This window comes from Platalea leucorodia (assembly GCF_965183815.1).
Source record: "Platalea leucorodia genome assembly, chromosome: W".
NCBI lineage: Eukaryota > Metazoa > Chordata > Aves > Pelecaniformes > Threskiornithidae > Platalea > Platalea leucorodia.
Genome location: NC_138859.1, coordinates 12488079 through 12549026, shown reverse-complemented (window position 1 = coordinate 12549026; position 60948 = coordinate 12488079). Strand labels below are relative to the sequence as shown.

The 60948-nt window shown below is 42.4% G+C and overlaps 2 pseudogenes across 2 annotated transcripts in view; one reads left to right on the top strand and one right to left on the bottom strand.

The window, feature by feature from the left end:
* Positions 1-11012: 11012 nt before the first annotated feature.
* On the bottom strand, positions 11013-28931 carry LOC309601744 (betaine--homocysteine S-methyltransferase 1-like; annotated as a pseudogene). The gene is made up of 8 exons: positions 28893-28931; positions 24730-24862; positions 19821-19939; positions 17637-17828; positions 16892-17038; positions 15250-15432; positions 11496-11724; positions 11013-11215 (listed from the first exon to the last, which is right to left on the bottom strand). The product of its transcript is annotated as a betaine--homocysteine S-methyltransferase 1-like (transcript).
* A 20781-nt stretch (positions 28932-49712) lies between these two features.
* LOC309601743 (betaine--homocysteine S-methyltransferase 1-like) overlaps positions 49713-60948 on the top strand; it is a 17954-nt pseudogene continuing 6718 nt past the window's right edge. The window contains exons 1-4 of the transcript in view: positions 49713-49751; positions 53782-53914; positions 58705-58823; positions 60818-60948. The exon at positions 60818-60948 is cut by the window's right edge and continues 61 nt beyond it. The product of the transcript in view is annotated as a betaine--homocysteine S-methyltransferase 1-like (transcript). The remainder of the gene's footprint in view (positions 49752-53781; positions 53915-58704; positions 58824-60817) is intronic.

The window sequence follows — 60948 nt, the reverse complement described above, 5'->3', positions numbered from 1 at the left end:
TCATCCAGCAGCAAATGTTCTCTTAACCTACATTTAATTACATATCCCATCCTACAGTCTACTTAGTTCCCATCTTTACCGTACAATTTTGGATTAACCGCATAACTTGTTCATACCGACTGAGCTGGACTTTTGTACTTTGGACAACTCGGGACATAAGTTTCTGCCCCGCAGCCCAGGGCCTCGGTGGGAGGCCAAGCCCCTTCACTCCGTTGGGCTTGTAGGCAAAAACCAGCCGATTTTGTATGAAAATATTTGAAGAAAACCAAAGACTTTTTTTTGTTTTATTCAAATTTCTTCTTCACTTTGACTGGAAATAAAAACTGTTTCAGTGGCGTTAGATGGAAAAGTAAACAAAATTATTTTATGTTTTGTATTTCCTTCTCAAAGGTCAGAGGAAAGCATTTTTATTTCATTACGAAAATGAAATTTTGTGACTCTTTAAAATAATATAAACATTGTCCTTGTGAAATACTGACCAGTTTCAAATTTATTTTGCTGGAATACTGTGGCTTGTAAAGGGCAAAGAAGCAATGGGAGCTATTGTGCCTTCGACCTATGAGACAAAAAGGTTTTGGGGCCCAGGAAGAATTAATTGGTGCCCGAGTAAAGGCTAAGGACTGTTTTGTAATTAGATCTCCCACTGCCTTTAAAGAAGCAGTTTCTCCAGTTTAGCCACACGAATACATTTTACCACCTACGAACTCTATCAATGAGAGGAGCTGTAGCCTGGAAGGAAATGGAAGGTGCAGCTGTAGAGGGGCAGGAAACTGCTGGGTGGGAATCTGCAGTGATGAGTGTGTTGCAGACAGACTGATGGATCAGAAATACATTCTAAATAATTTTAATGGACTGTAGTCAATGATGGAGGTGTGAAGCAAGTCAAGAAAAAGGAAGGTTAAAAAAAAAATGTAGGATGTGCTGTGATGCAAATGCATTTTTATGATGATGCATCTCTACACTTGTGAAACACTGAGATCCTTGGGGAGGACACGGTGAGCGTGAAAGACAAGTGAAACAGAAAACCTTTCAGAGCACTGCAGCAAGAGGTAAGCAGTTTGTTTCACTCTTTCCTCCTGTTCGACTTTCCCTGCTTTTGTTTTCTTCCTAATTTGGTTATTGTTTTCCTCTTTCCTCGCTAATTCCATCACTTGTATTCGTGTTGCTTGGCCACCTTTGGGTGCACCAGTTAAAAATCTAGCTACACTTTTGGATTAAAAAAAGGGATTTTCTTCTCTACTACATTTTCCTTAGAAAATGTAATTTGACTTAAAATGTCTTTGGCTTGTGACAAAAATGAACTGAAATTTTGACCCTAAAATATTTTCTAAAATATCCAAATTGTTTTCTCCCTTGCTCATGAGTATATACATTATAAAGATATTTTATTTTCTTATCTTCTTCCCTCAAAAATCATTAAAATTTAAGTCAAAGCAATAATCTTTGTGCATTTATCGTTGACCAGCTCTTCTCTGCATACTTTTTACTTCCATTTTCTTTCATTTTGCAGTTGGCACTTCCAATTGCAAGGTTATTTGTGATTTCTAGCTACAACTCCCAGTTCCTGTGAGACCTTTTGATTCCGATGTGGAGGCATCTCTGAAAGGGGCATCATTTACAACCTCTTGTAAACTCTTGCAATAACAATAGGGAGAAAAATAATATTCTGAGTATATTCCAGTGTTCAGCAAGTACATAGCTTTGTACCTCAACCAAAGCAGTGTCTGGAGCAGCACAGATGATACCCTGAAATACAATATAATATATGGGTCTGGTTGAATCACTGCATTGTTTCTTCTTTTTAACTTTTTGTTGTTGTTGTTAAAGGAAACAGAGCAAATTGTGTAATTAATTTGTAATATATATGTGGTTATGTGGTATATTTTCTTTTCCAATACAGTGATTTCGTTCAGTAACAACTCGTACTGTTCTCACTAACGCTGTCGGTATGTGCATTCTGTTTGCTTCCTGATAGACAGGCAAGACGAGGAAGGCGCAGGTGAGACTAAGACGTCAGTCTGCATTCTGGAGGTAGCAGTTAGGTTGCTAGAGAGGGCACTAAGGAGGTCTGTTGCCATCAAAACTAAATTCCAACCCAGGTTTTTTTTAGTCAACAGTTTTATATAGACATAAAGTACAGACATGGCATTGTGCAACTTTCATAAATCAAGTAGTTGAAGGCGTTCCTTATTTCAGTTTCAAAAGCATACACCCAAAACACAGAAATTAAACTGGTTGCAGAGACGTTCCAGATAGTCTTCTGATTTCAGATTTTAGTTCCAATTCCTGTACGGCTTCCCAAATTTTCTACCTTAATATTGTTTCTCCGTTTCAGCATGAATAATGAATCCGTTTGGGAGGAATCTCAGGGGCTATTTCCAGTAAAAGAAGAAACGGAAGATGTAGCTAGGTATTTTTTTAATGCAATCCAGTGCTTTTAGAGAGGCTGTGTATTTCTTTTAGTATATTTGAACTCAAGTAACAGGAGCAAGTTTCTCTGTTCTCAGTTCCAAGCCTTTTTCAGCACAGACAGCTCAAAAGCTGCTTTCGTTTTGTTCATGGTAGTGGTCCTGCTGCTGTTTCTCTGGTCACGTCTTGCTTTTTTTTTTGCTGACTTGTTTGTCTGCATCTGCACAGTTTCTCTTCACTGCACTGTTTGTTAAAAACATGTATACTTATGCATGCCTATACACACACATAATGTTCTGCATTCAAATCAATCCCATACATCTGTGCTACTTCCCATACTCGAGGAGAACCCATGGGACCCTACAGCTCAGCTGTTGCCCCACCCTCAGCGTGGCTTAGTCTCTGTGGGACTGATTTGCTGCAATTTTCGCCATCGCTAAACAAAGGGGTCCCTCTAAATTGTTTCCTCAAATAGGCTGAGTGGAAGATAATTAGCATGCCAGCAACTTCAGCAAAGTGCTGCAATTGCCCACAGATCATAGACTCATTCACTGGGAACTTAGCTGATGGAGAACTACATGATATTTTTATGGCTTTATTGTAGGAAACTGAGTAAACCACAAGGCTTTAGTTCTACTTCTGGTACTGCTCTTCAGTGAGCACTGGATTGTCTGAACGCCACATATTTTAATGCACTAGAAAAGTCGAGCTGAAATTTTTCCTAAAAAATGTCATTAATTTCAAAATTTCAGCTCGACTTTTCTAGTTTTTCTTTTCCCATTGAGTGTCTAGTGAATTTGATCAATATTTTCATTATTTAAGTCTCAAGTTTTTTGTTGAAGGGCAGGCAGATAGTGCCTAAAGATAGAATTTAGGGCCCAGACTGCCAGTGTGTTATTAGTTTCCAGACATATATGGATGGTTATGGTGTGTTGAGACTGAAGTGCATTATCTTGAGGTTTGCTACAGGGAGTCCTGCTTTGGCAGACTCTTCCCTTTGCTTAAAGTTTCAAGAGTCCAAAATACCTTTGTTAATTTTTTTTCTATTTTGTTCTCTGCTGCAGTTTTAAATTTAGAAGGGACATCTTGTAGGTTCTTTTCTGCTGGATCCCACATTTGCCAGCCTTTATTTGTGACACACATTTGACATGTATATAGGGCGTTTTCCTTCCCTGGCACAGAACAATCCTCACAGCTGGGTTTACCTTTTTCTCTGTGTCCTGGTTTCGGCTAGGATAGAGTTAATTTTTTTTTCCTAGTAGCTGGCATAGTGCTGTGTTTTGGATTTAGTATGAGAATAATGTTGATGACAACACACTGATGTTTTAGTTGCTGCTAAGTAGTGCTTACACTAGTCAAGGACTTTTCAGCTTCCCATGCTCTGCCAGCAAGAAGCTGGGAGGGGGCACAGCCAGGACAGCTGACCCAGACTGGCCAAAGGGCTATTCCGTACCATATGACGTGATGCTCAGTATATAAGCTGGGGGGATTTGGCTAGGGGGGCAGCAATCACTGCTCGGGGACTGGCTGGGCATCAGTCAGCAGGTGGTGAGCAATTGCATTGTGCATCACTTGTTTTGTATATTCTTTTATCATTAATGTTATTATTTTCCCTTCCATTTCTGTCCTATTAAACTGTCTTTATCTCAACCCACGAATTTTCCTTTTTTTTTCCTTTTTTTTTCCAATTCTCTCCCCCATCCCACTGGGGAGAGGGGGGAGTGAGCGAACGGCTGTGTGATGTTTAGCTGCCTGCCGGGTAAAACCACAACACTCCTTTTTGGTGCCCAACGTGGGGCGTGAAGGGTTTGAGATAGCGACAGATCTGACCAGAGCATGTTAAAACAAATTTGTGATAAGCATTCATTATATTAGTTTAGTAATCGCTGGTCACAATGTTGAATTCATTTGCTCTCAGAGTTGCGCTTGTTCTCAGAGTTGTGTTATGTAACATCTTACTTGCTGTATGCACTCCCTGTGGTGCTGTTTATCACCTCTGGGAGTTGGATTACAGTTATCGCTTTGCTGTGCTGCTCTGCTTTGCTCTACTTCTCTGCTGTACTGGCTTATGGTATGATAACATTCTTGGTCCTGAGATTGTACTCAGCATTGCCGTCACCTTCGTACTTCGGGAGCCATCTCTTGGAAACTATTAGTAATTACACTTTTTACCTCTTCTCGGAGAACTAATCTATGGGGGGAGACGGGAGGGGGGAACACACACACACACTTTCCTCTGCTCCTTCACTTTTCCTTTCTCCTTCAGGCTAGTTAAAACAGCTCTTGAGAATTTCGAATATCCTTGGGATGTTCAAACAGGCATGTTCCTATTGCTATGTCTCATGAATGTGGTTAAGGTCTTATTTATGGTTAAAAAACTATTTGAGAATACCACCCATAGATCTTCCCCAGCGATGGGCACTGCATCTACTCCAACACCCACGACAGGCACTGTGGCTACTCAAACCTTTGCAACAGGCACTGTGGCTACTCAAACCCTGGTGACAGGCACTGAAGCCGACCCAGAGAACCAACCCGTGCCGGTATCAGTCGCCCCCTATACACAAGAAGAAATATTGGATGAAAAAGTCAGTTTGTTTAGTAAGCGATGAAGATGAACCAGGGCCATCAAGAGAACAGGAGGAGGAAGAGGCAGAACCCACAAATGAGATGGTAACCACCTGATCCCTATCCCTGAGTGAGCTGCGAGATATGCAAAAAAGATTTCGGCCATCATCCAGGTGAGCACATCATCACCTGGCTGCTCTGATGCTGGCATAACGGGGCCAGTAGCCTGGAATTAGAGGGTAGGGAAGCCAAGCAGCTGGGATCCCTTTCTAGGGAAGGGGGCATTGACAAAGCAATTGGAAAAGGGGCATAAGCCTTCAGCCTCTGGAGGCGACTCCTGTCAGGCGTGAAGGAACGGTATCCCTTCAAGGCAGATGTTCTATGTCACCTAGGCAAGTGGACCACCATGGAGAGAGGTATCCAGTACCTGAGGGAATTGGCCATGCTGGAGGTGATTTATGGTGACTTGGACAACGAGCAGTTATCCAAAGATCCAAACCTACCATTTACTATTTAGCATTTAATAATAACACACAGTGTCTCTTTGCCTCTGTATTACTGTATAGAATGAGCACACACGTACACAGATTTAAGGATGTCTGGCTAAAATTCTTAACTACTAAGAATTAAACTTTGGAAATTCAGCATTCTAATAATGTCGGGACTTCAGAGTAGTGCTAGAGGGGAGGCAAGGAGAAGGTAGTGTTTAGAAATTTTTTCTTTTTTAAAGTCAAGTTTTACATTTGTTAACTACCTTCTAACATAATCTTTTCTCCACTGTCCTTTTTCTTATAAATTAAAATGTCTACATCGTATGCCATATTACACACTCTAACTTTTTAAAATAAGAGCTGATCTAGCCATATTCAAAGAAAAACTTCAGTCCAGCCCTTTTATTCCGGCAGTAAAATAAGAATGAAATGTTGCACAACTGGAGACGTAATTAGCTTTGACAGTGCTTATAAAGAAAAAAACTTCCTTGTTAAGTAACAAATACAGGTGTAATTAAGTCTGTTCTGAAATTAAATAGAAATTAATTGCTCTTCTGATTTCTGTCTGTGTATACAAATTTGAGAGTCCACCTTCCTCCATCGTGTAGCCATACAAAGAGTCGCCAGGAGGCAGTATTTGCACAGATTGCTACAAGCCTCTGTATTTAAAGTACGATTTGATGACATTTCTTCCTATAGAAAGTCTGAGCAGAAATTATATGGTGAGAAACAAGATTTTTAAAAAGCTTTTGCCTTAAGAGGACACATCTTTGATTTTTTCTTGACGCTGTAGTACTGTGATACTACTAAGAAATGCCTTTTTACAGAAAGGTTTGTAGGAAGAGCCAGGAGGATCTTCCAGCAGGCCAACTGACATAATTGAAAAGAACGTGCAAGCTTTCTTGCATACAAGCCTTTCCCTTTACAGGAAAAGACTTCCCTTCCTTCCCAATGTGGCAGAAGAACACTGCTGCTTGACCCAAAGAATAGTACGGTGTTTTTATTTTTTTTTTTCCTTGGGTGGAACTGCCCTACTTTTTTTGTTTGACTAGAAATAAAAATCAAGGGATTTTGCATAGCACCTGCTACAAAGCTTGCTACTCTCTCTGCCAAAAGGCAAAGACCAGCCTACTGGGCTGAACAGGTTCGGTCTCTTTATAGCACTCTCTTGATTTGCAAGCAGGTAAATCGCAAAGCAGGGCTTATTTGCTTTTGACCATTTCCCTCCCGTGTTTTAGTTGCCAGTTGGTCTCTTTCTTCAACGGCACTGAAATAATGACATGCAAATGAATGCTACAAAACGCCCATGCTCTTGAACCACCCATCGATAACTGGTAATGCTTGTAAAGCATCCTTTGATCGATGCGTTTGCTGTTGCTTTGTTAGTCATGAGATGATAGAATCGTGCTTCGTCTCCCTATTCCAAACATACATTTCTTGAATCTGCTTTGAAATCCATTTCTTTGCAACTGTCCTTCACTCTGATTGCATCAAGTCCTGTTACCCAAATTTGCTTTTCTTTTCAGATTTACACCTTTACCGGACACAGAAGCTCTGAGGTGAAGTTGACTAAAATATATGGAAATTCCATCTTCAGATTCCTAAATTTGGGATTTAATTGATTACTGTGTGTCTCAGGAGCTGTGTGTATACAGATGTATACACTGTTGACCAAATTTAGTATCATAATTCCATGTAATTGTATGTAGTGGAGGTTGATAGCTCATATAAAACTTGTCAGATAACATCTCTGTCAATAAAGTGGAACATAAAGAAAAAGTAATACAGAAGAATTTTTGTAGTAAAGCAAGATGCTGAAATAATATACTTTATGATAATATTCTGCCCATCCTATTTCAATGGTATCTATACTTAAAATAATTTAACACATTGCAGGATGAAATGAGATTAGTTTGTTAGATATTTTATAAAGTCAATGGCATAGAACAAGACAGCTATATGAATCCACTTCTTGTAATGTTTAGGTTAAAAATTGTCGCTGAACCTACCACTGCATTCGTGTATAGAGTTGAAAAAGAAGCCTTGCGCTACCAACTGCTTTAGGAAGAAATTTGTGGTACATGGAGATTTCAGATTCGGCAGGACTCCTAGAAAACTCTCTTCTCAAAAGAACAGTGTGATGGGTTGACCTTGGCTGGACACCAGGTGCCCACCAAGCTGCTCTATCACTCCCCCTCCTCAACTGGATGGGGGAGAAAAAAAAAAAAATATGATGAAAGGCTCATGGGTCGAGATAAGGACACTCACTAATTACCATCACAGGCAAACCAGACTCGACTTGGGGAAATTAATTTAATTTATTGCCAATCAACTCAGAGTAGGATAATGAGAAATAAAACCAAATCTTAAACCACCTTCCCCCAACCCCTCCCTTCTTCCCGGGCTTAACTTTACTCCCGATTTCTCTACCTCCTACCCCCAAGCAGCACAGGTGGACTGGGAATGGAGGTTGTGGTCAGTTCATTACACATTGTCTCTGCCGCTCCTTCCTCCTCACTCTCTTGTCCTTACATTCAGCCTTGTGAGTAAAGGTTTATTCTTTAGATATCAAAGACTTCGGATTTTCTCTTCTGGATCTGAACTTCCAAGGTTCAGATCACTTCACTTTTGCTTCCAGGTAAAAAAAAAAAAAAAAACAAAAAAAACCCAACACCACCAACAAAAAAACCCCACAAACATAGAGCTAGGAAGCGCCGAGAAAAGATCTGATGGAGGTGATCTCTGGGTTTATGATGATTCACAGACTCGGAGGCCACAGGGAAAGAACGAATGAACAGGGTCTGTTCAATTGAGAGAGAGAAACAAGGAATGTATGCAAATCTTCAAATACATAAAAGACTTCAGCAAAGACAAAGGGAATAAATTCTTCGTGTCTGTAATGAGCTGAAAAGAAATAATGGATTTAAATCCCATCAAGGAATAGTCAAATTAGGAAAACTTTGTTAAGAAGAGTGACGTTACCACAGTGCCTGAGGTTGGCACAGAAGCTCCATCATTAGGTGCATAGCCACACAGGTTAAACAAATATCTCCTATGAGTAGCTGATCCTGCCTTAGGGTACTAAATATAGGAGGTGAACTTCTAAAAACCCTTTCACTTCCACTTATCTAAGTTTTCAGGCAAGCTTTGTTAAGGAAACAAATTTCCTAGGATTGCGCTGCCAGCCTGTGTCTTATTTCCTTCACAAGTCATGTAATAAGCCATTAGAAAGCTTTAACAAATCTAACAGTTCCTTTACCCTTCTCCAAAATGTTACACAGAAAGAAATGGGAAATAAAGCTTTGTTGACTTTGCTTCTCAGTCTTGCGTGCTTTGCCTTTTTTTGGTTGCTTTGTGGTTTTTTTGTTTTTTTTTTTCCCCAGAGAGTTTGGGGCTTCTGTAGTGATCAATAAAGCACCCTGTCAACTTATTTTCATCCCATTGTCAATTTCTTTCTAAGCCCAGCCTGTGATATGAATCAAATAGGGCTTGTATAGCTCCCCCCTTGTGTCAGCTCTTAGTTTGAATGACTTCAAAACTCCTTTTCAGTGTTTCTCATCATGATTAGTGTCTGTTAAAATTTGGCCCTTTTTAAACTGAGTATCTAAAATTAAGTGCTTAAAATCATATTTTATCATCTTCTTAAATACCATAGTTCTTAAATAGTCTGTTGTGAACTCATTCACTTCAATAGGAATTTTTATATGCTTGGACTGTTTTAAAAAAAATCAGTCCAGCTGCTTATATATAGTATGATGGTCAAGCTGCATCCTTTGCCACAGGAAGTCTCTAAACTGGTAATGATCGTTCAAAACACTTATGTAGCAATTGTAGCTTGTATTTTAAGCCTCTTTATCATGCATATGTCTTTTGCATGCATGCATTTTGGTGGCGATCAAAGATCTGCCCCTTTTGTTTTGCAGATTTTGCGTTATTCTGCTTTACGCAGGGAGAACTTCCGGAAGGGTTTAGGAAGAAGTTTAATGTAGTGCATATATACTTACATGGATGCTTTCCAAATAATCTACATTTTAAAATATCCACTTTCTTGATTTGTCTACTTTTGGCTTTCAGGCAAAAATTCCAGCTAGTAACTATTTCAATTTGTTATAAGCATGATGAAGGCAGATGGCTTTCTCTAAAAGTCTGTCTGCCAATAACAGTCTGAAAAGGATATTTGAAGTTTCCCACTAAAGTGTTGCATGTTTATAAGTTTCCTGAACTGCAGCATATCAACACAGATAGAAATAATGAAATAAGCTTATACATAAAAAGTAGCCCAACAAAAGCTTTCAACACTCTAACTTCAAGAATCATATTTTTCATAAAAGTAGTGGCTTTAATGTAGAATGGGTGGGAATGGGATTCTAGAGAGAAATCTGAAAGTTGTGTGGTAATTCACAAAAATTAACTATGGAAACGTGTCCTTTATGGTTTCCAAGTGTAGTGATATCCTTTGTAAGAAAACGCTTCTCAACAAATTCAGCGTACAGATGTCCTTGGGTTTTCTTAACTTAGGTGGATTAATCTATTTCCTAACAGGGTTTTTCATCTCTTCTTATAGCTAATTTTCTCTAGACTGAATCAATCAGCTTAAACAGAATCATGGAATGTTTTACTACGCTTATATACGGGAGTTATATTTTAGGAAGCTTCAGTTTTAAATGCTATTTTGAGATAACCAAGTGTTTCAAGTGAGATATCCAGAAATCAGCTGGATCATTTGAAAATTACAGTGGTTTACTGGAGATACGTTATTCTGTTTGAGCTCTCATGATTTAAGGTGTGAAGATAATACAATACTATTCCATCATATTACTTTTAATTTATTTGACTTTTCAAAATTTCAGAATAATCTCTTAACCGTTTTAGTCTCCAGAGAAGTAAATCTTGTGTACATGGTACCCTGAGACAAAAACAGTGAGTTATTTACCTGTCATTTCTCTTTCCTAAAAGTTCTCTGAACCTTTCTCCTGCATGTAAGAAATTCCTGCAAGAGCTCATTCTCATTTTCCTTATCTTTTGATTCCATTTATAAGATGCATTTTTCTAGTTTACTTTTATTCTCTTGAAGTCAAGAAAGTGGCTACAGATAACTGTGTGTCTGAAGCATTGGCAGCTTGTGTGTCCCTGAAGTAGCCTTCAACAAATCCTGAGGAAATTCCTACATAATCCCAAACTGAAAACAGACTCAGGAGTGGAAGTCCATGGATACTGTATTTATAGATGGCTTTTTCTCTTTTCACAGGTGAGTTGAGTCAATTATTACTTTCCACGTATTTCTGTGTCTACCCAGTTGATGGCACCTAGCTAACAAGAAGCTCAGTTGTTATGAGAATCCAAAACTCCTTCTGACTGTGTCTTCTCTAAACTATTCGTCCAGAGAAAGATTTTATTATCAGTTTGACATATTAATCTGTAATCACATTATTTTTGCATTTTGTCTCTTTCATTAGATGTTAACTGATAAATCAACGGGGCACTCATCTTCACAGATTTTTCTTGTGAAGCATGAGATGGTCTGTAGATAAATCATTCTAACATTTAGACAACTGCAGTGGATTGGAACAACTGTTTCCGAAAGAGCTCTTTCAGCTGTTGTTCACTTGTTGCTTCTTTCTGTTGCATCAGCTCTCTGGTTCCTTTGGTTACCCACCCCCCCCCCCCAGCCATCTGGCTTTGAGACTGAAGGACAATATGGCCTGCCTGAAGCAGGCCTCAGATTCTCCCAGTATTCTCTTCTTGCCCTAAAGAAAGAAAAGGAAATATTACAAAACTTTCATTACTTTCACATTAATTCAGACCAAATGTTCATTTTGAAGAGGGATGAGAATTTTTGTAGCTCTCCTACTGCCCCTTTGCCCCTTTTACTGCTCCCAGATCAAATTTAATTCTTCAAAATTATTAACACAGAATGTTTACGGTTATATTTAGACCTCCATATTGGTTAAGCTAGTCTGCTGCATGGACCAATGTAAGCCTTTATAAGGAGGGTGCTGGTGTGCTTTCCAGTTCAGATATACATACCTTGCTCTGACCCAGGGTTTGGTATGCATGCTCAGGTTATTGTCCCAGCTGCCATGTTTCTCAGAAGCTTCTCGCAAAAATCCTCTTTCAGGAGCCAGCTCCTCAGCTATTGCTCGGATGTGATATGGCTCAAATCCACAGCAGCCTCCAATGAAATGAATTCCTAAATCATAGGCCTTTCTTGCATATTTTTGAACATCCCATCTAGTTACAATTCTTGGCTCCAGACCTGCAAAGACATTCATATCTTAAATTTTCACCATGCTCCAGTTCACCGCATTTTTTTGTAAGAAATCACATTATTGAGACACTTGCACACTATTTGCAAAACTGGTTGTAGATGTAGATGTTTGAGCTGTCTGAGCTAGAATTAATAATGCAAACTTTCAGGAGTCTAGCTTTTAGATTCTGTTATGCTTTGCTGAGCTATGCTTGTTGTAAGCTGCTTTGGCTTTGAAAAACAGCACCTAATATCTTCTGAGACTGATCAAGCCCTAAGTCACATGCTTGCCATTCTGCCAGAGTTCTTAGCTGAAGTACTGGAGCACTTTCAATGTTATGCCCACAAGTCCAAAGAGTTCTTAATGAACAATCAATATCTGGGAAATCTGATTACAGTACTCTAATCTGTGAAAGGAGAAGGTATCATCAGCCTACCTGCAACAGGAATAAGCCTGCTTGTTATTCCTCAGGAATGCTTACTACACTTTTTTCCATGACCAGCTAATGGCAGGCAGTTGTTTCGCTGACAGCTGGGATCTGTAGCTATTTCTTAGCCCATCCCTTACTTAGTTATAAGCCCATCCATAAGCAGTTTGCTGCCTCAAGCCACTTCCTTGTGGAAAGTTCTGTGTGTAGATGACTTAGGATGGCTAAGATGCAACCTTTCTTTTGAACCCCTCTTCGTGTTGCAGGTTGTGGTAAGCAGAGCGGAGGGACGCCAGAGCTGAGAGGAAAGACGTGTGGAAGGAAAGGAACAGAAAGTGAGAAGAACAAGGAAAAGCACACCTGAAAGGGAAGGAGGCACAGGAGTTGCAGAACTGGAAAGAAAAGACCAGGGACTGGAGAAGAAACTTGAAGGAATAAAAATACAGGAATAAAGGAATAAAAATCCTCCCACTTCTTTATGCACATCTGCAGGAGATGAATCAGCTTGGTTATGAGGAGAGTGCAGCATGATGTCTGGGCACTGAACATTCCTCTAGGCAAAGAAGCCGTGGTGAGGTAGTAAGGTTCCAGCACCACAGCAGAAGTAGGATTCTTCTTCCTACATCCTGTCCCAGAAATGCCTAATATGCAAGAAGGTGATGCAAAGCAGATCTGCTCAAAGTCCAGTGAGTAGTTAAAGAGACAGATTCAGAAAATAAAAAACAGAAGGGAAAAAAATGAAATGGTCTTAAACAGAAAATTATTGGTCTCAGAGGGAAAGATTGGACAACGGAAAAATAGATGGTCTAATATCAGAAGGAAAACCAGATTAAGCTATCTTAGAAAGCTGTTTAAATAAAAGTTTGTGTACAGTCCTGCAGATGTGAGAGAAAGCATCAGAAGCATCAATTCATGATTTCCTTGTCTCTCATATATCATTAAAAAGCTAATGCAAAATTGATACAAAACGATCAACAGTAAGAATGCAGCATCTTGCACTCAATTTATACCCGTATAAGCAACTAAACTCCAGGAGAACAGTATAGGGTGTTTCCCTGTCTTCTCCGTCACCCACCCTGTCACAATCAGTCCTTGTGTTTCAGGAGCATAAGGACAGCACCAACCTAACAGCTCTGAAGAAACATGGATAGACTCCGCCATAAGAACTGGCCACACATGGTGAAACATGGTGATTGAAAACAAGCAGTATGCTACGAAAAGAAGTTGCCACATAGATCACGTTTTGTGGGGTTTTCTTCCCCCCTCCCAAAAATGACTAACATTCTATTTTCCGTGCCTGTCAATGTACAGTATTTTTCTTGGCTTTATTCAGAATTAAATATCTCTAGCTTAACAGTTTATGTTATCATTTACAGTAAAAAGATATTGAAATTTTCATCAACTTCTGATGAGAAGATTGTAATGTGCGCCTAGATTTAGCCCCTCTGTACGTCTACTCTTGAGATAACTGGGTATGCTTTGACTGACCAGGACTTTTCTGTCTAAAACATTGTCCTTGCTTAACTGGTGACATTTGAGAGCAATTGCAGTAACACAGAAGGGAAAACACAGAAAACTGGAAAAAGTTCTAAAGATAAATAAATACTGCTGGTATCTAGATGCTGGAGTTTGCCAATACAACATAGCCAATGCTTTTCTAGAAACTGAGATCTTGTTGGCCTGTACAGAGGTTATGTACACTTCAAATACCTAAATGCCTCTTTGTGCATATTGCCTTCCACAAAAAGCAGAGTCAACTGGGTCAGTTTAACAATGATTTACCAAACTACTTCTCTGCCATCAAGTGATCAGTTGCTCCTTCTGGGTAGTGCAAACATTCACAGAACCAGGCTTCTCCAATTGACTCATGAAATTTCTGAAAACTGACATCTCATACAGTTTGCTTATAACATACAAACCAAGAACCATAACAAACCAAAGAGTGAATCCTTCAATTAACTTGATTACTTACTGCATCTGTTCTATCATTTTTGCTTGCAATCAGAGGAGTTATACGAAGGAATGAATAGGATAAATGAGTTCCTGACACTTTTAAACATCCCAGAGTATTTTCAGAACCCAGACATGTTGTTATTATCTAATGAATGCCTCAGGCTCATGCTTTATTCTTTTTCCTTCATTTACGTAGAGAGGACTTTTAAAATAAAATATCTTCCTGAAAATCACATCCATATCTTTTTTTTTTCCTAAAAATTCAAGTTTCAGTTGTTTTAATACCTTATTTTATAGGCTGATCTTGAAAAGAAGAATGTATGATATCTGAAAATGAAGGCATTTTTCTAATCAATTTTAAAATGTTTAGGCTGCTTTTTTCCTCTTATCTTAAGAGGATGTGACCTTCTACATCCCAGGTGGGAATAAGCCCTAAATACACAAGCCTTATATACACATAAAGTGGCTGAATCTTTCGGTCTTTTGGGTAGAATTTCTGCTGAGCATAAGAGTGATGAATCCATCTCCAAACTGCTAATCCATTTGTAAGCAACATCAAAGAACATATTCCCTCTTCTGCTTTCTCTCTAATCTCACTTATCTTAGACAGTTACACTTGCAAGACTGAACCATTATGAGTGCAAGAATCATGCACCTATACTAATGATCCAGCTCTGCATATGCATTATACATTAAATCCCTATGCAGGTAAACATTATAGGGCTCATGGGCTAGACGTCACAACCGAGAATGCTGGGGAGCTCCAGTCCAAAGGCATTTAAAGTCTGGGTTGTTTTTAGTGTATTTGCTCTTGTTAATTTCTTTGGACTATTTTACAGCTGTCCTGAACAAGGTTCTATAGCACAAGAAAAAAAAAACAACATTTTTTTTTAATTGATTTAGGTTGTGGCACTTTAACTGTTTTCATCATAATTTCACTTTCAGTCACATGCTGTGATACTGCTGAAATACTCTCATTATCTGGATGATCTTTAACCCAATCCATCTATGCAGAATGCCAGACAGGATAATTGAGACTGATCCTATTGTACAGGAGGATGCCTTGCAGTTTCAGCTTTGCTAAAAGCTAGGGGAAAAAAAGGAACAGACAGTAAATAAATTTTAAAAAAAAAAAAAGATACCCTTGTCTTACCAAAGGGAAATTCTGGAAGGTCAATAAATCCTTGCTTCCCACAATCAGGTGTATGGAAAGCAAGTGGTTGGGACATCAGGTGAGCTTTCAGTTTAGCAGCGTGCAAGCCCTCTTTCATCAGTCTCACAGTTTCCAGGGAGGTATCTGGGTCAAAATGGCAGTTGACTCCAACAATAGAAGCACCTAGGAGGAGGAAAATAAATAAGTTCAAGTCACATCTCCCTAGGAAGTGGGAGGTGAAAGTTCTTAGCCACAGCACTCCATAAGCAGAGCAGTCCATCTGTACACCAGCACTATGAACACAAGCGTCCTGGTTTCAGCTGGGATAGAGCTAATTTCCTTCCTAGTAGCTGGCATAGTGCTGTGTTTTGGATTTAGGATGAGAATAATGTTGATAACACACTGATGTTTTAGTTGCTGCTAAGTAGGGCTTACACTAGTCAAGGACTTTTCAGCTTCCCATGCTCTGCCAGGTGCACAAGAAGCTGGGAGGGAGCAGAGCCAGGACAGCTGACCCACACTGGCCAAAGGGCTATTCCGTACCATATGACGTCATGCTCAGTATATAAGCTGGGGGAGTTGGCCGGGGGGCAGGGATCTCTGCTCGGGGACAGGCTGGGCATTGGTCAGCAGATGGTGAGCAATTGCATTGTGCATCACTTGTTTTGTATATTCTTTTATGATGATGATGATGATGATTTTCTCTTCCTGCTGTCCTATTAAACTGTCTTTATCTCAACCCACAGGTTTTACTTTTTTTTTCAGTTCTCTCCCCCATCCCACCAGGAAGGGGAGGAGGGTGAGCGAGTGACTGTGTGGTGCTTAGTTGCCGACTGAGGTTAAACCACGACAACAAGGTAGTTGGATTAGAGCCAGCCTCAACTCTCCTGAGGCTGATCATTCCATTTACATCTCAGTTGCACTCTTTACCTTCCTGATGAGGAATCACATCTCCCACCCTCATGCAGTTGCTTTTCTCATCAGTGCTCAATCAGTGAAGACTGATTATGTACAGCCACATATACAAATAGCTAACAGGTTCCTAACACAGGTTCTGCCTTTGGATTTCAACTCTTAACTCCAAAGGAAAAGAGTAGTTCAGAACAGATATAATAAAACCCCTGTATGGTCGGTCCATCATGCCCCTGATTAATTCCTTCTGCCCTTCCCTTTGTCCTGCAGAAAACACAGCATTTGATAGGCAATAAGATTAATTTTTTCATTCTCTTATTCTCTCATCCTGGATTTGAACTGTGCTCCACACATTTCTAAAAACATGAGCAGAGAATCAAAGGCGGCTTTGGATTCTGCTTATGTTTCATAATCCTGAGCCCAGAATTTGGGGCTGGGTCTGTAATCAACTTTGAATAGTTTTAGGATTTTGTTCTACTCAGTATCAGCTGCCTGTGGCTATTGCTCCCAATACCATCCTGGTTAATAAGGATTTTATAGCTGCATTTTCATACTTTTTTTTACAAGACTGCTCTAGTAAAGTACACATAGAAACTCTTCCACAGGCTCAAAACTTTCATCAAGTATAATTGGGAAGCTATCTACTTGAGATACACATCCATTTATCTCAATGATTAAGGACTTAACTTTGTTCCATACTTTTAAAGTGCAGATTAAAACAGATTCTTACCAGCCTTTACCAGTCGGACAGCACATTGTCCGGGGGGCACGCCATGCATGTCTCCTTCTGGACAATGCACATTGTAGCTGCAACTGGCTTCCTAGATTCTTTTAGGACTTCAACAGCCCAGACAGCTTCTTCAACATGTTCAAAATACTGAAAGAAATTAAAAGTGGACTACTTTCGTTTCTTGGAGATGAAACATAAACACATTAATCCAGACCCCAAATTCACCAGCAATACAATGACTTGATTCTTTTCTGATTTACACTAACAGAATTCAGTTGAGTTCACTGACCACACAGTTAAAAAAGGATTTTAAAAAGTCAGAAGGAAAACTAAATCCAAAATAAAAAGATACTCATGTTTCAGAATAAGAATGCCCATACAGGGGGTTAATCAGGGATTTATCCCTGAAGAACTATTTTCATCTAGAAAAGTCACCATAGGTTGGTTACTTACGGAGTACAGGAGGAAACAGGAACTAATCAAGATCACATTAATCTATCCTCTTTGTACTGGTACAGAATTTGACTTGACTGAGATGATAGAAATTTAGGGTTCAAGGTCCTATTCTAGGACGCTTGCAGATACTGCTGTGCATTTAGAAAACATCTGATTCTACTGGAATAAAAGTATAACAGAAAATTTTAAAGAAGGAAGCAATATATACTTGTATTCCCTAAAGTAGACTAGACATCTTAAAGTTAACACACTGTGCCAGCTGAAGGCATGTACTTTTTTACAGATTTACCTCTGCAATTAGGAAGTCAACATTCTTCTTCATAAAGCCATCTAGTTGCTTTCGAAAGGCTGCTTTAACCTCTGCTTTATCCTTGCAGCTTAAGTATGATGGTGTTTGACTGAGTCCTCCAGCCACTAAAGCATCACCTTCATTAGCCACTTCTCTTGCAATGTCACAAGCAGCTTCATTCACTTTCTGGCACTATATGAATATAGATTACATCATTTTTACCTGGTCAGAGATATGCATGTAATTTCAGAGCACAAAAAGGACAAAAGAGTTCTTCATATTCATTTATAATTTAAATGTATTTTTCTATAATATTGATTAGGAAGATCAGCATTTTTCAAAAAAATAACAAACATTAAGAAACAGATTTCTTGCAACTTATAAGTTATCATATTATCAAACACTAATACAAAAACATATTACCTTTAATACATCTTACACAAATAGTCTATAAAAAAGCAAATATTTGGTGTGAAGCAGAATTTTTTTTTCCTCTTAGAAAATAAGTTAGTTAGTTACACTTAAGTGTCTGCTTCTATTCTGAGATTTTGTGGATGGAAAAAAAAAGTAGTAATTTCAATTGATTTTTCATTCTATTTCTTAATGTATTATTTTAGTATTTTGATAATTTTCAAAATTTAAGCTATGATATGATATAGAGTCATTTAAGGCACTTTTAAAAGGATGTCATTAATTACCTGATGTTAAAGTTACCAATTTAAGAATAGCAAAGGGAAACTTATCACTATATATGATTAATTAATCACCTAGACTGAAAGACACATTCCCTGTATACCCAAACCAGGATGACTAGAACAGCTTGTGAAAGAGGTTAAGCTGGGAAAAAAAGATTTTTGGAAAAGAATCATTATTTGGGATAGATAACAAGGACTGATTAGAGCAGGTTTCTTTGTGGCCCATGGGCTACTTAGAATCTACATAGGTTTCTCTCAGCTGAAGTTTTCCATGGCTGCCTCAAAACATCCAGATGATTTTTAAGGCTATTGCTGACAGAGTGTCTTCCATTTGCACTTCTGCTCAGGTACGTGTTTGGGAACACCAGGAGCTGGAGCCATAAACCAGTTAGAGCCTGGAGGAAACTGCTTCTAGAACTGGCAGCAAATCAAGCTTGAAAGTTTTGCTGCAATGCATTCCAGTTTCCAGTTGCTTTCCCAACCCCTCTTATCATTTTTCGTTGCAGCATGGCTAGTTCCAGAGGCACTATGTTTCTGGGATATCACTTCAGACGTTTCGATGTTGCATCTATTGAATGTAAAGGTACAGCATTTCAGATAAATTTGGTCATATGACATTTTAATGTCTTAACCTCTTAATTAAGCCTCAAGTGTTTCCCTAGTGTCCAGATTGTTCTAGTTTCTGACTTGGGATATCTTCACATAAATATATTCCTTCCTCTCTGCGCCCTGGAGAATCTTCTCTATTTTCCAGAGGCTGAAATAATAGACAATAGGACCAAAGGGGAAAAGATCAGAGAAAACACCCAACGACAAATCTTCTAGTCTCAAAGGAACTATCTAGAAATGTTTGTGCCAGAAGTCCCAGTGGAGATGGGGCCTGCATCTAGTGAAGGCACCCAACATCCTACAACTCCTCTGTGTAGGGGGTAAGAAAACACCAACACAGTACTTCTGTTACTGTACCAGATTACCCTTACACATGAGAAGGGGAATACTGACCACAGTGTATACCTTGGATTTTTTAGTTGATATTTTATTGAAGACATGGTCCTAAAAAAACATTCAGTTCTTATTAGCAAGTCATTATTCTCCAGGATTCTTCACCATTTTTGCAGTTGATTTGTTTCTCTGGATGCTAAAGCATTTCTTTTTTTACAATTGATTTTGCTCTCTGTGCATTTAGTCCTCCCTATACTTTGTATGAAAACTCCAGTAAACTATCTCCTCAGATGGGAAAAATAAGATGTGGGCATCCTTTTTCCTCTCTTCATCTTTGCCCCATTTTGTTATTTTTTTTTTCTTTCCCCTTTAACCTTGTCTTTCTTACTATTCCAAATTCTGAAATTGCACCATCTCATTCTTTGGTCCTCAAATATAACCAAAACTGTTATGACAAACTGTGAAAATACTTGATAATTCTTTCTATTAAACCTTTTGAAATGAATACACTTATTTCATATCTCCATCAAAATAGTATTTTACTCACACTTATTTTCTCAGCTACATAATTGCCCCTGTTCTCTAGTTTGTCCTCACTGGCATAAAATGTGAATGCCTGCAGAACATTGGATCCAGCTCTGAGGAATTCCCGGTGAAGCTGACAAACTGCAAAGAATTAAAAGAGACAAAGAAGAGATGTTTGGTACAGTTATTACTATTATTATCCCAAAACTAAATGTTTATTGAATTAATGTTACTGTAAAAGAAGTGATACTGTGTTTACTAGAAGAGCCATTATGAGGGAGTAGAAGCAGTACCCCAGTCTGTGTAGAATTCCTTTCTTCCCACTCTTAGAACATTAGGTAGAAAACTTCCTTCTTAGTTATTCTCTGCTAAGAATGACTGAAGATTTCTATATTTAGTTCATCAGTAGATTCAGATGCTCACGTACCCAAGAGTCGGGCCACTGAAGAACATCAAAACAACCAGCAGGTGGATCGGGCTGCTAAGATTGAAGTGGCTCAGGTGGATCTGGACTGGCAACATGAGGGTGGATTGTTTATAGCTCGGTGGGCCCATGACACCTCAGGCCATCAAGGAAGAGATGCAACAGACAAATGGGCTCGCGATCGAGGGCTGGACCTGACCATGGACGCTATTGCACAGGTTATCCATGAATGCGAAACATGCACTGCAATGTGTACCTCAAGGGGATTTGATTTTGGGTGAAAATAGCCAATGAACTGAATGGTATGATGTTAATTGCTATATAATACTGTATGTCATCACTTCTATGGTGGCTATATGCTATATCAACAGAATCACAGTAAGAATCACCCAGATTAATGAAGAATGAACTTTGATGGAACCGAGCAAAGTGCAGCGGTGATAGAACCATAACTGGCTTCAGCATGCAACAACCCAACACCACACACCATCTCTCCTGCCCTATAGGACTGTTATGAGAGATGAAGCCCAAAGTCATGGACCGAATGAACTCAACGGACATTTTAGAGGGATGGCCCATGGACTAAGGGAATGATATCTGTGTGTACATATCAAAAGACTGGAAAAGTGGTGGTGATTAATTGGAATGTATTGGAAAGGATAGGACCTGGGCATGACATAGATGGTATAGAATAAGGGGTGGATACTGTCCTGGTTTCAGCTGGGATAGAGCTAATTTTCTTCCTAGTAGCTGGCATAGTGCTGTGTTTTGGATTTAGGATGAGAATAATGTTGATAACACACTGATGTTTTAGTTGCTGCTAAGTAGGGCTTACACTAGTCAAGGACTTTTCAGCTTCCCATGCTCTGCCAGGTGCACAAGAAGCTGGGAGGGGGCACAGCCAGGACAGCTGACCCACACTGGCCAAAGGGCTATTCCGTACCATATGATGTCATGCTCAGTATATAAACTGGGGAGAGTTGGCCGGGGGGCAGGGATCGCTGCTCGGGGACTGGCTGGGCATCGGTCAGTGGGTGGTGAGCAGTTGCATCATGCATTACTTGCTTTAATAATAATATTATTATTACTACTATTTTATTTCAGTTATTAAACTGTTCTTATCTCAACCCATGAGTTTTCTCACTTCCACTCTTCCGATTCTCTCCCCCACCCCATCAGGGAGAAGGGAGGGAGCGAGCAGCTGTGTGGTTCTTAGTTGGTGGCTGGGGCTAAACCACAACAACCCACAAAACAATAATTATAATAATTTCTAGAACACTACTTATCATGTAAAACAGAGTTAAACGCTCAACAGCTTATAGCAAATACAGGAATAATTTATTCCCTAGATATTGTATAGAGACATGAGAACACTGCAGTTTCTATGGCAGATGTTTGGAAAAGCTTTCCTGAAGTCTTGGTTCATCATACCTCATTGTCTACAGACAATCTGTGTCATTAGGGAAACATGTTAATGTGTCACGAGAATAAAATTACTGCCTTCAGCTACAACAAACACAGCATTCTATGCCAGAGAAGCTCAAACGGTAGTCTGAGTTGCTAGAGTCAATCTGCACACACAGAAGCACATCTGCTTTCAGTGAAGGAACAGTGTGGTGTCCCTTGCTTTTCTCTACTAGTACAGTATTTCATTTCTAATTACAGCCTTGGGTAACCACACTGTGATTTAACACAGCAGTCACAAAGAACTATCCAGGAACATAGATTCTAGCAGAGCTACAATTCAAAGAGTCCCTGGAATTTGCCTGAACTATCGGGATCAAATTTCAGTTTTACAGCCTTTACACAGTCAAAACATTCCTAGTGCAGAGAGTATTCTTTTTCCTACATCATTAAAACAGGCTACTGAGCCCAACTAAAAGGACTGTCTCTGTATGTTTCTAGTGTTCTGTAGTTTGTTTTTCTATTCGCCCCCATGAAAAATCATTGATGAACACTAGTCAGGAAATGTGAAAAGGAAAAAATAATCTACAAATATTTTCACAAATGCTTTATGACATTTCCATAATAAACTAGATTTATTTACCCCCATGGTTAGTGCTCTTTAAATATGGTTCCTGCATTCCTAGAAGAATGTTTGGGATTTGTGTGAATAAGGATGGAGACATTGGTAGGCAAATGAAACATAATCTAACACGTATGAATAAGGAACTTTATATCCCAAACTATCAGGTATGTGAACAGCAGACTCTTGAATGGGTCTGCATTTGGAGGGAAAGAATAGCATTATAAGTAAAGTATCAGCCTGAATCTCATTCAATCCCAGGCAAATCATTTTTACCACTAGAATACACTTAGTATTATCAAGCCCACAGTAGTCTGCATGATGCTATCAAAAACCCAAACCACTCTAATTTACTTCTTGTGTGACTTCTAGCATGTTACTGAAGCTATGTTTTCTTCCACTATTTGAGAAATGAGGTAACAGCCACATATGAGGCTAAACAATTATTAAATTTGATGCATTTTAGGAGTCAGACATACAACACCGAGTTTTCATTTCAATCTACCATGAGTTGGACATTTCACAAAAGACACAGACTTAAGCTAACAGCAGATGGGGGCAGTAAGTGCATATGCATATTGCTCAGTACAGAGCAGTAGCTCAGATACCTGATCTGGCTCAGAAGAAATATTTAGATCTCATTTCTAAACTTGTCAGTCTGGCAAAACTTCTCCTCCCTTGTAACGGAGATAATGGCCTTCAACTCACTTTTTTTTTTTTTTTCTTTCTTTTTTTTTTTTTTTCCCTCCATCATTCCTTGCTGCAATCTCAGAACCTCCCTCATTCCTTACAAAGACAAGAAAGGCCGGTAGTTGTATGGTTTTTTACACCAGCTGGCTCAGACAGTTGGTCCTTCTGTTCTTTACACCTGCTTTCAAAATAACATGACCCTTGAGCATGCAGGAGCAAAGAGCAATAACAGAGGGGAGGCAGCACACTGCACTGAAAGAAATGAACACATTTCCAGTTAAGGGTGTATTTATAAATAGCCTACAAAGGGCTTATAAAAGTGTTATGTTACAGACATGAGCAATATGTTCTAGCAAATCAGTAGGGGGCTAACCTATGACTACTGATCACTTGTTTAAAACAAATCTGTGTGCCAATTTAGCCTATTTAAGCCATCTGCAACTGCCTCTATGTAAGGTAATGTCTTGCATTCCCCATGGACCGAGACCTACACTTCCTGAGAAGGCATGTGGAGAGGGTCAAAGACTTTTGTGGTACAAAAGAAATAAGCAAAGGGGAAACAAAGAGCATGGTATAAGCGCTACGATTTGTAAGATGGAATGCGCAGGGGCAGAAAAAGGTACAGGTGGAGAGAAAGAGAGAGGTGATAGGATGTATTTTTGGGAGATGAGGTTCAACAAATTAGGTCATCACCCTTTAAACCTTTGCTGGAGCACTGCATTATCTAAGGCTGTCCATGACCCTAAGTTAGGCATGCTACACAAAGTAACACTTGAAGGCTGAGAAGGATTAGGGGAAAAAATAGGTAAGGTGTACAAAGCAATGTAATAGAGAGGGCTAAGATCTCTATTTCTCCTTCTCCTCTTCTTCCTTCTTCCCCCTTTATAGAGGAAAAAGACTAATTTGGAAGGACATACACTTAAGACAGAACAAAGAAAATTTTTTTCCCAGGACATTCTGAATTAGCTTGTGGGATTAACTGCACATGATATTACTAGGGCAAATGCTTTATTGTAATGAAGCATACATAAATAGATAATAGCACCTGCTTTTGCACTATTTATGCTAAACACTATAATCTTTATGCTGTAAGGCATAGAATGATTGCTCATTTTGCCCCCCTCCACTGTAGACAGTCACTCCATTAAATGGGATAGGCAGAAGTTGAGTTAACACCCTTGGCACAGCAACTGATGCAATTTTATTGCAATTCTTAGGTTCTTATGAGGTTTATCAATCCTCATTTCACAGTGGAGCCAGATACATTAAATACTCCTCTTCCATTCCATTGTTTATTAAAAGCTGCCGTTTTCCTGAAGGAATTAATAAACAAACTGTATTCATTTATAATGGTCAGAACACAACAAAACAGATAGTTAACTGCAGAATTTTTTGTCACAAGATGTTGTGAAGGATAAACTTGATATCAGCTCAAGGACAGACTGGACATGTCCATGAGAGAGAAATCACTGAATGTTATTAAATACAAAGATACCATATCTGTGTCAAAAAGTCCCTGGGTTACAAATTACTGAAGACTGGGAAAGCATTCTGGAGAGGTATCACTATATGTTTGCACTACTCATATTCTTTCCCAACCAACTGCTTTTGACCAGTGTTAGAGCAAGAATAAGGGGTACGATGATTAGGGGGTCTATAGATTCTTAGACTATTCTTAACAGTGTGTAATTCTACATTGTCAAGCAACCCACTACAGGTTCCTATATATTTATTATTTATCCAACCATGTTTACCTTCACTATAGAATCACCATTTCCCAGTAAAACTGACCTGCTTCTGGGTGTTCTACCGTTGCTTCGGGAGTCCAAGGCCTAGCTTTTACATACCCCCTCTTTTCAAGAGCAAAGACGAATCCTCCATCTCCAATCACAAATTCTCCAGCATCTAAACGCTCTAGAATACCCTGCAGAAAGCAGGAAGAAAGGTTAATAATTACAGTTCTTCAGTTTTGTGGGCTTCCTTTGTTGACATTTCCTGTATTTGCAAAGCAGATATAATTATTTGTGGGCTACCAGAAACATCTTTGCCATAATAATAAGAAGTAATCCATTTCCTTCTTGAAATTCTCTTTAAAGAATAGTAGGTGATCTGTTTTACAACATAAGGCGTTAATATATGCATATATATTACATAAGACTTTTAATTATTCAGTTTATTGTATTCCAGAGATATAGTCCCCAGAACTAGAAGTCAATGGTCTAATTCCATTCCTATGAAAGTAAAACACAGTCTCAAATTCTCCTGTAAAATATATGTGAAACTTTTTAAAATGAAACACTAGTATCACTGACCTCTTCATTAGCTCATTTGCTCTTTAGCTACAAATGCCATCATGACAGAGCCTCAGCACAAGTAGCTTGTGACACAAGATGGCACAACAAGCATCAAAAAAAGTAAGCATGTAACATTTTCCTAGCAAATAAGACACATCTCAGAATGCTGGCCTCCATTTTCTGACAGACTTTTCACTGGCCTGGGTTTCCTTACCTAGACTTACAAAATGAAAGAAAATCCTGCTTCTTTTGCACAGCCCAGAAATGTTTTAAGATGCCAAATTACAAACCTTACAGCACCCTGTGATTAACCTTGCTTCTGCCTTGAACTCTACACTAACACAAGGAAAGTGGTAATTATTTTTTTTTTGTAAAATGAAAAACATGAATACAAAATATATTGATTGCACCTAATACATATTATTTTTTGTATTCCTTTCATTGCTTCATTGGATTGTTCAAATTTTCAAAAAAGTACCTTGCTGTTATACTAAATAGTACTAAATTCTGCCAGTAGATTACAAACATAATTCTATTTGACTTTAAAAAGTGGATTAATGCAGACCCATTACATTAACAAAGGTAGTGGGTACAGAAAAAGATTTTAAAAAATCAAAGGTAAGACTGAAATTGCTGTCCATAGTTATCTTTTCCTGATGGCCTACTAGCGTTTCAGTAGATGAAATTTGAGGGAGTAGGGGAAAAAAAAGCACCTTGCGGACATAGAGTTGAGTGTGTTTTTTTGTGTTGAGAGGAAGGGTTTTTTAACAATTAGCCTCCAACCTTTAGTAGATTATCTTTCTTGATAATTTCTCCTTCATTAATTCAATTATCTCACACCATACATCCAGGAAAGAAAAACACTTATAACATCTCAGCACTGCCCTTTAGGCAGCATGAGAGTATGCCTTTCCAACAAGAAGGTGCACTGTGCCAACTATGCCAGTTCCAGTACCAAGCATAGCAGTGTAAGGCTACTTGGAGGCCACAAAGCCTGGCTGAGAGGGTCGGCGTTTTTGGCCCAGGCACTGACATAGCAGCAAGGTGATGGGGCTTCTCTGCACAGTGTTGCTGTGCAGATATATGAGCTAGGCCAAGTGTTGGCTTGCAGATGTCTGCATCACATTCCATTGCACATTCTGAACTTTCCAAAATATTGACGTAATTAACTTTACAACGTTAAGAAAAAGTGCAAGCTTTTATCTTTATTTCAGCAGGACCAGGGCAAAACTCAATCTACAATACTCAGTCTCCAAAACTCAGTAATTTTCAATAAGTCTACAAGTCGTGCCTGTCTATTAGGGCAATTCTGTTGTAAGTGTAAATGTCAGGAGGCTTTGTAAAGATTGTGTTTGCAATTAACTAATTTGCAGTTGTAACAGAATGCCTCAAATGGGGCCAGAGAAAGGCACCCAAGGGATCACTGGTTGAGTCCCTGCTTCCTCTGCCTGCCAAGGAATCTTTTACAGACAGAGCCTGCTTCAGAAGTTTAATATGCAGAGAACAGGAGTGCAGAGGGGAAAACAAAAAAAAAAAATCTTAAATGTATAAGCAACCTCAGTTGTTGCTTGTTAACTGAAGATTACATTACAATAGATACATGTTGACACAATATATAGATATATTTAAATGCACTACAATCAACAGGTTTTTTTTTTCAAGTCCCTTCTAGGATTTAACAGCAGTTTCCCTTCACAGTTCTAGCTTTTTTAAACTGCACTTTAAAATAATCTTCACTTTTGACACACAGAAGCAACATAAGCCATGACTGAATAGATTGTGGTATCTTAATATATAATATATTGTGATATATTAAACCTAGCATCAGGGCATCTAATAGCAGGTGACATAACTATAAAGCACAAAGTGCTTAAACTTACTTTGTCAGTTCAGATTGGCTCAAAATGGAAATAACTTTTTTGCAGACTTTATTATAGGTCTGATATCATCTCTTCACACCATTTTTACTTTATCTATACTGGATAAAATACCATTGGTTCAAACAGCATATAGCTAGCATGAGTTCAGCATCAACATTGTTTTGTTCTGCCCCAGAGAACTACAACTGTGCCCAATCCAGATCAAAATTGTACTGTCAAGTGATCCAGTAGTACACAGATCTGGTATTAAATAACAAGAAATAGTATCTGTAAAAAGCTAACCAGGGCTTTTTTGAGCCATCTTTTCACTGCTTCACTTTTGCTACCATGAACAAAGTTGCACCACAGTCCATACATCTATCCACGGAAGGAGTGCAAATGACTGTATGAAGATATTCCCCCAACCAACTTTAAGAATGTAACCGAACCATATAAGTGAAAAGCCTGCTTGGTCTACCTATATCCTATCTTTCCATCGGTGGAAAGAAAAAAGCATCTCAAAATAACTATTCAGATCTTAAGTGAGCCCTCAAGAAAGGCTTATCTCTGTCCATTGCCTGTAGGAGAACCTAGGGCAATTGCCTTCTGCTAGGTGTCTGAAGTTAGGTGGCATGTGCCAAAAAATAAGCAGCAGAACAAATACCTCCTCACCTCCTTCCTTTATAACTGAGCTACCTGAAAGGCATAGAGTTCATAGACTTCTTCCCATATCCTTCTGTTCTCTTACTCTAGACTTATATGCTACATATAAAACCAAATAAAAACAGTTCTGAGTAAGAAGTGTCCAGTGTCCTACTAATAATACTGTCCTTCCAAACAGAAGGTAGAATACATGATTCCACTGACCCTCCCAAGCAGCACTGCAGGGTAGCAGTACTGGTATATGTCAGAGAGTCTGATTTAGATATTGCTCAAATGTTTATCTTGATGGCCAGAATGGCTGATGCCTGAATAACCTTTTATACTGGCTTATTTCTTTAGCTAAATGAGAGTGCGAAGGGCATGCATATATTGGAGACTGCGCTCCTATTACAAACACTGTTGGTATTCAGTCATATAAATAAAGGGAAGAGCAATTTGGGGCTTTTAGAGTTGTCAGGACGCTGGAGACAGGAATCCCATCCAATGAAGGTTTATGCTTACAATATTTACAATTTTAATGTGTTGTGAGCACTGCTTAGTTTGCATATCAAATAATATTAAGCAAAATGGTTTTGAACTTTGGTGGCTTCAATCTATGTGTTGAGAGAAATCAAGATTCTGTGAGCTGTTACAGCATTAAGTTGAATCTAATCTATCTATCTCATAACAGTGTCCAAATGTCTTTAATGGTTTGATGCTGAATAGGTATAGTTATTATTACGTCTTTACTTTAGCTTTTCACAATATGCCCTTACCCGCAGAAATACCGAGTACCTTACTTGGAGGTTAAGTGCGGTTTGCGGGTTGTGCCAGTTTTGCAGCGGCTCCCCAGGAAAGCCTCCGGGCAGGACCCCGAGGGGGCGGGAGAGGCGGCCGGGTACAGCGGAGCCCCAGCCCGACCCAGAGTCGAGCTCTGCCCTGTGCCGCTGGGAAGCTCCCGCCGCTCCCCGCCTGCGCGCCTCGCAGCACCGGCGCGAGGCTGCCTCTGCCCTACCGCGTGGTCCCGCTAGGGCAGCGCCCGCACCGCGGCAGGGGCACCCCTCCCAGCGCCCGCCGCTGCCCCCACGCCGGACAGGGGAACGGGCCCGCCGAGAGCAGGGGACCGGGGCCGAGCAGGGGAGGGAGGTGGGGGAATTATCCTTTTGCCCTGTTTCGTGGTCTTCCTGATCGGCAGCATTTTCCTCGCCAAAGGACGCTGGCTACCTGAGACTACCCAGACGACTCGGCACGAAGCAGAAGATAACCCGAGCGCTCAGCCCGCACTTTTATAACGCGGGGAGGAGGCGGGCCGCGGTGAGCAGCGCTGCGAGCGACACCCCCGGCCGGCCCGGCCCCTGCCTCCGCGGGGCGCCCTGGCACGGCCCGGGACTGACCCGCCCCCTCCCGCCACCGCCCCCGCCTGGCTCGGGGACGAGCACTGGGGGTGGGGATCGGGAGGCGCCCGGTAGCTCCTCCGGGCTGCCCCCTCGGCCAAGGGGCTGGCCAGCGCTCTCCATCCCTGCTGCGGGCGGGCTGCGCGCGGGATGAGCGCGGTGCTGCGGAGAGCCCTGCGACGGCTGCGACCTCCCGCCGCGGCGGCCGGCCCGACCCCCCCCCGCCGCCGCCGCGGCTGCCCTGCGGCCCCTCGGCGGCGGCGCGGGCACGCGCGGGCCGGGCCGGGCTGGGCGCGGGGGCGGTGAGGAGCTCCGGGCGGGATGCGGTGGGGAGGCGCTGGCAGAGGAGCTGTTAACGGTCACGGCTCTCAGCGCGTGGCCTCCGCGCGGGCGGTGCTGCCCCAGGGCGCGGCCCCAGAAGTGTAAAGCTATCTGGCGGGGGGCGGGGGGGGGAAGGTAAGGGGAATACAGCTCCTTCTGCCGGCCTGCAGTGCTCCACCAGGTGCCGGTCAGGGTCACCGGGCCGCGAAGGCCTCTCCTTGTGGGCAGGAGGTGCATTTCCCACCCCCCCCTCCCCCCGTGCCTCGCATTTCTCTGTCAAAGACCAGACTCAGCCCGGGGTAAGTAGCTGACCTGGTATAGAGAGATCCCTCCTGTTGTGTTCTGGGCCATAGCGATGAGCACAAAATGACCTATTTTACCTGGCACGAGCAAACATCTGGGTGAACCGCGTAGTTCACAGGAAAGGTGCTCCCCGGATTCTTACCAGGCTCCTGCGTTTGAAAGAAAACGTTTGAAAAGAGCTGAAAGTCATGTGATCTGATCTGATCTGAATTCTCTCAGTGCCAGGAGGCACACAAGGCGCGAACATCGTTCTTCCACTTCGATCGGTCTGCGGCTGCGTGCTCTGGAGTCCCAAGGGCCACGGCGCAGCCTTCTGTTGGTTTTTTCCTCAAGACACGACCGATCCAGTTCCATCTCCTCCTCCTCACTTCATTACTGATTTTCTCCATCTCCGAGTTGATGCTCGTCGTTTCTGCAGCTTTTTTTTTTCTTTTTTTTTTTTTTTCTTCTTCCGGGAGGAGGTAGTTGGCCTCCTGCCCAACCCCCATGACTTGGAGGGCCAGTGGTTTTTCTGTCAGGGTGGCCTTCCCTTAGGCTGCGCTGGTTCACGGCACCTTCTTCAATTTTATCCGGTGCACCCTCCAGAGAGGGATCCCCTATCCACCACCCAGGGGACGCGCCTTCTAGCCGTGCAGCCCCAGCCGAAGGGAAAGTCATGTGAGGAAGTCTCAAATTCAAAGCATAAAAGAAGCATGAGAAAACCACGCTTGACCTTGATTAACTATCCTCATAAAATTTGATAGAGGAGCTGGGGTAAGTGTCTCGCATCTGGCTAGTAAACAGGTTACTGTTAACTTGCAAAAATGAATATGTAATCTCAAAAAAGAACACGTAGAAGTGTGTATGGGTCAAATACAGAAAACCTGTGGTGTCCAGTGCTCCCATTTATTTTCCTTTTCATTCGTTGCCGCATGGTGCATATTCCTCCTGCATTTGCATTTAACATGTCATATTATTTTAAAAGATCTTCATTCATAATACATGCAACTAATAGCTTTGATTTCTGAATGGAGGATGGGTGGAAGACTAGTTACACGTTAGACAGCCTTTTGCCAGAGGCGTTGCAAAAGCAAATGTACAAGGAGGGGGAGATAAAAATTGAGTATCGATTAAGTGTCCTGAAGGGAAAGATGATACTGTGGTTTCACAGTAGTTTGTACTGCTGCTGTACTAAGAGGTCCTACCTTGTCTTACATCCAAAAACATGGCTTTTTAAAATTTGGATAAATTTCCTGATCTGGCTTGCTGTCTGTGGGAGGGGCAGTAGAGAGGAGGATCAGACAAGACAGTGAGAATGGGGCTGCCTATGGCAGCAGTCCTGGTTTATGCTGGCTTAAAGGGGTTGTGAAACTGTAGCGTAGTGTAGTAGCAGGTGTGAGCCATTGACAAAACCCTGTTTCTATAGTGTTTTGACTCGAGCAAAGTAGACCATGTCAAAATAGACGGGATGTGAAAATATATATTCAGTTTTATTGTTCGTGAACACGTAGACTGATGTAGTCTGCTGACATTTGGCTTTAGAAATATTTTAAGGAGCTTTACTAAGCAGACATTTTTTTAAAGACTTTCTCTTTGTGTCGCATATACTATAGCACTTTTGAAATGCCAGGTTTTGACACTGTCATTTCAGGGGTACAGTTTCTCATTGAGAACTAGGTTCTACGCATAAGGGTATATTGGACAAATAACAAAGATTTAAAGTTGTGAGTGGAAGCAACCTTGCGTTGCTTTTTGTATTACTACTGTTTATGTATATGACCCTTTAAGAACATTTACTTTAAAAGAAGATAAGAATGACCAGGTTAGGTCTTAAGTGAGGTGTGTCACTTAGACTGCCAAGCAGGGACCAAGTTATATTATGATTGGAGCTATAAACAAAAGTGCAACTGTCTTTTTGTAACTGTCTGTAATTTTTTTTCCCGGGAGCGAAACCCCATCTCCTTTCTTGGGGAAAGACAGAGCAGACAGTGATCACTGGAAATGGTTGTGTTGGTGTGAGTCTAGCCTATCACTTGGCTAAGGCTGGCTTGAAGGATGTCATTCTGCTGGAAAAATTGGAGCTCACTGCAGGATCTATTTGGCATGCAGTAAGAAATGTTTTGTTAATCTCTCAGATTAACAGCAGTTTGTATATCTAACCGTGGTAGAAGTTTCATTACCCTTTATATTCCCTGGCTTTCCGGAGATTAACTATCATCTTGGTTATTTTATAGATCCAAACTTTAGCACCGAGTTCTGTATAGCTTTGCTGTATGAGTTTTGAAAAGTTGGTTCAGCTATCCATACTACACTTTTCTCATTTGTAAAAACTGGGACAAATACTGTATTTTGAAATTACTGTAAGGTAACTGTTAATATTATACATTTTTGGCAGTTAACTGGATTTAGACTTTAAACTTTAGTTTAACTTGAACTTTTTAAACTTAAGGTTTCATTTCTAAAGTAATATCTAGTTTATACGGTAGACTTTATCATTGGAAGTGGTTGCACTGGCATGCATAAACCAGAAATGTGAATTTTTGCATTATTGTATATGCAATTGTTTCTTTATATATGTGCCATCTTGAAAGAGAGGTGATCAAGAAGCAACGGTGGATGAATTGGCTGGCCAACTCCGACAATACGAAGAAAGTCTCTCTTCCTCCCTACGGGCCTGCATCTCGGCTGTGGAGAAACTGCCCGACGTGCTAGCTGAGCAATTGTCCCGGGAGTTCCAGCGATTCAAAGAGGACATGTCCTACTCCTCACCTGTACAGACCAGTATCTCAGCCAGTAGGAGTAAGCGTCCCTCTCTTCAAGGGAGACGATATAGTGGATATACACCACGGGCCACCCTGTGGTTTTAGCTGCGTGACCACGGCGAGGACATGAGGAAGTGGGATGGAAAAATCTACCTCGACCCGAGAGGCACGAGTATGTGAGTTGCAAGGAAAAACAACAACACAAGAGGGTTCTTCCAGGAAAATTGCTGCTCCAGTTTCCAGTGAGCAGCTCCCCAGACAGAGCAGAAGGGCTGATTTTGCTTCCGATCTTAATAAAGGGACTTTTGATTCGCATTGACAAGAAGTGAGTAACGAGTGCTGTGACCAGGACTAGAGGGGCCCTGCCTCCAGCCAGGTGGAGGAAAGGGACAACCGGGTGTACTGGACCGTGTGGATTCGATGGCCTGGCACATCAGACCCACAGGAGTAGAAGGCTCTAGTGGACACGGGTGCACAGTGTACCCTCATGCCATCAAGCTATGAAGGGGCAGAACCCATCTGTATTTCTGGAGTGACAGGGGGATCCTAACAGCTGACTGTATTGGAGGCTGAAGCGAGCCTAGGCGGGAACAAGTGGCAGAAGCACCCCATTGTGACTGCCCCAGAGGCTCCGTGCATCCTTGGCATAGACTACCTCAGCAGAGGGTATTTCAAAGACCCAAAAGGGTACCGGTGGGCTTTTGGCATAGCTGCCTTGGAGACGGAGGAAATTAAACAGCTGTCTACCCTGCCCGGTCTCTCGAAGGACCCTTCTATTGTGGGGTTGCTGAGGGTCAAAGAACAACAGGTGCCAATCGCTACCACAACAGTGCACCGGCAGCAATATCGCACCAACAGAGACTCCCTGATTCCCATCCATAAGCTGATTCGTCAACCGGAGAGCCAAGGAGTGAGCAGCAAGACTCGCTCACCTTTTCACAGTCCCATATGGCCAGTGCGAAAGTCTAATGGAGAGTGGAGACTAGCAGTAGACTATCGGGGCCTGAAGGAAGTCTCGCTGCCGCTGAGCGCTGCCGTGCCGGACATGCTAGAACTTCAATACGAACTGCAGTCAAAGGCAGCCAAGTGGTATGCCACCATTGACATCGCGAATGCGTTTTTCCCAATCCCTTCGGTGGCAGAGTGCAGGCCACAGTTTGCTTTCACTTGGAGGGGCGTCCAGTAAGTCCACGCAGTAGCCCTTGGGCCAGTCCGGGCAGGACAAGATGTAAAAAAAATGTGCTCTACACCGCAGCCGGGGAGAACGGCCCTACCTGGAGCCTCTGGCAGAAAGCACCGGGGGAGACTCGAGGTCGACCCCTAGGAGTCGGGGATACAGAGGATCCGAGGCTGGCTATACTCCAACTGAAAAAACGATATGAGCAGCATATGAAGGGGTTCGAGCCGCTTCAGAAGTGGTCGGCACTGAAGCACAGCTCCTCCTGGTCCCCTCTACACGTCATGCAACTGATGCTACGTGGAGTAAGTGGGTCGCACTGATCACACAACGGGCCCGAATAGGAATCCCCAGTCGCCCAGGAATCTTGGAAGTGATCATGGACTGGCCAGAAGGCAAGGATTTCGGAATATCGCCAGAGGTGACGCGTGCTGAGGAGGCCCCACCGTATAATAAACTGCCAGAAAATGAGAAGCACTATGCCCTGTTCACTGATGGGTCCTGTCGTCTTGCGGAGAAGCATCGGAGGTGGAAAGCTGCTGTATGGAGTCCTGTACGACAAGTTGCAGAAACTGCTGAAGGAGAAGGTGAATCGAGTCACTTTGCAGAGGTGAAAGCCATCCAGCTGGCTTTAGATATTGCTGAACGAGAGAAGTGGCCAATGCTCTATCTCTATACTGACTCATGGATGGTGGCAAAGGCCCTGTGGGGGTGGTTACAGCAATGGAAGCAGAGCAACTGGCAGCGCAGAGGCAAACCCATCTGGGCTGCCGCATTGGGGCAAGATATTGCTGCGCGGATAGAGAACCCGGTTGTAAAAGTACGTCACGTAGATGCTCACGTACCCAAGAGTCGGGCCACTGAAGAACATCAAAACAACCAGCAGGTGGATCAGGCTGCTAAGATTGAAGCGGCTCAGGTGGATCTGGACTGGCAACATGAGGGTGGATTGTTTATAGCTCGGTGGGCCCATGACACCTCAGGCCATCAAGGAAGAGATGCAACAGACAAATGGGCTCGCGATCGAGGGCTGGACCTGACCATGGACGCTATTGCACAGGTTATCCATGAATGCGAAACATGCGCTGCAATCAAGCAAGCCAAGTGGTTCAAGCCTCTCTGGTATGGAGGACGATGGCTGAAATATCAATACGGGGAGGCCTGGCAGATTGATTATATCACACTCCCACAAACCCGCCAAGGCAAGCGCCATGTGCTTACAATGGTGGAAGCAACCACCGGATGGCTGGAAACATATCCCGTGCCCCATGCCACCGCCCGGAACACTATCCTGGGTCTTGAAAACCAAGTCTCATGGCAACATGGCACCCCAGAAAGAATTGAGTCAAATAATGGGACTCATTTCCGAAACAACCTCATAGACACCTGGGCCAAAGAGCATGGCATTGAGTGGGTATATCACATCCCCTATCATGCACCAGCCTCCGGGAAAATCGAACGATACAATGGACTGTGAAAGACTACGCTGAAAGCAATGGGTGGTGGGGCATTCAAACACTGGGATACACATCTAGCAAAGGCCACCTGGTTAGTCAACGGTAGGGGATCTGCCAATCGAGCTGGCCCTGCCCAATCAAGACTTTTACGTACTGTAGAGGGGGATAAAGTCCCTGTAGCGCACCTAAAAAATATGCTGGGGAAGACAGTCTGGGTTACTCCTGCCTCAGGCAGAGGTAAACCCATTCGTGGGCTTGCTTTTGCTCAAGGACCTGGGTGCACTTGGTGGGTGATGCGGGACGATGGGGAAGTCCGATGTGTGCCTCAAGGGGATTTGATTTTGGGTGAAAATAGCCAATGAACTGAATTGTATAATGTTAGTTGCTATATGATACTGGATGTCATCACTTCTATGGTGGCTATATGCTATATCAACAGAATCACAGTAAGAATCACCCAAATTAGTGAAGAATGAACTTTGAGGAAATCGAGCAAAGTGCAGCGGTGACGGAACCAGAACTGGCTTCAGCATGCAACAACCCAACACCACACACCATCTCTCCTGCCCTATAGGACTGTTATGAGAGATGAAGCCCAAAGTCATGGACCGAATGAACTCAACAAACATTTTAGAGGGATAGCCTATAGACTAAGGAAATTATATCTATGTGTGTGTGTATATATAAATATATATCTCTCTCAAAAGACTGGAAAAGTGCTAGTGGAATGTATTGGAATGTATTTGAAAGTGTAAGACCTGGGCATGACATAGATGGTATGGAATAAGGGGTGGATACTGTCCTGGTTTCAGCTGGGATAGAGTTACTTTTCTTCCTAGTAGCTGGTATAGTGCGGTTTTGGATTTAGTTTGAGAATAATGATGTCGATAACACACTGATGTTTTAGCTGTTGCTAAGTAGGGCTTACACCGGTCAAGGACTTTTCAGCTTCCCATGCTCTGCCAGGTGCACAAGAAGCTGGGAGGGGGCCCAGCCAGGACAGCTGACCCAGACTGGCCAAAGGGCTATTCCGTACCGTATGACAGCATGCTCAGTATATAAACTGGGGGGAGCTGGCTGGGGGGGGGGGGCAGAGATCGCTGCTCGGGAACGGGCTGGGCATCGGTCGGCGGGTGGTGAGCAATTGCATAGTGTATCATCACTTGCTTTGTATGTTGTTATTGTATTATATTATTATTACTACTACTTTCATTTTACTTCAGTTATTAAACTGTTCTTATCTCAACCCACGCGTTTCCTGACTTTCACCCTTCCAATTCTCTCCCCCATCCCACTGGGGTTGGGGGGAGTGAGCGAGCGGCTGTGTGGGGCTTAGTTGCCAGCTGGGGTTAAACCACGACAGGAACCAAGGGATGTTCCTCCAAGAAGGTGACACGGGCGACAGCCCAGCTGAAGTGCCTCTATACCAATGCACGCAGCCTGGGCAACAAACAGGAAGAGCTGGAAGCTACTATGCTGCTAGAAAGCTACGACCTAGTTGCCATCACTGAAGCGTGGTGGCACGAATCCCATCACTGGAGTTCAGCTAGCGAAGGCTACAGGCTGTTCAGAAGGGACAGGTGAGGTAGGAGGGGTGGAGGCATTGCCCTCTATGTCAAGAAATAGATAGAGTGTGAAGAACTGTCCCTGAAGAACAGCCACGAGCAGGTTGAAAGTTTATGGGTAAGAATTAGAGACCGAGGCAACAAAGGGAACCTTGTGGTTGGGGGGTCTAATACAGGCCGCCTGATCAAGGGGAGCCTATTGACGGAGCCTTTTTTCATCAACTACAGGAAGCTTCGCGCTCATAGGCTTTTGTCCTGCTGGGGGATTTTAACCACCCTGACATCTGCTGGGAAAGTAACATGGCAGGCGGTAGGCAATCTAGGAGACTCCTGGAGCGCACGGAGGACAATTTCCTAAGCCAGGTAACAGATAGCCCTACCAGAGGGGATGCAGTACTGGACCTGGTGGTCACCAATGTAAGTGAGCTCATTGGTGATGTCAGGATTGGAGGCAGCCTCGGCTGCAGTGATCACACACCGGTAGAGGTCACAGTCCGGAGAGGTAAGGGTCAGGTAAAGCGTATAGTCAGGACCCTGAATTTTAGGAAAGCAAACTTCCAGCTCTTCAAGGAGTTAATCAACAGGACCCCCTGGGAAATGGCCCTCAGGGACAAGGGAGCGGAACAGAGCTGGCAGGTCTTCAAGGATGCTTTCCATAGGGCACAAGAGCTCTCGATTCCCAGGTGCAGGAAATCGGGCAAGGAAGGGAAGAGGTCGGCATGGCAGAGCCATGACCTGCTGGTCAAACTAAAGGGCAAGAAGAGACTGCACAGACAGTGGAAGAAGGGACAGATATCCTGGGAAGAGTACAGGGACACTGCCCGGTTGTGTAAGGATGGGATCAGGAAGGCCAAGGCTCGGCTGGAGCTGAACCTGGCGAGGGATGCAAAGACTAATAAGAAGGGCTTCTACAGATAACGTTAACCAGAAAAGGAAGGTTAAAGAAAGCGTACCTCCTCTGATGAGCAGAAGTGGCGAGCTGGTAACAACAGACGAGGAGAAGGCTGAGGTACTCAACAACTTCTTTGCCTCAGTCTCCACTGCAACCTCTCTCTCCTCACACCTCCCGAGTCAATGGGCCATTTGGCGGGGATCGGGGAGCAGAGGTCCTCCCACTGAAAGAGAAGGTCAGGTTCACGGCCACCTGAGGAACCTGAACACACATAAGTCTATGGGTCCTGATGAGATGCATCCCAGAGTCCTGAGGGAACTGACTGATGTAGTTGCCAAGCCACTCTCCATGATATTTGAAAAGCCATGGCAGTCAGGTGAAGTCCCTGGGGACTGGAAAAAGGGAAACATTGCACCCATTTTTTACAAAGGGTAGAAAGGAGGACCCTGGGAACTACCGACCTGTCAGCCTCGCCTCTGTGCCTGGGAAGATCATGGCACAGATCCTCCTAGAAGCTATGCTGAGGCACATGGAGGACAGGGAACATGGCTTCACCAAGGGCAAGTCCTGCCTGACCAACCCAGTGGCCTTCTATGATGGAGTGACTGCATCAGTGGACGAGGGAAGAGCTATGGATGTCATCTATCTGGACTTCTGTAAGGCCTTTGACACGGTCCCCCACAACATCCTTCTCGCTAAATTGGAAGGATAGGGATTTGATGGGTGGTCTGTTCGGTGGATAAGGAATTGGCTGGATGGTCGCATCCAGAGGGTAGCGGTCGATGGCTCGATGTCCAGCTGGAGAACAGTGACGAGTGGTGTCCCTCAGGGCTCCGTATTGGGACCAGTGCTGTTCAATATCTTCATCAATGACATAGCAGGATCGGTGGGATGAGGGAGAGAATCAGAAAAAAAAAAGTGAAACCTGCGGGTTGAGATAAAGAGAGTTTAATGGGGCAGAAGAGGAAGGAAAATAATAATGATGATGATGACGACAAAAGAATATACAAAACAAGTGATGCACAATGCAATTGCTCACCACCTGCTGGCTGATGCCCAGCCCATCCCTGAGCAGCGATCACTGTCCCCCAGCCAACTCCCTCCAGTTTATATACTGAGCATGACGTCATACGGTACGGAATAGCCCTTTGGCCAGTGTGGGTCAGCTGTCCTGGCTGGGCCCCCTCCCAGCTTCTTGTGCACCTGGCAGAGCATGGGAAGCTGAAAAGTCCTTGACTAGTGTAAGCCCTACTTAGCAACAACTAAAACATCAGTGTGTTATCAACATTATTCTCATCCTAAATCCAAAACAGAGCACTATGCCAGCTACTAGGAAGAAAATTAGCTCCATCCCAGCTGAAACCAGGAGTTATTACTATGTGGTAAGCTTTACAAATGTGTGATAAACTGTACATGTAATGTAATCTCTCACTTACTGCTGAGGGGACCCAGTATTTTAAATATAAATCAATCTTTCTTTGAAAGGAATCATTCATAAAAGTTAATCTTCTCCCTTTTGGGCAAACAAATACACCGACAAAGTTAGTTTGTCTGATTACGTGAAAGGCAGAATGAACTTAATGGAGAAAAATTATGTTGGTAATACTCAAGAATCCCTCTTTGAAAGCTCAGATGATACAAAACCTAAGTTTCCAATTTAAACGTGACATTGTAGTGAGAAAAATTCTAAGTTTAAGTAATAATAATTTTACAAAATTTTATGAAAGTAATCAGTAGTCTCTGTGGGAGATAAAAAACAGTTTGCAACATGAGAGACAATTGGAGCAGTCCTGTCTTGCAGGCTGGATGAGTTAGGAATGATGGTGCTTGCAGCTCTCTAGTTGTTTACAAAGCAATTCTTCAATTTGTTTGTTTACAGAAACCATATTCTAAGGTGCTCCACCCAAGTACATGGGGATAGGGAAAATTATCCTGGTGACAGAAAGAACAATTTGTAGCTGTGAGAAATTAAGAGGTTTTTAAAAGTATTTGATTTTTGCGTTAAGTGCAAAAATGCAAGCAATATTTCTAACTTTAATATTTTTTTTTGTCATGCTTAATATCTCATAATTAAACAAAGATAATTTTATTAAGCAGTTCCCCAAAAATCATATTTTCTTTGAGGACAAGAGTGAAAACGTCAAGTCATAATATTTTGAGATTCCTCAAAATAGATTTATAAAGGAAATGCCTACTTGGCTCTGAATACAGTGTACTGAGCTGTGCAGCAATATCAAGACTATAGTGGAGCATTGGAAGATGTTATTCAAGGAAAGAGGAAGCAATATGTTTAGCCACATCCACACTTCAGCTCAGTCAATCAAGAACATTTGTAACTAGACAGGGGAAGCCACAAACACATTCAGTTATAACAGACAAAATACCTACATGAATCTAAAAAATGGAAATTATAGTTCCTGTGGTAGTGAATACAGTCTGCCTTCTGATTAATCAGTGGAACGTATGACAAGAAAACAATTCAGATGTTTTTAAGTAGCCTTAGAGGTTCCATCCTCTCTATCCCTGATATACCAATGGAGAGATCGATAGGCTGACAGTCCTGGTCTGTCTGCAAGATCACACCAGGCCTATACTAAAATAATTTGAATGTATGGAAAAAGATTTATCTGAGGATATCTGGGTGAAATATATTTTGGGTGAAAAGAATGGATTGAAGACCACTTAGCTTTTTAGTGTGCAATCCTGGCATTTCCCATAAACATGTAAGCTGTTGTTCCTTTGGCCTGAGGGAGAAAAACTTTGAACGCTGGATGAATCACTCATATTTCCAGTATGTTTCCAGGCCATCTGACACCTGCAAGATTCTGCAGGGCTTGTGTCATTGTATTATATGCTGGCTGAGATGAGCATAACAGACTATTGTAAGCAGAGCCAACGCTGTCCTCGGGTCACAATTTGGATGGTAAAATTTCTAAATACATTCTCTGAAAGGCTAAGAATAGATTGAGTAACGGACCTAAATTACTCAGTTATGTGATTAAGGGGTAAACATACCATGTCTAGCCAATGCTCAAGAGGTCTTAGCTTGAGTCTGATAAATATTAAGGTGACAAAAATCTGCACTGAGCCAAGAAAACGTCAGGATTTGTTTGTGACTTCCAAAGCTGTCTTACCAGGCAAGGAATTTGATTTCCAATCAAGACAACACCTTAGGAGAGTGTCAGGAAATTTGTCTTTTGCTGTCCAATTAATCCTCATTGCTTTTTCTGTATTGCTGAAGATTCTAAGCATGATCAATTATCAAATTAAGTATCTGTGATTGTGGCGGTGTGCTTCCCCTGACCCCCCCCCCCACCACCACTTGACCTTTTCCCGTAACCCTGCTCAAGCGATAATCACCAGTGGCAGTCATGATGGATGCATCCAGCTCAAAGTGGATTCGGGGGAGACAGATAACAATGCAATAGCCAAGGGCTAATTTATGGCAATGTGTCCACCTAACCACAGTGCTGGTCAATGTCCGACTTAAGCCAAATTTGGAAGAAACTAACATATGCAATCGGTATGTAAATATGACTATGAGTCAATCATCTTATCCCCATAAATAGTGAGCAGCCCAAGAGCCCTTTAAGCTCTCCTGCACGGCAGCGAGCTGCACGCCAGGATCTCCCCTTGAGTAGGGACACCTCTCAAGGTTCCTCCTTGAGGTTGAGAGATTCCTTGCCACGACAGATCCTCGGTAAGTGACTAATAGCATGCTAAACTTTTGAAGTCTTAGCTAAGTGATATAAAGGATTTATTGCGCATATATAATCCTTTAGACATAAACCGTTGACCAAGTCTGGGACTAGGATTGGATCCAGCCGCACCTAGACTTCTCTCTGAGAAGGAGTTTAGAAAGCAAGGGAGTCCTCTCTGAACCTCATGACTCAATGGGAGGGTCTCCCTGACAGTCTTGTCTGACCCTGTCCCCATGCAGTAAATAATCAAGTATATCTTGCCATCAAATCTTGTTAAACCACTGTCGCATTTACTATCAAACTTTGTTATCAATAAACATATTGCTCTTACAAGTGCACTCTCACTCCATCCACGACAGTGATTTTAAAAAGCACAAGAACACTGTCATAAATTTTTTTTTTTTTTCACCAAAATATTCTGATGTTTGTCATTCTGCCCTTCTTTCATACAGATCACGGAAGCCCATGGATACTTATTGATTATCTTTATTATTTGCTCAGTCTCAAGGATACCCAGTGCATTTTGAGTCACTTGCTAGCCTCGCCACAGAAACTAGTGTATATCCAGCCTGTATGTAATTTCCCTGCTATTTCAGCTATACTATTGTCACGGATGAGTGGTTAGGCCGCTTAAAAATCACCATCAAAGATATTTGCAAATAGTGATTTTAATAGAAATTTATAAAAGTGTGATTTAACAGCGTTCGATGGCAAGGTTCGCTCTATTACTTATTAAATGAATGGAATATATATATAAAAATTGAAAGAAAGAGGAAATCGAGCCCGAAGAAAATACACGGAGGAGGAAAAGGGGAGCCCTCCCATTGAGTCACGAGGTTCAGAATGGGCCCCCTTGCTTTCTAAAGTCCTTCTCAGAGAGGAGCCTAGGTGCGGCTGGATCCAATCCTAGTCTCAGACTTGGTCAATGGTTTATGTCTAGGGATTATATGTTTAGCAGCAGTTTAAGGTTTGTTTGCAGCAAGAAGAGAATCACAAAAATTTAGCAATAACTAATCATTAATTAATCTAGCATCTACAAAGTGATTAAATGAGGTTTACTATAATAATTTGAATCGATTCACACACACACACAATAGGCCTAAATACTCATTATATGCGCAGTTAAAGGTGCCTATTGAAATATGCGCAGTTAAAGGCACCAATAAAAATTCCCCGCTGGGTTTAGTGAAATACTCACTTTAAATGACTGTCTCAATGGGCGAAAGTTGAACCTCGAGGAGCAAGGAGTGCCGGAGATCAGCTCATGCAAACTTAAGAGTTCACAGCTCTGAGAGACGTCCCACTCAGAGGGAGAGTCTGGTGCAGCCCGCTGCGGTCCAGGAGAGCTCAAAGGGTCTCACTTGGTACCGCTGTTTATAGGATCGTGAGGTGATTGACTTTAGGCATCAGTAAATTTCCCGTCTACTTTCACAGCCCGTGTTGAAAATTACTAAAGTTCTCAAAAATTCCAGTGATGCTGGTACAGATCCTCCCGAGTTACAGCCTAGATGAGATAGGCCCCAAGGCTGCCAGGTGGCGACTAGTACAGATGAAAATATGTTCCAAGGTTGTCAGGGCTGTCTCCCTGGGACAGACAGTGCTGCTCCCACCTTAGCCATGTAAGAGTTTCTGATACGGTCAAGGGATGCTTAACCGCCAAACTCGTTACACAAAGGCCAAGTTTTGACGGGAGTTACTGAGATTGTAAAGCAGCTTTGCTTCCCATGCTCTGCCAGGTGCACAAGAAGAAGGGAGGGTGGGGACCGCACCACCACAACTATTCTAAATACCCAACCTGCTTATGTTAAAGCTGCCTTGTATACATTCATGCAGGATTCAGTCACAGCTCTGGCTGCAGTGTAGACATACTTAAAACCTTTGAAGAGCAACATCTTAGAAAATATATACATTCATTTTTGGTTATCGCAACAGAGTACGCTAATATAGAGGCAGAGTTGGGGCAGAAGCTAAAACACAAGGCAGAATAACACCAGTATTAACAGACTTTGGAACATCATAAAAAAAATCTTAGACTTGTATGATGTTTACTAGGCATGGAGTATTTTCCTATGCGACAGTGGTTTAACAAGATTTGATGGCAAGATATACTTGATTATTTACTGCATGGGGACAGGGTCAGACAAGACTGTCAGGGAGACCCTCCCATTGAGTCATGAGGTTCAGAGAGGACTCCCTTGCTTTCTAAACTCCTTCTCAGAGAGAAGTCTAGGTGCGGCTGGATCCAATCCTAGTCCCAGACTTGGTCAACGGTTTATGTCTAAAGGATTATATATGTGCAATAAATCCTTTATATCACTTAGCTAAGACTTCAAAAGTTTAGCATGCTATTAGTCACTTACCGAGGATCTGTCGTGGCAAGGAATCTCTCAACCTCAAGGAGGAACCTTGAGAGGTGTCCCTACTCAAGGGGAGATCCTGGCGTGCAGCTCGCTGCCGTGCAGGAGAGCTTAAAGGGCTCTTGGGCTGCTCACTATTTATGGGGATAAGATGATTGACTCATAGTCAAATTTACATACCGATTGCATATGTTAGTTTCTTCCAAATTTGGCTTAAGTCGGACATTGACCAGCAAAGTGACTCGATTCACCTTCTCCTTCAGCAGTTTCTGCAACTTGTTGTACAGGACTCCATACAGCAGCTTTCCACCTCCGATGCTTCTCCGCAAGACGACAGGACCCATCAGTGAACAGGGCATAGTGCTTCTCATTTTCTGGCAGTTTATTATACGGTGGGGCCTCCTCAGCACGCGTCACCTCTGGCGATATTCCGAAATCCTTGCCTTCTGGCCAGTCCATGATCACTTCCAAGATTCCTGGGCGACTGGGGATTCCTATTCGGGCCCGTTGTGTGATCAGTGCGACCCACTTACTCCACGTAGCATCAGTTGCATGACGTGTAGAGGGGACCAGGAGGAGCTGTGCTTCAGTGCCGACCACTTCTGAAGCGGCTCGAACCCCTTCATATGCTGCTCATATCGTTTTTTCAGTTGGAGTATAGCCAGCCTCGGATCCTCTGTATCCCCGACTCCTAGGGGTCGACCTCGAGTCTCCCCCGGTGCTTTCTGCCAGAGGCTCCAGGTAGGGCCGTTCTCCCCGGCTGCGGTGTAGAGCACATTTTTTTTACATCTTGTCCTGCCCGGACTGGCCCAAGGGCTACTGCGTGGACTATCTCCCGTTTAATTTGTTCAAAGGCTTCTCGTTGCTCAGGGCCCCATTTGAAATCGTTCTTCTTCCGGGTCACTTGATAGAGAGGGCTTACGATCAAACTGTAATTTGGAATACGCATTCTCCAAAAACCCACGACGCCCAAGGAAGCTTGCGTTTCCTTTTTGCTGGTTGGTGGGGACATGGCTGTTATTTTGTTGATCGCATCCATTGGGCTCTGATGACACCCATCTTGCCATTTTATGCCTAAAAACTGGATCTCCTGTGCAGGTCCCTTGACCTTACTTGGTTTTATGGCAAAGCCGGCCTCCAGAAGGATTTGGACTATTTGCTTCCCTTTCTCAAAAACCTCTTCTGCTGCTGTGTTGCCCCACACAATGACGTCATCAATGTATTGCAGGTGTTCCGGAGCCCCACCCTGTTCCAAAGCAGTCTGGATCAGTCCATGGCAAATGGTGGGGCTGTGTTTCCACCCCTGGGGCAGTCGATTCCAGGTGTACTGGACGCCCCTCCAAGTGAAAGCAAACTGTGGCCTGCACTCTGCCACCGAAGGGATTGGGAAAAACGCATTCGCGATGTCAATGGTGGCATACCACTTGGCTGCCTTTGACTGCAGTTCGTATTGAAGTTCTAGCATGTCCGGCACGGCAGCGCTCAGCGGCAGCGAGACTTCCTTCAGGCCCCGATAGTCTACTGCTAGTCTCCACTCTCCATTAGACTTTCGCACTGGCCATATGGGACTGTGAAAAGGTGAGCGAGTCTTGCTGCTCACTCCTTGGCTCTCCGGTTGACGAATCAGCTTATGGATGGGAACCAGGGAGTCTCTGTTGGTGCGATATTGCTGCCGGTGCACTGTTGTGGTAGCGATTGGCACCTGTTGTTCTTTGACCCTCAGCAACCCCACAATAGAAGGGTCCTTCGAGAGACCAGGCAGGGTAGACAGCTGTTTAATTTCCTCCGTCTCCAAGGCAGCTATGCCAAAAGCCCACCGGTACCCTTTTGGGTCTTTGAAATACCCTCTGCTGAGGTAGTCTATGCCAAGGATGCACGGAGCCTCTGGGGCAGTCACAATGGGGTGCTTCTGCCACTTGTTCCCGCCTAGGCTCGCTTCAGCCTCCAATACAGTCAGCTGTTAGGATCCCCCTGTCACTCCAGAAATACAGATGGGTTCTGCCCCTTCATAGCTTGATGGCATGAGGGTACACTGTGCACCCGTGTCCACTAGAGCCTTCTACTCCTGTGGGTCTGATGTGCCAGGCCATCGAATCCACACGGTCCAGTACACCCGGTTGTCCCTTTCCTCCACCTGGCTGGAGGCAGGGCCCCTCTAGTCCTGGTCACAGCACTCGTTACTCACTTCTTGTCAATGCGAATCAAAAGTCCCTTTATTAAGATCGGAAGCAAAATCAGCCCTTCTGCTCTGTCTGGGGAGCTGCTCACTGGAAACTGGAGCAGCAATTTTCCTGGAAGAACCCTCTTGTGTTGTTGTTTTTCCTTGCAACTCACATACTCGTGCCTCTCGGGTCGAGGTAGATTTTTCCATCCCACTTCCTCATGTCCTCGCCGTGGTCACGCAGCTAAAACCACAGGGTGGCCCGTGGTGTATATCCACTATATCGTCTCCCTTGAAGAGAGGGACGCTTACTCCTACTGGCTGAGATACTGGTCTGTACAGGTGAGGAGTAGGACATGTCCTCTTTGAATCGCTGGAACTCCCGGGACAATTGCTCAGCTAGCACGTCGGGCAGTTTCTCCACAGCCGAGATGCAGGCCCGTAGGGAGGAAGAGAGACTTTCTTCGTATTGTCGGAGTTGGCCAGCCAATTCATCCACCGTTGCTTCTTGATCACCTCTCTTTCAAGATGGCACATATATAAAGAAACAATTGCATATACAATAATGCAAAAATTCACATTTCTGGTTTATGCATGCCAGTGCAACCACTTCCAATGATAAAGTCTACCGTATAAACTAGATATTACTTTAGAAATGAAACCTTAAGTTTAAAAAGTTCAAGTTAAACTAAAGTTTAAAGTCTAAATCCAGTTAACTGCCAAAAATGTATAATATTAACAGTTACCTTACAGTAATTTCAAAATACAGTATTTGTCCCAGTTTTTACAAATGAGAAAAGTGTAGTATGGATAGCTGAACCAACTTTTCAAAACTCATACAGCAAAGCTATACAGAACTCGGTGCTAAAGTTTGGATCTATAAAATAACCAAGATGATAGTTAATCTCCGGAAAGCCAGGGAATATAAAGGGTAATGAAACTTCTACCACGGTTAGATATACAAACTGCTGTTAATCTGAGAGATTAACAAAACATTTCTTACTGCATGCCAAATAGATCCTGCAGTGAGCTCCAATTTTTCCAGCAGAATGACATCCTTCAAGCCAGCCTTAGCCAAGTGATAGGCTAGACTCACACCAACACAACCATTTCCAGTGATCACTGTCTGCTCTGTCTTTCCCCAAGAAAGGAGATGGGGTTTCGCTCCCGGGAAAAAAAATTACAGACAGTTACAAAAAGACAGTTGCACTTTTGTTTATAGCTCCAATCATAATATAACTTGGTCCCTGCTTGGCAGTCTAAGTGACACACCTCACTTAAGACCTAACCTGGTCATTCTTATCTTCTTTTAAAGTAAATGTTCTTAAAGGGTCATATACATAAACAGTAGTAATACAAAAAGCAACGCAAGGTTGCTTCCACTCACAACTTTAAATCTTTGTTATTTGTCCAATATACCCTTATGCGTAGAACCTAGTTCTCAATGAGAAACTGTACCCCTGAAATGACAGTGTCAAAACCTGGCATTTCAAAAGTGCTATAGTATATGCGACACAAAGAGAAAGTCTTTAAAAAAATGTCTGCTTAGTAAAGCTCCTTAAAATATTTCTAAAGCCAAATGTCAGCAGACTACATCAGTCTACGTGTTCACGAACAATAAAACTGAATATATATTTTCACATCCCGTCTATTTTGACATGGTCTACTTTGCTCGAGTCAAAACACTATAGAAACAGGGTTTTGTCAATGGCTCACACCTGCTACTACACTACGCTACAGTTTCACAACCCCTTTAAGCCAGCATAAACCAGGACTGCTGCCATAGGCAGCCCCATTCTCACTGTCTTGTCTGATCCTCCTCTCTACTGCCCCTCCCACAGACAGCAAGCCAGATCAGGAAATTTATCCAAATTTTAAAAAGCCATGTTTTTGGATGTAAGACAAGGTAGGACCTCTTAGTACAGCAGCAGTACAAACTACTGTGAAACCACAGTATCATCTTTCCCTTCAGGACACTTAATCGATACTCAATTTTTATCTCCCCCTCCTTGTACATTTGCTTTTGCAACGCCTCTGGCAAAAGGCTGTCTAACGTGTAACTAGTCTTCCACCCATCCTCCATTCAGAAATCAAAGCTATTAGTTGCATGTATTATGAATGAAGATCTTTTAAAATAATATGACATGTTAAATGCAAATGCAGGAGGAATATGCACCATGCGGCAACGAATGAAAAGGAAAATAAATGGGAGCACTGGACACCACAGGTTTTCTGTATTTGACCCATACACACTTCTACGTGTTCTTTTTTGAGATTACATATTCATTTTTGCAAGTTAACAGTAACCTGTTTACTAGCCAGATGCGAGACACTTACCCCAGCTCCTCTATCAAATTTTATGAGGATAGTTAATCAAGGTCAAGCGTGGTTTTCTCATGCTTCTTTTATGCTTTGAATTTGAGACTTCCTCACATGACTTTCCCTTCGGCTGGGGCTGCACGGCTAGAAGGCGCGTCCCCTGGGTGGTGGATAGGGGATCCCTCTCTGGAGGGTGCACCGGATAAAATTGAAGAAGGTGCCGTGAACCAGCGCAGCCTAAGGGAAGGCCACCCTGACAGAAAAACCACTGGCCCTCCAAGTCATGGGGGTTGGGCAGGAGGCCAACTACCTCCTCCCGGAAGAAGAAAAAAAAAAAAAAAGAAAAAAAAAAGCTGCAGAAACGACGAGCATCAACTCGGAGATGGAGAAAATCAGTAATGAAGTGAGGAGGAGGAGATGGAACTGGATCGGTCGTGTCTTGAGGAAAAAACCAACAGAAGGCTGCGCCGTGGCCCTTGGGACTCCAGAGCACGCAGCCGCAGACCGATCGAAGTGGAAGAACGATGTTCGCGCCTTGTGTGCCTCCTGGCACTGAGAGAATTCAGATCAGATCAGATCACATGACTTTCAGCTCTTTTCAAACGTTTTCTTTCAAACGCAGGAGCCTGGTAAGAATCCGGGGAGCACCTTTCCTGTGAACTACGCGGTTCACCCAGATGTTTGCTCGTGCCAGGTAAAATAGGTCATTTTGTGCTCATCGCTATGGCCCAGAACACAACAGGAGGGATCTCTCTATACCAGGTCAGCTACTTACCCCGGGCTGAGTCTGGTCTTTGACAGAGAAATGCGAGGCACGGGGGGAGGGGGGGGTGGGAAATGCACCTCCTGCCCACAAGGAGAGGCCTTCGCGGCCCGGTGACCCTGACCGGCACCTGGTGGAGCACTGCAGGCCGGCAGAAGGAGCTGTATTCCCCTTACCTTCCCCCCCCCGCCCCCCGCCAGATAGCTTTACACTTCTGGGGCCGCGCCCTGGGGCAGCACCGCCCGCGCGGAGGCCACGCGCTGAGAGCCGTGACCGTTAACAGCTCCTCTGCCAGCGCCTCCCCACCGCATCCCGCCCGGAGCTCCTCACCGCCCCCGCGCCCAGCCCGGCCCGGCCCGCGCGTGCCCGCGCCGCCGCCGAGGGGCCGCAGGGCAGCCGCGGCGGCGGCGGGGGGGGGTCGGGCCGGCCGCCGCGGCGGGAGGTCGCAGCCGTCGCAGGGCTCTCCGCAGCACCGCGCTCATCCCGCGCGCAGCCCGCCCGCAGCAGGGATGGAGAGCGCTGGCCAGCCCCTTGGCCGAGGGGGCAGCCCGGAGGAGCTACCGGGCGCCTCCCGATCCCCACCCCCAGTGCTCGTCCCCGAGCCAGGCGGGGGCGGTGGCGGGAGGGGGCGGGTCAGTCCCGGGCCGTGCCAGGGCGCCCCGCGGAGGCAGGGGCCGGGCCGGCCGGGGGTGTCGCTCGCAGCGCTGCTCACCGCGGCCCGCCTCCTCCCCGCGTTATAAAAGTGCGGGCTGAGCGCTCGGGTTATCTTCTGCTTCGTGCCGAGTCGTCTGGGTAGTCTCAGGTAGCCAGCGTCCTTTGGCGAGGAAAATGCTGCCGATCAGGAAGACCACGAAACAGGGCAAAAGGATAATTCCCCCACCTCCCTCCCCTGCTCGGCCCCGGTCCCCTGCTCTCGGCGGGCCCGTTCCCCTGTCCGGCGTGGGGGCAGCGGCGGGCGCTGGGAGGGGTGCCCCTGCCGCGGTGCGGGCGCTGCCCTAGCGGGACCACGCGGTAGGGCAGAGGCAGCCTCGCGCCGGTGCTGCGAGGCGCGCAGGCGGGGAGCGGCGGGAGCTTCCCAGCGGCACAGGGCAGAGCTCGACTCTGGGTCGGGCTGGGGCTCCGCTGTACCCGGCCGCCTCTCCCGCCCCCTCGGGGTCCTGCCCGGAGGCTTTCCTGGGGAGCCGCTGCAAAACTGGCACAACCCGCAAACCGCACTTAACCTCCAAGTAAGGTACTCGGTATTTCTGCGGGTAAGGGCATATTGTGAAAAGCTAAAGTAAAGACGTAATAATAACTATACCTATTCAGCATCAAACCATTAAAGACATTTGGACACTGTTATGAGATAGATAGATTAGATTCAACTTAATGCTGTAACAGCTCACAGAATCTTGATTTCTCTCAACACATAGATTGAAGCCACCAAAGTTCAAAACCATTTTGCTTAATATTATTTGATATGCAAACTAAGCAGTGCTCACAACACATTAAAATTGTAAATATTGTAAGCATAAACCTTCATTGGATGGGATTCCTGTCTCCAGCGTCCTGACAACTCTAAAAGCCCCAAATTGCTCTTCCCTTTATTTATATGACTGAATACCAACAGTGTTTGTAATAGGAGTGCAGTCTCCAATATATGCATGCCCTTCGCACTCTCATTTAGCTAAAGAAATAAGCCAGTATAAAAGGTTATTCAGGCATCAGCCATTCTGGCCATCAAGATAAACATTTGAGCAATATCTAAATCAGACTCTCTGACATATACCAGTACTGCTACCCTGCAGTGCTGCTTGGGAGGGTCAGTGGAATCATGTATTCTACCTTCTGTTTGGAAGGACAGTATTATTAGTAGGACACTGGACACTTCTTACTCAGAACTGTTTTTATTTGGTTTTATATGTAGCATATAAGTCTAGAGTAAGAGAACAGAAGGATATGGGAAGAAGTCTATGAACTCTATGCCTTTCAGGTAGCTCAGTTATAAAGGAAGGAGGTGAGGAGGTATTTGTTCTGCTGCTTATTTTTTGGCACATGCCACCTAACTTCAGACACCTAGCAGAAGGCAATTGCCCTAGGTTCTCCTACAGGCAATGGACAGAGATAAGCCTTTCTTGAGGGCTCACTTAAGATCTGAATAGTTATTTTGAGATGCTTTTTTCTTTCCACCGATGGAAAGATAGGATATAGGTAGACCAAGCAGGCTTTTCACTTATATGGTTCGGTTACATTCTTAAAGTTGGTTGGGGGAATATCTTCATACAGTCATTTGCACTCCTTCCGTGGATAGATGTATGGACTGTGGTGCAACTTTGTTCATGGTAGCAAAAGTGAAGCAGTGAAAAGATGGCTCAAAAAAGCCCTGGTTAGCTTTTTACAGATACTATTTCTTGTTATTTAATACCAGATCTGTGTACTACTGGATCACTTGACAGTACAATTTTGATCTGGATTGGGCACAGTTGTAGTTCTCTGGGGCAGAACAAAACAATGTTGATGCTGAACTCATGCTAGCTATATGCTGTTTGAACCAATGGTATTTTATCCAGTATAGATAAAGTAAAAATGGTGTGAAGAGATGATATCAGACCTATAATAAAGTCTGCAAAAAAGTTATTTCCATTTTGAGCCAATCTGAACTGACAAAGTAAGTTTAAGCACTTTGTGCTTTATAGTTATGTCACCTGCTATTAGATGCCCTGATGCTAGGTTTAATATATCACAATATATTATATATTAAGATACCACAATCTATTCAGTCATGGCTTATGTTGCTTCTGTGTGTCAAAAGTGAAGATTATTTTAAAGTGCAGTTTAAAAAAGCTAGAACTGTGAAGGGAAACTGCTGTTAAATCCTAGAAGGGACTTGAAAAAAAAAACCTGTTGATTGTAGTGCATTTAAATATATCTATATATTGTGTCAACATGTATCTATTGTAATGTAATCTTCAGTTAACAAGCAACAACTGAGGTTGCTTATACATTTAAGATTTTTTTTTTTTGTTTTCCCCTCTGCACTCCTGTTCTCTGCATATTAAACTTCTGAAGCAGGCTCTGTCTGTAAAAGATTCCTTGGCAGGCAGAGGAAGCAGGGACTCAACCAGTGATCCCTTGGGTGCCTTTCTCTGGCCCCATTTGAGGCATTCTGTTACAACTGCAAATTAGTTAATTGCAAACACAATCTTTACAAAGCCTCCTGACATTTACACTTACAACAGAATTGCCCTAATAGACAGGCACGACTTGTAGACTTATTGAAAATTACTGAGTTTTGGAGACTGAGTATTGTAGATTGAGTTTTGCCCTGGTCCTGCTGAAATAAAGATAAAAGCTTGCACTTTTTCTTAACGTTGTAAAGTTAATTACGTCAATATTTTGGAAAGTCCAGAATGTGCAATGGAATGTGATGCAGACATCTGCAAGCCAACACTTGGCCTAGCTCATATATCTGCACAGCAACACTGTGCAGAGAAGCCCCATCACCTTGCTGCTATGTCAGTGCCTGGGCCAAAAACGCCGACCCTCTCAGCCAGGCTTTGTGGCCTCCAAGTAGCCTTACACTGCTATGCTTGGTACTGGAACTGGCATAGTTGGCACAGTGCACCTTCTTGTTGGAAAGGCATACTCTCATGCTGCCTAAAGGGCAGTGCTGAGATGTTATAAGTGTTTTTCTTTCCTGGATGTATGGTGTGAGATAATTGAATTAATGAAGGAGAAATTATCAAGAAAGATAATCTACTAAAGGTTGGAGGCTAATTGTTAAAAAACCCTTCCTCTCAACACAAAAAAACACACTCAACTCTATGTCCGCAAGGTGCTTTTTTTTCCCCTACTCCCTCAAATTTCATCTACTGAAACGCTAGTAGGCCATCAGGAAAAGATAACTATGGACAGCAATTTCAGTCTTACCTTTGATTTTTTAAAATCTTTTTCTGTACCCACTACCTTTGTTAATGTAATGGGTCTGCATTAATCCACTTTTTAAAGTCAAATAGAATTATGTTTGTAATCTACTGGCAGAATTTAGTACTATTTAGTATAACAGCAAGGTACTTTTTTGAAAATTTGAACAATCCAATGAAGCAATGAAAGGAATACAAAAAATAATATGTATTAGGTGCAATCAATATATTTTGTATTCATGTTTTTCATTTTACAAAAAAAAAATAATTACCACTTTCCTTGTGTTAGTGTAGAGTTCAAGGCAGAAGCAAGGTTAATCACAGGGTGCTGTAAGGTTTGTAATTTGGCATCTTAAAACATTTCTGGGCTGTGCAAAAGAAGCAGGATTTTCTTTCATTTTGTAAGTCTAGGTAAGGAAACCCAGGCCAGTGAAAAGTCTGTCAGAAAATGGAGGCCAGCATTCTGAGATGTGTCTTATTTGCTAGGAAAATGTTACATGCTTACTTTTTTTGATGCTTGTTGTGCCATCTTGTGTCACAAGCTACTTGTGCTGAGGCTCTGTCATGATGGCATTTGTAGCTAAAGAGCAAATGAGCTAATGAAGAGGTCAGTGATACTAGTGTTTCATTTTAAAAAGTTTCACATATATTTTACAGGAGAATTTGAGACTGTGTTTTACTTTCATAGGAATGGAATTAGACCATTGACTTCTAGTTCTGGGGACTATATCTCTGGAATACAATAAACTGAATAATTAAAAGTCTTATGTAATATATATGCATATATTAACGCCTTATGTTGTAAAACAGATCACCTACTATTCTTTAAAGAGAATTTCAAGAAGGAAATGGATTACTTCTTATTATTATGGCAAAGATGTTTCTGGTAGCCCACAAATAATTATATCTGCTTTGCAAATACAGGAAATGTCAACAAAGGAAGCCCACAAAACTGAAGAACTGTAATTATTAACCTTTCTTCCTGCTTTCTGCAGGGTATTCTAGAGCGTTTAGATGCTGGAGAATTTGTGATTGGAGATGGAGGATTCGTCTTTGCTCTTGAAAAGAGGGGGTATGTAAAAGCTAGGCCTTGGACTCCCGAAGCAACGGTAGAACACCCAGAAGCAGGTCAGTTTTACTGGGAAATGGTGATTCTATAGTGAAGGTAAACATGGTTGGATAAATAATAAATATATAGGAACCTGTAGTGGGTTGCTTGACAATGTAGAATTACACACTGTTAAGAATAGTCTAAGAATCTATAGACCCCCTAATCATCGTACCCCTTATTCTTGCTCTAACACTGGTCAAAAGCAGTTGGTTGGGAAAGAATATGAGTAGTGCAAACATATAGTGATACCTCTCCAGAATGCTTTCCCAGTCTTCAGTAATTTGTAACCCAGGGACTTTTTGACACAGATATGGTATCTTTGTATTTAATAACATTCAGTGATTTCTCTCTCATGGACATGTCCAGTCTGTCCTTGAGCTGATATCAAGTTTATCCTTCACAACATCTTGTGACAAAAAATTCTGCAGTTAACTATCTGTTTTGTTGTGTTCTGACCATTATAAATGAATACAGTTTGTTTATTAATTCCTTCAGGAAAACGGCAGCTTTTAATAAACAATGGAATGGAAGAGGAGTATTTAATGTATCTGGCTCCACTGTGAAATGAGGATTGATAAACCTCATAAGAACCTAAGAATTGCAATAAAATTGCATCAGTTGCTGTGCCAAGGGTGTTAACTCAACTTCTGCCTATCCCATTTAATGGAGTGACTGTCTACAGTGGAGGGGGGCAAAATGAGCAATCATTCTATGCCTTACAGCATAAAGATTATAGTGTTTAGCATAAATAGTGCAAAAGCAGGTGCTATTATCTATTTATGTATGCTTCATTACAATAAAGCATTTGCCCTAGTAATATCATGTGCAGTTAATCCCACAAGCTAATTCAGAATGTCCTGGGAAAAAAATTTTCTTTGTTCTGTCTTAAGTGTATGTCCTTCCAAATTAGTCTTTTTCCTCTATAAAGGGGGAAGAAGGAAGAAGAGGAGAAGGAGAAATAGAGATCTTAGCCCTCTCTATTACATTGCTTTGTACACCTTACCTATTTTTTCCCCTAATCCTTCTCAGCCTTCAAGTGTTACTTTGTGTAGCATGCCTAACTTAGGGTCATGGACAGCCTTAGATAATGCAGTGCTCCAGCAAAGGTTTAAAGGGTGATGACCTAATTTGTTGAACCTCATCTCCCAAAAATACATCCTATCACCTCTCTCTTTCTCTCCACCTGTACCTTTTTCTGCCCCTGCGCATTCCATCTTACAAATCGTAGCGCTTATACCATGCTCTTTGTTTCCCCTTTGCTTATTTCTTTTGTACCACAAAAGTCTTTGACCCTCTCCACATGCCTTCTCAGGAAGTGTAGGTCTCGGTCCATGGGGAATGCAAGACATTACCTTACATAGAGGCAGTTGCAGATGGCTTAAATAGGCTAAATTGGCACACAGATTTGTTTTAAACAAGTGATCAGTAGTCATAGGTTAGCCCCCTACTGATTTGCTAGAACATATTGCTCATGTCTGTAACATAACACTTTTATAAGCCCTTTGTAGGCTATTTATAAATACACCCTTAACTGGAAATGTGTTCATTTCTTTCAGTGCAGTGTGCTGCCTCCCCTCTGTTATTGCTCTTTGCTCCTGCATGCTCAAGGGTCATGTTATTTTGAAAGCAGGTGTAAAGAACAGAAGGACCAACTGTCTGAGCCAGCTGGTGTAAAAAACCATACAACTACCGGCCTTTCTTGTCTTTGTAAGGAATGAGGGAGGTTCTGAGATTGCAGCAAGGAATGATGGAGGGAAAAAAAAAAAAAAAGAAAGAAAAAAAAAAAAAAAGTGAGTTGAAGGCCATTATCTCCGTTACAAGGGAGGAGAAGTTTTGCCAGACTGACAAGTTTAGAAATGAGATCTAAATATTTCTTCTGAGCCAGATCAGGTATCTGAGCTACTGCTCTGTACTGAGCAATATGCATATGCACTTACTGCCCCCATCTGCTGTTAGCTTAAGTCTGTGTCTTTTGTGAAATGTCCAACTCATGGTAGATTGAAATGAAAACTCGGTGTTGTATGTCTGACTCCTAAAATGCATCAAATTTAATAATTGTTTAGCCTCATATGTGGCTGTTACCTCATTTCTCAAATAGTGGAAGAAAACATAGCTTCAGTAACATGCTAGAAGTCACACAAGAAGTAAATTAGAGTGGTTTGGGTTTTTGATAGCATCATGCAGACTACTGTGGGCTTGATAATACTAAGTGTATTCTAGTGGTAAAAATGATTTGCCTGGGATTGAATGAGATTCAGGCTGATACTTTACTTATAATGCTATTCTTTCCCTCCAAATGCAGACCCATTCAAGAGTCTGCTGTTCACATACCTGATAGTTTGGGATATAAAGTTCCTTATTCATACGTGTTAGATTATGTTTCATTTGCCTACCAATGTCTCCATCCTTATTCACACAAATCCCAAACATTCTTCTAGGAATGCAGGAACCATATTTAAAGAGCACTAACCATGGGGGTAAATAAATCTAGTTTATTATGGAAATGTCATAAAGCATTTGTGAAAATATTTGTAGATTATTTTTTCCTTTTCACATTTCCTGACTAGTGTTCATCAATGATTTTTCATGGGGGCGAATAGAAAAACAAACTACAGAACACTAGAAACATACAGAGACAGTCCTTTTAGTTGGGCTCAGTAGCCTGTTTTAATGATGTAGGAAAAAGAATACTCTCTGCACTAGGAATGTTTTGACTGTGTAAAGGCTGTAAAACTGAAATTTGATCCCGATAGTTCAGGCAAATTCCAGGGACTCTTTGAATTGTAGCTCTGCTAGAATCTATGTTCCTGGATAGTTCTTTGTGACTGCTGTGTTAAATCACAGTGTGGTTACCCAAGGCTGTAATTAGAAATGAAATACTGTACTAGTAGAGAAAAGCAAGGGACACCACACTGTTCCTTCACTGAAAGCAGATGTGCTTCTGTGTGTGCAGATTGACTCTAGCAACTCAGACTACCGTTTGAGCTTCTCTGGCATAGAATGCTGTGTTTGTTGTAGCTGAAGGCAGTAATTTTATTCTCGTGACACATTAACATGTTTCCCTAATGACACAGATTGTCTGTAGACAATGAGGTATGATGAACCAAGACTTCAGGAAAGCTTTTCCAAACATCTGCCATAGAAACTGCAGTGTTCTCATGTCTCTATACAATATCTAGGGAATAAATTATTCCTGTATTTGCTATAAGCTGTTGAGCGTTTAACTCTGTTTTACATGATAAGTAGTGTTCTAGAAATTATTATAATTATTGTTTTGTGGGTTGTTGTGGTTTAGCCCCAGCCACCAACTAAGAACCACACAGCTGCTCGCTCCCTCCCTTCTCCCTGATGGGGTGGGGGAGAGAATCGGAAGAGTGGAAGTGAGAAAACTCATGGGTTGAGATAAGAACAGTTTAATAACTGAAATAAAATAGTAGTAATAATAATATTATTATTAAAGCAAGTAATGCATGATGCAACTGCTCACCACCCACTGACCGATGCCCAGCCAGTCCCCGAGCAGCGATCCCTGCCCCCCGGCCAACTCTCCCCAGTTTATATACTGAGCATGACGTCATATGGTACGGAATAGCCCTTTGGCCAGTGTGGGTCAGCTGTCCTGGCTGTGCCCCCTCCCAGCTTCTTGTGCACCTGGCAGAGCATGGGAAGCTGAAAAGTCCTTGACTAGTGTAAGCCCTACTTAGCAGCAACTAAAACATCAGTGTGTTATCAACATTATTCTCATCCTAAATCCAAAACACAGCACTATGCCAGCTACTAGGAAGAAAATTAGCTCTATCCCAGCTGAAACCAGGACAGTATCCACCCCTTATTCTATACCATCTATGTCATGCCCAGGTCCTATCCTTTCCAATACATTCCAATTAATCACCACCACTTTTCCAGTCTTTTGATATGTACACACAGATATCATTCCCTTAGTCCATGGGCCATCCCTCTAAAATGTCCGTTGAGTTCATTCGGTCCATGACTTTGGGCTTCATCTCTCATAACAGTCCTATAGGGCAGGAGAGATGGTGTGTGGTGTTGGGTTGTTGCATGCTGAAGCCAGTTATGGTTCTATCACCGCTGCACTTTGCTCGGTTCCATCAAAGTTCATTCTTCATTAATCTGGGTGATTCTTACTGTGATTCTGTTGATATAGCATATAGCCACCATAGAAGTGATGACATACAGTATTATATAGCAATTAACATCATACCATTCAGTTCATTGGCTATTTTCACCCAAAATCAAATCCCCTTGAGGTACACATTGCAGTGCATGTTTCGCATTCATGGATAACCTGTGCAATAGCGTCCATGGTCAGGTCCAGCCCTCGATCGCGAGCCCATTTGTCTGTTGCATCTCTTCCTTGATGGCCTGAGGTGTCATGGGCCCACCGAGCTATAAACAATCCACCCTCATGTTGCCAGTCCAGATCCACCTGAGCCACTTCAATCTTAGCAGCCCGATCCACCTGCTGGTTGTTTTGATGTTCTTCAGTGGCCCGACTCTTGGGTACGTGAGCATCTGAATCTACTGATGAACTAAATATAGAAATCTTCAGTCATTCTTAGCAGAGAATAACTAAGAAGGAAGTTTTCTACCTAATGTTCTAAGAGTGGGAAGAAAGGAATTCTACACAGACTGGGGTACTGCTTCTACTCCCTCATAATGGCTCTTCTAGTAAACACAGTATCACTTCTTTTACAGTAACATTAATTCAATAAACATTTAGTTTTGGGATAATAATAGTAATAACTGTACCAAACATCTCTTCTTTGTCTCTTTTAATTCTTTGCAGTTTGTCAGCTTCACCGGGAATTCCTCAGAGCTGGATCCAATGTTCTGCAGGCATTCACATTTTATGCCAGTGAGGACAAACTAGAGAACAGGGGCAATTATGTAGCTGAGGAAATAAGTGTGAGTAAAATACTATTTTGATGGAGATATGAAATAAGTGTATTCATTTCAAAAGGTTTAATAGAAAGAATTATCAAGTATTTTCACAGTTTGTCATAACAGTTTTGGTTATATTTGAGGACCAAAGAATGAGATGGTGCAATTTCAGAATTTGGAATAGTAAGAAAGACAAGGTTAAAGGGGAAAGAAAAAAAAAAAATAACAAAATGGGGCAAAGATGAAGAGAGGAAAAAGGATGCCCACATCTTATTTTTCCCATCTGAGGAGATAGTTTACTGGAGTTTTCATACAAAGTATAGGGAGGACTAAATGCACAGAGAGCAAAATCAATTGTAAAAAAAGAAATGCTTTAGCATCCAGAGAAACAAATCAACTGCAAAAATGGTGAAGAATCCTGGAGAATAATGACTTGCTAATAAGAACTGAATGTTTTTTTAGGACCATGTCTTCAATAAAATATCAACTAAAAAATCCAAGGTATACACTGTGGTCAGTATTCCCCTTCTCATGTGTAAGGGTAATCTGGTACAGTAACAGAAGTACTGTGTTGGTGTTTTCTTACCCCCTACACAGAGGAGTTGTAGGATGTTGGGTGCCTTCACTAGATGCAGGCCCCATCTCCACTGGGACTTCTGGCACAAACATTTCTAGATAGTTCCTTTGAGACTAGAAGATTTGTCGTTGGGTGTTTTCTCTGATCTTTTCCCCTTTGGTCCTATTGTCTATTATTTCAGCCTCTGGAAAATAGAGAAGATTCTCCAGGGCGCAGAGAGGAAGGAATATATTTATGTGAAGATATCCCAAGTCAGAAACTAGAACAATCTGGACACTAGGGAAACACTTGAGGCTTAATTAAGAGGTTAAGACATTAAAATGTCATATGACCAAATTTATCTGAAATGCTGTACCTTTACATTCAATAGATGCAACATCGAAATGTCTGAAGTGATATCCCAGAAACATAGTGCCTCTGGAACTAGCCATGCTGCAACGAAAAATGATAAGAGGGGTTGGGAAAGCAACTGGAAACTGGAATGCATTGCAGCAAAACTTTCAAGCTTGATTTGCTGCCAGTTCTAGAAGCAGTTTCCTCCAGGCTCTAACTGGTTTATGGCTCCAGCTCCTGGTGTTCCCAAACACGTACCTGAGCAGAAGTGCAAATGGAAGACACTCTGTCAGCAATAGCCTTAAAAATCATCTGGATGTTTTGAGGCAGCCATGGAAAACTTCAGCTGAGAGAAACCTATGTAGATTCTAAGTAGCCCATGGGCCACAAAGAAACCTGCTCTAATCAGTCCTTGTTATCTATCCCAAATAATGATTCTTTTCCAAAAATCTTTTTTTCCCAGCTTAACCTCTTTCACAAGCTGTTCTAGTCATCCTGGTTTGGGTATACAGGGAATGTGTCTTTCAGTCTAGGTGATTAATTAATCATATATAGTGATAAGTTTCCCTTTGCTATTCTTAAATTGGTAACTTTAACATCAGGTAATTAATGACATCCTTTTAAAAGTGCCTTAAATGACTCTATATCATATCATAGCTTAAATTTTGAAAATTATCAAAATACTAAAATAATACATTAAGAAATAGAATGAAAAATCAATTGAAATTACTACTTTTTTTTTCCATCCACAAAATCTCAGAATAGAAGCAGACACTTAAGTGTAACTAACTAACTTATTTTCTAAGAGGAAAAAAAAATTCTGCTTCACACCAAATATTTGCTTTTTTATAGACTATTTGTGTAAGATGTATTAAAGGTAATATGTTTTTGTATTAGTGTTTGATAATATGATAACTTATAAGTTGCAAGAAATCTGTTTCTTAATGTTTGTTATTTTTTTGAAAAATGCTGATCTTCCTAATCAATATTATAGAAAAATACATTTAAATTATAAATGAATATGAAGAACTCTTTTGTCCTTTTTGTGCTCTGAAATTACATGCATATCTCTGACCAGGTAAAAATGATGTAATCTATATTCATATAGTGCCAGAAAGTGAATGAAGCTGCTTGTGACATTGCAAGAGAAGTGGCTAATGAAGGTGATGCTTTAGTGGCTGGAGGACTCAGTCAAACACCATCATACTTAAGCTGCAAGGATAAAGCAGAGGTTAAAGC